Source organism: Grampus griseus (assembly GCF_964374135.1).
Source record: "Grampus griseus genome assembly, chromosome: 3".
Taxonomy (NCBI): domain Eukaryota; kingdom Metazoa; phylum Chordata; class Mammalia; order Artiodactyla; family Delphinidae; genus Grampus; species Grampus griseus.
Genome location: NC_139019.1, coordinates 1,929,063 through 2,000,930, shown reverse-complemented (window position 1 = coordinate 2,000,930; position 71,868 = coordinate 1,929,063). Strand labels below are relative to the sequence as shown.

Below are 71,868 nucleotides of genomic sequence, written 5' to 3'. Positions count from 1 at the left end.
TCAGACACTGCAGACTTTAGGACTAGGAGTGTTACTATGTATATAGAAAGATACTACATAATGATAAAACTGTCAATTAATCAAGAATATATAACAATCCTAGATTCATATGCACCGAATAATGTGTTAAAATACATGAGGCAAAAAATTGATAAAGTGAAGGAAAAATAGACAAATATCGTTGGTAATATTAACACTTCTTTCCCAGCACTTGATAGAACAAGCAGACAGAAAATCTTTAAGGACATAGAAGACAAGTAAACCAACTTTAATACTGACCTACTCTATCTTACAACAGCAGAATTTGTAACTTCTTGAGTGAACCTAAAATCTTCCCCCATAAAGACCAAATAATGAACCACGAGATAAGTTTCAATAACTTTAGGAGGGGTGAAATTATATATCATCTGACATGATATTAAATCAGCAACAAACAATAAGAATAAACTTATGAAATTCCCAAATATTTAGAAATTAAACAAAATATGTTCAAATAACCCAGTGGGGTGGACCTTCAAGATGGCAGAGGAATAAGATGTAGAGATCACCTTCCTCCCCACAAATACATCAAAAATACATCTACACGTGGAACAACTCCTACAGAACACCTACTGAACGCTGACAGAAGACCTCAGACTTCTCAAAAGACAAGAAACTCCCCACGTACCTGGGTCGGGTGAAAGAAAAAAGGAAAAACACAGACAAAAGAATAGGGACAGGGCCTGCACCTCTGGGAGGAAGCTGTGAAGGGGGAAAAGTTTCCACACACTAGGAAACCCTTTCACTGGTGGAGACAGGGGTGGCGGGGGGGAAGCTTCAGAGCCACGGAGGACAGCACAGCAACAGGGATGCAGAGGGCAAAGCGGAGAGATGCCCACACAGAGGATCGGTGCCGACCAGCACTCACCAGCCCGAGAGGCTTGTCTGCTCACCCACCAGCGTAGGTGGGGGCTGGGAGCTGAGGCTCGGACTTCGGAGGTCAGATCCCAGGGAGAGGACTGGGGTTGGCTGTGTGAACACAGCCTGAAGGGGGCTAGTGCACCACAGCTAGCCAGGAGGGAGTCCAGGAAAAAGTCTGGAACTGCCAAAGAGGCAAGAGACCATTGTTTTGAGGTGCCCGAGGACAGGAGATTCAGAGCACCGCCTAAATGAGATCCAGAGATGGGCGTGAGCTGCGGCTATCAGCATGGACACAAGAGATGGACATGAAATGCTAACGCTGCTGCTGCAGCCACCAAGAATCCTGGGTGCAAGCACAGGTCACTATCCACACCTTCCTTCCTGGGAGCCTGTGCAGCCCACGACTGCCAGGGTCCCGTGATCCAAGGGCAATTTCCCCGGGAGAGCACATGGTGCCTCAGGCTATTGCAACTTCATCCCGGCCTCTGCCGCCGCAGGCCCGCGCCGCATGCTGTACCCCTCCCTCCCCCAAGCCTGAGTGAGCCAGAGCCCCCGAATCAGCTGCTACTTTAATCCTGTCCTGTCTGGGTGGGAACAGATGCTCTCAGGCAACCTACATGCAGAGGCGGGGCCAAATCCAAAGCTGAACCCCAGGAGTTGTGCGAACAGAGAAGAGAAAGGGAAATCTCTCCCAGCAGCCTCAGGAGCAGCGGATTAAATCTCCACAGTCAACTTGATGTACCTGCATCTGTGGAATACCTGAAGAGATAACAAATCATCCCAAAATTGAGGTGTTGGAATTTGGGAGCCACTGTAGACCTGGGGTTTGTTTTCTGCACTGATTTGTTTCTGGTTTTATGTTTACCTTAGTTTAGTGTTTAGAGCTTATTATCATTGGTAGATTTGTTTATTGATCTGGTTGCTCTCTTCCTTTTTTAAAATATATATATATATATTTTCCTTTTTCTCTTTTTGTGTGTATGTGTATGTTTCTTTGTGTGATTTTGTCTGTATAATTTTGTTTTTACCATTTGTCCTAGGCTTCTGTCTGTCCTTTTTTTTTTCTTTTAGTATACTTTTTAGTGCTTGTTATCATTTGTGGATTTGTGTTTTGGTTTGGTTGCTCTCTTCTTTCTTTCTTTCTTTCTTTCTTTCTTTTTTTTATTACTTTTTAATTTTATTTATTTATTTATTCATTCATTCATTTTTTGCAGTATGTGGGCCTCTCACTGTTGTGGCCTCTCCCGCTGCGGAGCACAGGCTCCGGACCTGCAGGCTCATTGGCCATGACTCATGGGCCTAGTCACTCCGCGGCACGTGGGATCATCCCGGACCGGGGCACAAACCCGTGTCCCCTGCATCGGCAGGTGGACTCTCAACCACTGCGCCACCAGGGAAGCCCTACATTTTTATTTTTAATAACTTTTATTTTAATTATTTTATTTTATTTTTCTTCTTTTTTTTCTTTCTTTCCCCCCCCCCCTTTTCCTTTGAGCCGTGTGGCTGACAGGGTCTGGTTCTCTGGCCAGGTGTTAAGCCTGAGCCTTTGAGATGGGAGAGCCGAGTTCAGGACATTGGTCCACCAGAGACATCCCGGCTCCATGTAATACCAAACAGCAAAAGCTCTCCCAGAGATCTCCATCTCAATGATAAGAGCCAGCTCCACTCAAAGACCAGCAAGCTATAGTGCTGGACACCCTATGCAAAACAACTAGCAAGACAGGGACACAACCCCACCCATCAGCAGAGAGGCTTCCTAAAATCATAAGTTCCCAGACACCCCAAGACACACCACCAGACATGGTCCTGCCCATGAGAAAGACAAGATTCAGCCTCATCCACCAGAACACAGGCACCAGTCCCCTCCACCAGGAAGCCTACATAACCCACTGAACCAATCTTAGCCACTGGGGGCAGACAAGAAAAAAAAAGGGAACTATGAACCTGCAGCCTGTGAAAAGGAGACCCCAAACACAGTAAGTTAAGCAAAATGAGAAGACAGAGAAACACACAGCAGATGAAGGAGCAAGATAAAAACCCACCAGAGCAAACAAATGAAGAGGGAATAGGAAGTCTACCTGAAAAAGAATTTAGAGTAATGATAGTAAAGATGATTGATAATCTTGGAAATAGAATGGAGAAAATACAAGAAACGATTAACAAGCACCTAGAAGAACTAAGAGCAAACAAACAATGATGAATAACACAATAAATGAAATTAAAAATTCTCTAGAAGGAATCAATAGCAGAATAACTGAAGCAGGAAAACGGATAAATGACCTGAAAGATAAAAGAGTGGAAATAGCTACTGCAGAGCAGAATAAGGAAAAAAGAATGAAAGGGATTGAGGACAGTCTCAGAAACTTATGAGACAACATTAGACACACCAACATTTGAATTATAGGGGTCCGAGAAGAAGAAGAGAGAGAGAGAAAAAAAAAGGAACTGAGAAAATATTTGAAGAGATTATAGTTGAAAACTTCCCTAATATGGGAAAAGAAATAGTCAATCAAGTCCAAGAAGCGCAGAAGGTCCCATGCTGGAGAAATCCAAGGAGAAACACGCCAGGACACATACTAATCAAACTATAAAGAATTAAATACAAAGAAAAATATTAAAAGCAGCAAGGGAAAAGTAACACATGACATACAAGGGAATCCCCATAAGATTAACAGCTGATCTTTCAGCAGAAACTCTACAAGCCAGAAGGGAGTGGCAGGACATATTTAAAGTAATGAAAGGGAAAAAACTACAACCAAGATTACTCTGCCCAGCAAGGATCTCATTCAGATTCGATGGAGAAATTAAAAGTTTAACAGACAAGCAAAAGATAAGAGAATTCAGCACCACCAAACCAGCTTTACAACAATTGCTAAAGGAACTTCTCTAGGCAGGAAACACAAGAGAAAGAAAAGACCTACAATAACAAATCCAAAACAATTAAGAAAATGGTAAGAGAAACATACATATTGATAACTACCTTAAATGTAAATGGATTAAATGCTCCAACCAAAAGACATAGACTGGCTGAATGGATACAAAGACAAGACCCTTACATATGCTGTCTACAAGAGACCCACTTCAGAACTAGGGACACATAGAGACTGAAAGTGAGGGAATGGAAAAAGACATTCCATGCAAATGGAAATCAGAAGAAAGCTGGAGTAGCCATTCTCATATCAGACAAAAGAGACTTTAAAATAAAGACTATTATAAGAGACAAAGAAGGACACTACATAATGACCAAGGGATCAATCCAAGAAGACAATATAACAGTTGTAAATATTTATGCACCCAACATAGGAGCACCTCAATACATAAGGCAAATGCTAACAGCCATAAAAGGGGAAATTGACAGTAACACAGTAATAGTAGCAGATTTTAACACCCCACTTTCACCAATGGACAGATCATCCAAAATGAAAATAAATAAGGAAACACAAGCTTTAAATGACACATTAAACAAGATGGACTTAATTGATATTTTTTTTCAACATCTTTATTGGGGTATAATTACTTTACAATGGTGTGTTAGTTTCTGCTTTATAACAAAGTGAATCAGTTATACATATACATATGTTCCCATATCAACTTAATTGATATTTATAGGACATTCCATCCAAAAACAACAGAGTACACTTTCTTCTCAAGTGCTCATGGAACATTCTCCGGGGTATATCATGTCTTGGGTCACAAATCAAGCCTTGGTAAATTCAAGAAAATTGAAATTGTATCAGGTATCTTTTCCAACCACAGTGATATGAGACTAGATATCAATTACAGGGAAAAATCTGTAAAAACTACAAACACAGGGAGGCTAAACAATACACTACTAAATAACCAAGAGATCACTGAAGAAAGCAAAGAAGAAATCAAAGAATACCTAGGATCAAATGACAATGCAAACACAATGACACAAAACCTATGGGATGCAGCAAAAGCAGTTCTAAGAGGGAAGTTTATAGTAGTTATCACCACACCCATTTATGATTAAAAACTCTCAAAGAACTAAGGGAAGCAGAGAACATCCTCAACCTAATAAAGACCACCTATAGTTCATGCACAATTAACATCCCATTTAATGATGGAAGACTGCATGGTTTCCTCCTAAGACCAGAAACAGGACAAGGATATCTGTCTGTTCCCACCACTTCCAGTCAACACTGTACTAAAGGTTCTGTCTAGTGGAATAAGACCAAAAAAAGAAGGAAAAGTCATGCAAATTGCAAAAGAAGTAATAAAACGGTTTTTGTTTGTGGATAACAATGTTGTGTGTAGTAAATCCTAAAAATATCCTTATAAAAGTTTCTAGCATTAAGAAATGAACTTAGCAAGGCCATATAATAAAAAGGAAAAATACTATAATTAATTATAGTTTTCTATGCTATCAAAAGGCAGTTAGAAAATGAATTTTTTAAAATATCCATTATCAATAGCATCAAAAACATTCTTTAGGAACAAAAATATCAAAATACTTGCAATATCTATATTCTGAAAACTACAGAATATTACCGAGAAAAATTAAAGAAACCTAAATAAAGGGCAAGATATGTTATGTTCATTGATTGACATTTTCAGTATTTTTACACTATGAAATGTCCTTCAATTAATGGATTACAATCCAAATCAAGATCCCAACAGGCTTATCAGTAGATAATAAACAGGCTGGTTCTAAAACTTATATGAAAATGCAAAGGATGTGAAATAGCTAAGGCTAGAGATGGTGGACATAGTCTGATTCCAAAGTTTGCCACAGTAATAGTGCTAACTGCATTAAAATAGACATGTAGATCAGTGGAACAGAATAAATAACCTAGACATAAATGTGCACTTCAGTGGTCAATTGTTTTTCTACAAAGATGGTAAGGCAAGTTAATGGGAAAGGATAGTCTTTTTAACAAATCGTACTAGGACATCAGCATATCAATTAAAAAAAATACCAAACACAAAAATGAATCATAGGCCTAAATATAAAAGTAAAATCTCTTGAAATAATAGAAAATCTTTGTGACATTGAGGCTGGCAGAGATTTCTTAGAATGTAACAGCATAAATTACATAAAATAAAAACTGATAAATTGAACTTGAACAGAATTAAAATTTTCTTGTCTTGAAAGATTTCCAAGAAAAGAAAAGGCATGAAAGAGACTGGAGAAAATATTCACAATACATACGTCAGACCAAGGTTTTACATCCAAAATATATAAAGAACTCCTGTAACTCAATAATAAGGATGCAAATAGCCGATTTTTTTAATGTTGGCAAATATTTCAACATACCATATCTAAACAAAAGATATAAGAATGATCAATAGGCATATGAAAAGATGTTTACCATCTTAAGTTATCAAATACATGCAAATTAAAATCATAAGAAGATATCAGCACAAATCCATTGGAATACTTAAAATTAAAATCTTGTAGATAGAAGTGCTGGCATGGATTTAGAACAACTGCAACTCTCACCATTACTGGTGGAAACAATACACCCCTTGGGAAAGCAGTTGGAAGGGTCTTACAAAGTTGGACTTACTTACACTTACTATATGGCCCTTGCACTATATACCACTTGCACTCCTAAGTGTTTACCCAAGAGAAGAGAACACAGTCTACATAAAACTTGTGCATGAATGTTCATAGCAGTTTTATTCTTAACAGCCCACTAAATGAGTATATCTAAAATTATGCTCTGATAATGATGCTTCAATACACAATTAGAGAGAGGTTGGGGGGTAACTCAGAAAAGATGATCAATTCAACAAAATTAAGTTTACAAGGAAAGGATGAAAGGGAAAAATATGGTACCTAGGAAAACAAAAGCCAAGCAAAAAATATGCAGAAAAGAAAAGCTAAGCACATCAGTACTTATAATAAATGTAAGTGAGCTGCATTCACATCATAAACAAGAGAATATTACAAATTGGGTAAGAAAAATCCCATTATAAGTCAATTGAAGAGACACATCAAAACACGAAAGTTGAAAAGAATGGGAAGTATAAAGATATGCCAATCAAGTGGTAATAAGAAGCAAGCAACTGGAGCAATATTGATATGGAATAAATTAGAATTCAGAGTGAACACAACAAAATGGATGAAGTTGGATATTCATGTAATAAAGGAAATAATGCACTCAGAAAATGTCAGTCAGAAACCTTGTTTGTACCCCAGAATATGGCTTAAAAACACACAAAGTAAATAAAGACAAGTGGAAAATTCTCAGTCATAGTAAGAGGCATTAACTTAAATTTCAGAAACTAACAGATTAAACAGAAAAAAAATGCATAAAAGTTGGACCCCATACTTAACGAGCTTGGTCTAAATTGCCTTTCAATATTGAAATTGAACAATGAGAGGTTACTCTTTCTTTTAAAATATTCATGAAACTGTCACAAAAATTGGGCAGTTATTACTTCACATAGAAATTTCAACACATTTTAAATAAATAAATCTTAGAGTAGACAGTCTCTTGATAGATATAAAAATTGGTGCTTTGAAAAGAAATAAGGCAGATGATAGTATGGGAAGACACAGAGTTTACATCTCCCCACAACCAGGGCACCTGCAGTATGCTGGCGGGGGACATCGATGCCCAAAGAGATGGGAGGAACCCCCAAGTGAACCCGTAGGACTTGTGGTGACTGAGCGGGGAGGAGAAGTGGAGGCCGGACAGGACTGGCATCCCTGAGGCAGCGGACCCTTGGGGGCTTGGATCCGGGGTGGGGGGGGGGTGGTGACACGCCCAGCGTATACCCTACCCTATTGCCCAGGGAAGTCTGCCTGGCTCTCGGGCCAGGTCCTACACCTTCAGAGGCCTCCTCTGGGCTGCGTTGGTCCTGGGGGCATAGGAGGGAAGCCAGGGGACAACAGGCAGGCAGGAGGGGCTCTCCAGGACTGGAAGAGCAGGAGAAGGAGCAGAGGATGTTTGCCCACCCACTCGAGCCCAGGAAACCTACTGAGCTCCCAGGGAGGTCCCTTGCCCTCCAAACTGCCTCCAGGCTGTGTGGGTCCTGGGGGCATAGGACAGAGGCTGGGAGAGAGCAGAATAGGCAGGTGGAAGGGACCCTCCAGAACCATAGGAGAAGGAGAAGAAGCCGGCTGGGCTCCCAGGTGGGTCCCCCACACTCTGAGATCAGAGGTGGGGGCACGCCTGGGCCTCTTCTGTTCCATTGAGCCTAAGCCCCACTCTCCAAACCCCAGGGCCTTTTCCAGCCCTGTGGGTCCTAAGCATTGGCCCTGCCCACCACCAAAACCCATCCCTGCTTAGGCCCCACCCTCCACAGCCAAGGCCTTTTCCACCTTTTTTTTTTCCTCCTCCTCTGTTTTACTATTGTGGTTCTGTTTTACCTTCCAGTTGTTGTTTCATTTATATTTTTATTTTTATATTCTTTCTAACATATCTGTTAGTTTCCTATTGTATTTTTTATTTTGTTATTGTTCTCTTTTTTTTCTTTGCCAGCCCTCTCAGCTTGTGGGATCTTGGTTTACAAGCCAGGGGTTGGGCTGAAGCTCCTGTGATGGGAGCTCCAGGTCCGAACCACTGGACTAACAGAGAACCTCAGACCCCAGGGAATATTCATTTGCGTGAGCTCTCCCAGGGGTCCTCATATCAACACCAAGACTCAGCTCTACCCAACAGCCTACAAACTCCAGTGTTGGAAGCCTCAGGCCAAACAACCAGTAAGACAGGAACACAATCCCACTCATCAAAAAGAAAAAAAAAAGAGATGGCAAAAAAATATGTCACATGAAGGAACAAGGCGAAAAGCTACAAGACCAAATAAATGAAGAGGAAATAGGCAAACCACCTGAAAAAGAATTCAGAGTAATGATAGTAAAGATGATCCAGAATCTCAGAAATAGAATGGAGGCACAGATTGAGAAAATACAAGAAATGTTTAACAAAGATCTAGAAGAACTAAAGAACAAACAAACAGAGATGAACAACACAATAATTGAAATGAAAAATGCACTAGAAGGAATCAATAACAGAATAACTGAGGCAGAAGAACAAATAAGTGAGTTGGAAAACAAAATGGTGGAAATAACTGCTGAGGAGCAGAATAAAGAAAAAACAATGAAAAGAATTGAAGACAATCTCAGACACCTCTAGGACAACAATAAAAGCACCAACATTCAAATTATAAGGGTCCTAGAAGAAGAAAAGAAAAAGAAAGGGTCTAAGAAAATATTTGAAGAGATTATAGTGGAAAACTTCCCTAACATGGGAAACGAAATAGTCACCAAAGTCCAGGAAGCACAGAGAGTTCCATACAGGATAAACCCTAGGAGAAACACATCAAAACACATATTAATCAAACTAACAAAAAATAAATTCAAAGAAAATATATTAAAAGCAGCAAGCGAAAAACAAAAAATTACATACAAGGGAATCCCCATAAGGTTATCAGCTGATTTTTCAGCAGAAACTCTGCAGACCAGAAGGGAGTAGCAAGATATAATTAAAGTGATGAAAGAGAAAAACCTACAACAAAGTTTACTCTAACCAGCAAGGATCTCATTCAGGTTCAATGGAGAAATCAAAAGCTTTTCAGACAAGGAAAAGCTAAGAGAGTACAGCACCACCAAACCAACTTTCCAACAAATGCTAAGGAAACTTCTCTATGTGGGAAACACAAGAGGAGAAAAAGACCCACAAAAACAAACCCAAAACAATTAAGAAAATGGTAAGAGGAACATACATATCAATAATAGCCTTAAATGTAAATGGATTAAATGCCCCAACCAAAATACACAGACTGGCTGAATGGACACAAAAACAAACCCATATATATGCTGTCTACAAGAGACCCACTTCGGACCTAGGGACCATGCAGACTGAAAGTGAAGGGATGGAAAAAGATATTCCATGCAAATGGAAATCAAAAGTAAACTGGAGTAGCAATACTCATATCTGATAAAATAGACTTTAAAATAAAGACTGTTATAAGAGATAAGGAAGGACACTACATAATGACCAAGGGATCAATCCAAGAAGAAGATATAATGATTATAAATGTTTAGGCACCCAACATAGGAGCACCTCAATACATAAGACAAATGCCAACAAACATGAAAGGGGAAATCAACAGTAACACAATAATAGTAGAAGACTTTAACACCCCACTTACACCAATGGACAGATCATCCAAACAAAAAGTAAATAAGGAAACACAAGTTTTAAATGACACAAGAGACCAGATAGATTTAATTGATGTTTATGGAACATTCCACCCAAAAGTGGCAGAATATACTTTCTTCTCAAGTGCACATGGAATATTATCCAGGATAGATCACATCTTGGGTCACAAATCAAGACTTGGAAAATTTAAGAAAATTGAAATCATATCAAGCATCTTTTCTGACCACAACACTATGAGATTGGAAATCAATTACAGGAAAAAAAAAAAAAACTGTGGAAAAAAAAAACAGTAAAAAAAAAATACATGGAGGCTAAACAGTGTACTACTAAATAACCAAGAGATCACTGAAAAAATCAAAGAAGAAATTTAAAAATACATAGAAACAAATGACAATGAGAACACGACAACCCAAAACCTATGGGACACATCAAAAGCAGTTCTAAGAAGGAAGTTTATAGCAATTCAATTTCACCTCAAGAAACAAGAAAAATCTCAAATAAACATTCTAACCCCACACCTAAAGCAACTAGAGAAAGAAGAACAAAGAAAACTCAAAGTTAGTAGAAGGAAAGGAGTCATAAAATCAGAGCAGAAATAAATGAAATAGAAATGAAGAAAACAATAGCAAAGATCAATAAAACTAAAAGCTGGTTCTTTGAGAAAAATAAACAAAATTGATAAACTCTTAGCCAGACTCATCAAGAAAAAAAGGGAGAGGACACAAATCAATAAAATTAGAAATGAAAAAGGAGAGATCACAACTGATACTGCAGAAATACAAAGGATTATAAGAGACTCCTAAAAACAACTATATACCAATAAAATGGATAACCATGAAGAAATGGACAAATTCTCAGAAAGGCAAAATTTTCAAGACTGAATCAGGAAGAATTAGAAAATATAAACAGACCTATCACAAGGAATGAAATTGAACCTGTAATTAAAAATTTTCCAACAAACAAAAGTCCAGGAGCAGATGGCTTCACAGGTGAATTCTGTCAAACATTTAGAGAGGAGTTAACACCAATCCTTCTCAAACTCTTCAAAAACTTGCATAGGGAGGAACACTCTCAAATTCATTCTAGAAAGCCACCATCACCCTGATACCAAAACCAGAAAAATATATCACAAAAAAAGAAAATTATAGACAATATCATTGATGAGCATAGATGCAAAAATCCTGAACAAAATACTAGCAAACAGAATCCAACAATATATTAAAAGGATCATACACCATGATCAAGTGGAATTTATCCCAGGGATATAAGGATTCTTCAATATAGGCAAATCAATCACTGTGATACACCATATTAACAAATTAAGGAATAAAATATATATGATCATCTCAATAGATGCAGAAAAAGCTTTTGACAAAATTCAACTCTCATTTATGGTAAAAACTCTCTAGAAAATGGGCATAGAGCTAACCTACCTCAACATAATAAAGGCCATATCTGACAAACCCACAGCAAACATCATACTCAATGATGAAAAACTGAAAGCATTTCCACTAAGATCAGGAACAAGACAAGGATGTCTACTCTTGCCACTCTTATTCAACATAGTTTTGGAAGTCCTAGCCACAGCAATCAGAGAAGAAAAAGAAATAAAGGGAATCCAAATTGGAAAAGAAGTAAAAGAGTCACTGTTTGTAGATGACACGACACTATACATAGAGAATCCTACAGATGCCACCAGAAAACTACTACAGTTAATCAATGAATTTGGTAAAGTTGCAGTATACAAAATTAATGCACAGAAATCTCTGGCATTCCTATACCTGAACAAACAAAAATCAGAAAGAGAAATTAAGGAAACAATCCCATTTACCATCTCAACAAAAAGAATAAAATACCTAGGAATAAACCTACCTAAGGAGGGGAAAGACTTGTACTCAGAAAACTATAAAACACTGATGAAAGAAATCAAAGATGACATAAACAGATGGAAAAATATACCATGTCCTTGGATTGGAAGAATCAATATTGTGAAACTGACTATACTACCCAAAGCAATCTACAGATTCAACGCAATCCCTATCAAACTACCAATGGCATTTTTCACAGAACTAGAACAAAAAATTTTACAATTCGTATGGAGACACAAAAGACTCCAAATAGCCACAGCAATCTTGAGAAAGAAAAACGGAGCTGGAGGAATCAGGCTTCCTGACTTCAGACTCTACCACAAAGCTACAGTAATTGAGAGAGTATGGTACTGGCACAAAAACAGAAATATAGATCAATGGAACAGGATAGAAAGCCCAGAGGTAAACACACGCACATATGGTCACCTTATCTTTGATAAAGGAGGCAAGAATATACAATGGAGAAAAGACAGCCTCTTCAATAAGTGGTGCTGGGAAAACTGGACAGCTACATGTAAAAGAATGAAATTAGAACACTCCCTAACAACATACACAAAAATAGACTCAAAATGGATTATAAAGATATAAAGATCTATATTTAGATCTATATAAAGATCTAAATGTAAGGCCAGACACTATCAAACTCTTAGAGGAACACATGGGAAAAAAACTCTTTGACATAAACCACAGCAAGATCTTTTTTGACCCACCTCCTAGAGTAATGGAAATAAAAACAAAAATAAACAAATGAAAGCAAAATGAAAGCAAATGAAACCATAAACAAGACAGAAAGACAATCCTCAGAATGGGAGAAAATATTTGCAAATGAAACAGTAGACAAAGGATTAATCTCCAAAATATACAAACAGCTCATGGAGCTCAATATCAAAAAAAACAAAAATCCAATTAAAAAATGGGCAGAAGACCTAAGTAGACTTCACCAAAGAAGACAAACAGATGGCAAAGAGACACATGAAAAAATGCTCAACATCACTAATTATTAGAGAAATGCAAATCAAAACTTCAATGAGGTATCACCTAACACCAGTCAGAATGGCCATTATCAAAAGAAAATCTAGAAACAATAAATGCTGGAGAGGGTGTGGAGAAAAGGGAACCTTCTTGCACTGTTGGTGGGAATGTGAATTGGTACAGCCACTATCGAGAACAGTACGGAGGTTCCTTAAAAAACTACAAATAGAGTTACCATATGACCCAGAAATCCCATGACTGGGCATATACCCTGAGAAAACCATAATTCAAAAAGAGTCATGTACCAAAATGTTCATTGCAGCTCTATTTACAATAGCCAGGACATGGAAGCAACCTAAGTGTCCATCGACAGATGAATGGATAAAGAAGTTGTGGCGCATAAATACAATGGAATATTACTCAGCCATAAAAAGAATCAAAATTGAGTTATTTGTAGTGAGGTAGATGGACCTAGAGTCTGTCATACAGAGTGAAGTAAGTCAAAAAGGGAAAAACAAATATGATATGCTAATGCATATGTATGGAATCTTAAAAAAAAAAAACTGGTATTAATGAACCTAGTGGCAGGGCAGGAATAAAGACGTAGACATAGAGAATGGACTTGAGGACACAGTGCAGGGGGGAAAGTTTGGGTGAAGTGAGAGTAGCTTCGACATATATACACTACCTAATGTAAAATAACTAGTGGGAAGCAGTTGCATAACATAGGGAGATCAGCTCAGTGCTCTGCAAGGGCCTAGAGGGGTGAGATAGGGAGGGTGGGAGGGAGACGCAAGAGGGAGGGGATATGGGGACATATGTATGCATATGGCTGATTCACTTTGTTATACAACAGAAACTAACACAGTATTGTAAAGCAATTATACTCCAATAAAGATCTATTTAAAAAAAAAAAAAAGAGAAGAAGAAAGAAGATCCAAACTACATACATTTGAATAGGAAAAGTGGGAAGGCACAACGATCAAAAGTCAAGGTGGAAGAGGGTAAATAAAACTTTACAGAAACACATTTTAACATCTAGACAAATTATTGTGGAAACATAAATAGCCAACATTGTCTCAAGAATAAGTAAAAAATCTAAAACAATGGAATATTTTGCAGTCAATAAATAGCAAGGAATTTGATGATATGAAAAGTTCTTAAGGATACTGTTATTAAAAGAAGAAATTACAGATTACACACAGCATGTTCTATAGAACCTATAATATTATCTATTGCGTATACCCCTATTGTTTCACGCTTTTGTGGTTCAGAAATCTGAGAGTGACTCTAAGTCTCTGGTGTGGTTGTGATGCTTCTGATGGCTGAGGCTGTCGCCATCTCAGTGTTCTACTGGGATGGAGGACCCCCTTCCAACTCAAAAACATGTCTACTGGCTGGCCTTGGCCCCTCACGATGCAAGCCTACTCACAGGCTGCTTCACTTGGAGCTGGTTTTCCCCTAGAATGTATGACCTGAGTAGCACAAGAGAAAGGGCACCCAAAATGGAAGCAGCAATCTTGTAACCCTAATCTCAGAATTAAGAGTCTATCATTTATGCCATATTCTGCTCATTAATCACAAGTTAGTGAAGTCCTCACTCATATCCTATATATATATATATATATACACACACACACATATATACCTGGTACGTCCGTAGATTCATGTACATGTATAGAAGTGCTAAGAGAAAGCTCTGGACTGTACACACTGACCCTGGGGAGGGGAAATGAGATTGAGGTAGTGGTCTGAGGTGGGTCTAGTGGGGGACCCCCGAAGATCTGCCCATGTTCTAACCCTAGAACACAGAAATGAGACCTCATTTGGGAAAAGGGTCTTTGAAGATGTAATCCTGAGATGAGGTTATCCTGGACCACCCAATAGGGGCCTAAATACAGAGACAATGCCCCTTATTTCACGGTAGCAGAGACGATGGGGGAAAGGCCCTGTGAAGGTAGAGGCAGATATTAGAGCCTGTTGGCCACAAGCCCAGGACTGCCCAGGGTTGCCAGCACCACCAGTTGCTGGGCAGAGAAGGATGAAGTGGATCCTCCCCTGGAGCCTCCAGAGGTGCCAACCTTGCCCACAGCTGGATCTGGGACGTGTAGCCTCCAGACTGTGAGAGACTACGCTGCTCTTGCGCTAAAAGCCGCCCAGATGGTGGTATTTACAGCAGACACAGGCTGCTTAACTTTATCAATTATCTTAAAATTGGTAATAGAAAGAACGTATTCATTAGAATGTGTGTAATAAAATACCAAGCTCTACTCGCTTTTGTTCGGGCTTGGTTCATCTGTGAGAGACAGGAAACCAAAGCATCGGTGGCTGAAGGGAGGCCGGGATATGGCTCAGTCCAGGCCCAGCGGGTGTGGGAGCCTAAGGGGGCCTTTCCATGCACTTTCACCCTTGGACACGGTGTCCCCCCAGCTCCAGTGCTGAGTGTCTGGGTCGTGCTCCTGCCGGAAGAAGGGAAACAAGGCGGGGCTGTGCTCTCCATCTGCAGGGGTTGCTGAGGTGGCCACATCCCTTCTGTTCACACTCCAGAGCCAACCCCAAGCCACATGACCATACCTAGCTGCAGGAATTCTGGGAAATGTAGTCTTTACTCCAGGTGACCATGTGCTCCGTTAGAAACCAAGGTCCTGTTATTATAAAACAGCATTTCTAGGGTGGGGGTGATTTGTGTGCTGTAGAGTACTAAGCTATATAGTTTCCCAGTCATTATGACGAATCAAAATTGCCTCCTGTGGACACCAGTGCTCTATAAGAAGCAGGGAGTTGCTAGTAAGAGGTGCACAGAAGTTTTTGCTACATCAGCCCAAAACAGTCCATCACTGATATCATTCAAATAATGCATAAGTGTTCATGACCACTCACTAAGCCAATATCACTCAGCTTTCCATGGCTTTATTAGCTCACGCATGTGTAGATCACACTTGCTTTATCATACACAAAATCTAACAACTTACAGTGGTTATCTCCCTATTTTACTCCACGTATTTCTGCTTTGTCCTTTTTGAGAATCTACTTAATATTCCATTATGAGACTGTATCATAATATATTTGACTGAAGACCTATTTTCTATCTTCTCTGTTTTTTAATTATAAAATGCTACATACTTGTGGTAAAAAAATAAAATAAAATACCTAAAAGCTTAATCAATGTAAATTTGTGCCCCAAATCTATATTCCTGTTTCCCCTCTACCTTGATGAATACATTCTCACATTCACTCAGCAGATAGCTCGAGCTTTTTCTTGCTAATGTTGTTTAATCCCAAGTAGACTATTTGGGGGTCATTTTGTTGTTAATTTATATTATTGTCACCTGGATATTTTTTATTTGGGGAATTATGAAATAATTGTGCAGCCTAAACCTGCATTTTTAATAGATTTTCTATGAATTTTATCAACATATTTATTTTTCTTCGTTGAAAATGTATATCTATACAACATGTACACAGATAATATACAAATATACATATACATTATATATGCAAAATTTCAATTAAAATATGTATATATTTGGTCACATAAAAGGCACTAGTTGACAGCTGGTTCAAGAATTCCTCTTAGAGAGAAAACTATTTTTGTCGGCACAAAAACTTAAACTTAAGATTGACAGTAGGCTGTTGGCAGAAGCCGACTTATAAAAACAGTGGTCCCATTGCCCTTCCTAAGAACGAGGGGGCATCCCTCAGCGTTTCCTCCTGATGGGGAAGCAGGCCCGGGAGGGAGGGATAGCAGGCGTGAGGAAGCCGCCCTCTGGGGACGAAAGTGGGGGGCAATGGAAGGTCCAGCTCTAAGTCTCAAGTTGCCTTTATCTTGAAGCAGACTCTCCCCCTCGTCTTCCCACCCCTCCCCGCTTCAATAAAGACCGGAGGGTCCTGCTGGAGGCAGGAGCCGGTCCCCTGCGTGGGTCTGGGCAGGCGGGGGAGCTCTGGGCTGGATGAACCTCGAGGCCAGCATCCCGGGAGCGCAGATGCAGAGCTGGACTGGCCTCTGCGGGGGATGCACTTCGGGGCGCGAGGTGGCGCCGGCCTTGAAACCAGTTTGTCCCCTGGAGTGGCCAAGGATTCCTGCGAAGTGGTGGAAAGTCTGATGTGGAAACTGGTCGAACCACTTGTGTTCCAGAGGGCCTCTCACTTGCACGGGGGTGTGTGGGACTGCAAGGCACGTTCCCGTAGCGGAAGAGGCAGCGGGCTCCGCGGGGGGCGAAGGGGGGCCTGGGCCGGGGCATCACGGGCAGAAGGCCCCCCGAAACACAAACTAGAGCGTGCCCCGAATTTAGACGGTGCCATGGGCGGGCGCTCCAGAAAGGAGGGATGCACCCCTGCCAGCTGGGCCTCCGCCTGGGGACGGGGGCGGGAAGAGGGAAAGGAAGGAAATCGTCCTCAGCCCGAGGGGAGCGCTGGCGAGGTGAGATTTTAGCTGGGGCGGCCATCGGGTGGTACAGGGACCCTGGAAACCGAAGGTGGAGGACAGGCTCAGCAGAGATATGGGGAAAGAGTAGGGTGGGAAAGCGCCGACCTTGCGCCCCTGATCTAACAAGCCCGCCCGTGGGGCTCCCCTGCCCCTCCCCCAGCGAATCAGGGCTGTTTTGCTCTCAGTGGGAATGTCTTGTCCCCCAGACGCCACCTGAGTCTACCTGCCTGGGGGCAGCAGCGCTCCGTCCCTTCAGAGCGCAGTCCTAGGTGTTCTCTGCTATTGATTCTGAATCCCTCCTGGAGTCTGCAGCTCTTACACAGGTAGGTGGCTGGATAGTGCTACCCCGACCCCCGCAGAAAAGATTCAAATGTGACCTTCTTTAGAAATAGGGTCTTTGCAGATGTGATTGAGGCAAGCATCGGCCCAGATTGGGAGGGTCTAAGTTCAAGACGGATGTCCTCCTAAGAAGGGGAGACAGAGTGGAAGGCCACCGAACACTGAGGCAGAGCTTGGAGTGAGGCCACCGGGAGCCCCGAGACAGAGGCTGGGTCACCAGATGCTGAAAGAGGCCTCAGGAGGGAGCCCGGCCCTGGGACAGCTTGATTTCAGAGGTCTGGCCTCCAGAGCTATGAGGGAATACATTCCTGCTGTTTTAAGTCACCCCTTTGGGGGTCATTTTTTACATCAGCCACAGGAAACAAATACAACTGGAATTCCGTTCTGTTCCCTATGAGACTGGAAGTCTGTGCCCACATTCCCTGGATATGCCCACCTCCCCACACTTTCGGGAAGCTCTCTTTTGCTTCCCTCATGTTTCTGCTTAAAGGTTCCCTTGTCAACGTGACCTCTCATGGCTTCTGACAAAATAGCCCCCTGCTCGTTTGCCCTGTTGTCCTGTTCTTCCCAGCACTTCCCACTATCTAAGAAAACAGATGGATTCGGTGGATTCTCCTGGCAAAGTTGTCTCAGGTACGTGTCTCCTCAACAGCAGACACCTCCTGGGGCCTGGGCCCAGCCTGGCCCTGCAGACCCTGTACCTGGTCCCTCTCTAACCTGTTGTTTACCAGGTCTGCACCTGTCCTGCCATGAGAACTGATGGGACTTGACCACAGAGACAAGCCCCAGCTTGGTGCCCATGGGATTCAGGGATGCCTTACACATGGATGTCTGTACATCTGCCAGCAAAGACCTACAGGAGATCCATCAGGTAGAGACCCCAGTCCTCATTCTACCCTTAGAGCACAAGCCTGGCAATCCAAGTTGGTGCAGAAGACCAGCCACCTGACACACATGGCCCCGGAAATGTTATTCTGTCCAACAGCAAAGGCAATGGAGACACAGGTGAGAAACTATGATTACATCACAGCTGATTAAAACCACATTGGATTTTCTTAATTTCTTTTTTTTAATTAATTAATTGATTTATTTATTTTGGGCTGTGTTGGGTCTTCATTTCTGTGCGAGGGCTTTCTCTAATTGTGGCAAGCGGGGGCCACTCTTCATCGCGGTGCGCGGGCCTCTCACTATTGGGACCTCTCTTGTTGCGGAGCACAGGCTCCAGACGCGCAGGCTCAGTAGTTGTGGCTCACGGGCCCAGTTGCTCCGCAGCATGTGGGATCTTCCCAGACCAGGGCTCGAACCTGTGTCCCCTGCATTAGCAGGCAGATTCTCAACCACTGCGCCACCAGGGAAGCCTGGATTTTCTTAATTTCCTCATGAGTAAATCAAGTTTCCTTTGGTTTGCTGTCACTTGCTTAAGCTGCAGTTTAGAACTGAAGATTCAGTATTTGTTTCAGGTTTTTGGATGTTTTTGCATTACCAATAATCACACTAATTCCTAAAACTCAAGTACCTTTTTTGTCTTTTTCTTTACAACTTCGTATGCCTTTTGAAAAGGGCTTTTATCAAACCAACAAAATACATGGAAGCCTCAGTCAATGGAATGTACCATATTAATGTGAAATTTGCATTGCTAAAACAGCACTAATTTTGTCTGAATATGAACTAAAAGCACAAGATAAAAATGTTTATTAATGTTTATTTTTAGATTATCATGATATATTAAGAAATAAAGATTGGAATGAAGACGGAAAAACAAAAGCAAAACAAGCAAACAAAAAACATGTTGGAAATGGATACAGGTGAAGGGGAAGCTCATTGGAAACAAAACTGTAATACTTTTTTTTTGGCCACGCTGTGGCACGCAGGATCTTAGTTCCCTGACCAGAGATCGAACCCAGGTCCGCTGCAGTGGAAGATCGGAGTCTTAACCACTGGACCGACAGGGAATTCCCGAAACTGTAACACTTTTAAAAATGAAAATGGAAGCACACCCTAAGCCCCGGAAAGATGAATATATACTTCAGCAAACTTGAGAGAGAAACCAGAGGAACATCAGTGATGAGGGGGCATCAGAGTCTGAACGCCGGCCTGTGCCCTGGAGCACGTGGGGTGCATTGGGGAAAGTTGGTCACCACCCGGGATTCTGCGTGAGGTGGCTGCAGTCTCTTCAGACGTTGGCAGGAGACTCCTGTTCTGAAATTCCAGCACTCTCTGTTCTGTATCATTTCATATATTACATAACCTGGTTAAGGTCGGCATGCGTGTCTCTCCCTGTCTTCTGATGGGTACAAGAAGAAACTCTGCTATAATCTCTCTCTGCCCCACAGTGCGGGGTTCTTCTGTACAAAGTCAGCACACAATAAAGGTGTACGTAAGTGAATAGAACACTCCAGTGCCACCGCTCATTCCAGCTTTGGTTCCCTCTTCTGTGAACACAGGAACGAATTCCCAAAGGGAACAGCGTTAGATCTCACTGACGGCCCCTTCTCACCCAATCTGCACAAAGTTCGGGGGGTGGGGGCCGCTGTGGCCTTCGGTGTCTGCGTCAGCCCCCGGCACGTGGTGGTACCTGGGGAGTGTAGGGGCTGCTCGCCTCACCCCCCAGTCTGCAAGTAGCCTGCCAGTTGGACACCGTGACTTCTATTCTATTGAGCCCCATCTCCAGGGACAAGTCATCTGGGAAGTGTAAGTGGCAAAGCACCTGCTCCCTTAACCTGATGGTAGGGTCGAGGGTAGCAAGAGGGAGATTACTGTAAACCAGGCGGAAGAGAGGGGTCACCGTCAGGAAAGGCAGTAGGAGGCTCACGTGGGCATGGCCGCTGGGGAATTAGTGAATTTCCATCCTCACCCCCAGCTGAGAATAAACCCCATTCGACCACACCTCTTTTTTTTTCCATACTCATAATGGCATTCACAGAGGTGGGCCTATAGTGGCTCTTACTTCACAGGTGTTTGTATCATCTGCTCTGGCTGCCCTAACAAAATACCAAAACTGAGCGGCTTAAACAACGGGAATTTATTTTCGCACCTTTCTGGAGGTCAGAAGTCCAAGATCAGGGTGTCCACAGGGCTGCTTCCCTCTGAGGCCTCTCTCCTGGGCGTGTAGAAGACCATCTCCTCTCTGTGTCCTCACATGGTCGTCTCTGTGTGTGTGTCTGTGTCCTGATCTCTTCTTCCGAGGACACCACTCATTCGGCAGCCGGGCTTGCTCCAATGACCTCATTTCACCTTAATCACCTCTTTAAAGACTGAATCTCCACACACGGTCACATTTGGAGACGCACTGGGGGTTAGGACTTCCACATATGAATTTGGTGGGTCCTCACTTCCTCCCATAACCCTTTTCAAAAGGTATTTGTTGGCATATTTAACTAACTAGCTAATTAAGAGAAAAAGGAAGGTAAGTCAAAGGTGACTTCAGATTCTCTTACACCCTCAGGCATGAGGACAGAAGGTCCCTGGGTAGGTACAGTGTCTGGTCAGGTGTGGAGGGCCAAGCAGAAGTTGGGGAGCCTGAACACCTCAAGGATACGTGGTGCAGAGTCGCCCAGGGCTGATGGTGATGAGACAGGTCACCTGGGCACTGTGGACCACAGTCTAACTCTCCTGATGATGACTATTTGGGTTCTTCCCAGTTTGGGGCTATGATAAATGATGCTACAATAAACATGGGGGTCAGATGGTTGGTGGGACACTCGTTCTCTTTTCTCTTGAGCAGACCTAAGAGTAGCATGTCTTGGGCACGTGGTAAGAGTAGCATGTCTTGGGCATGTGGTAAGAGTATGTTGAGGCTCATGTCCAATGGCCCAGATGGTTTTCTGAAGTGCTAGCCCAGTTTTCCATTCCCACCAGGACTGATTTAGAATCTCATTTGCTCTCGCTCATCAACAACGCCTGACATGGTCAGTCTCCTTAATTTTAGCCTCATTCTAGAAGGTGAGTAGTGGAAACTCACTGGGATTTGTTTGTGTTTCTCCTATGACTGCTGGTGTTGACCATTTTTGAAATTATATCTTTTTGACAAGTGTCTTTCCAAGACTTTACCCACTTTTTATTAGACTCCTCATCTTATTGAAATGTAAGATGTGTTTACCTATGCAAGTGTTTTGTCAAAAAATATGCTATATATAATATGTCACAGGCAACACATTATACACTGTGGCTTGCCTTTTTATTTTATCGTCTTGGTCACTTCTAGAGAATTTTATGAAGTCCAATTTATCCCTTTTCTCTCTCTTTTTTTAAAATGTCTTTCTTTATTTTATTTTAGGCTGTGTTGGGTCTTCGTTGCTGTGCACAGGCTTTCTCTAGTTGTGGTGAGCGGGGGTTATTCTTCATTGTGGTGCACAGGCTTCTCATTGAGGTGGCTTCTCCTGCTGTGGAGCATGGGCTCTAGGCACTCATGCTTCAGTAGTTGTGGCACATGGGCTTCAGTAGTTGTGGCTCGTGGGCTCTAGAGCACAGGCTAAGCAGTTGTGGTTCACGGACTCAGTTGCTTTGCGGCATGTGGAATCTTCCCGGACCAGGGCTCGAACCTGTGTCTCCTGCATTGGCAGGCAGATTCTCAACCACTGCGCCACCAGGGAAGCCCCTCTCCCCTTCTCTTTTAAGGGTATCCTTATGTGTGTCCTCTCTAAGGAATACCTCCAAATCGTAAAAGTTTACTCCTATGTTTTAGCCTTTGCATTTAGGTCTCTGATCCATTTCAAAATAATTTTGTATATGGTGTTAGATAGCAACTATTTTTTTCCTCATATGGATGTCAAGTTGTTCTAACACCAGGGCATTTTTGTCAATATTAAGTAGTCACAAATGGGTAGATCTATTTCTCAGCTCTCTATTCTGTTCTGTTGATCTGTGTGTCCATCTTTGCACTAATAGCAAGCTGTCTTAATTACTGTAACTTTATAAGGCTTGAAATCAAGTAGCACAAGCTCTCCAGTCTGGTTCTTCTTCTTCAAAATTGCTTGACTATTGTCCTTTGAAATTCTAAACAAGCTTTAGAATCAATCATCAGTTTTTACAAAAATTCCTATTGAGGTTTTGATTGGCGTGTATTCACTTTACATATCAATTTGGGCAGAATGAATATCTTCACGATACGGAGTTTTTCAATCCATGACTATGTTATAGCTCTCATTTTATTTATATTTCCTTTAATTGCTCTCAGTACTATGTTGTAGTTTTCCATGTAGAATTTGTACGTTTTACATTTGATTTAGTTTATTGCTATTTGTTTAATATTTCAACAATATTATAAATGGAATTTTAAAAATTAAATTTCTTATTATTTGTCACCACTTTGTGGAAACACAACTGATTGACATTTATGTGGACTTTGTGTTTTGTAACCTTGTTAAACTCACATAGTAATTCTAATAGGTATTTTGTTTTGCATAGGCAATTGTGTTGTCTAGGAAACCTTTCCAAATTTTGTCTTATTTCTTGTTTGTTATTTACTTATTGTCTTATTACCATGGTTAAGACTACGAATATGATGTTGAATAGAAGTGGACGCCTTCATCTTGCTCCCAGTCGTGGAGAGCATGCAATCTTTCATGATTAACAGTGGTGTCAGCTTTAGGTGTATGCTGATGTCCTTTGTCAGTTTGAAAACTTTCATTCTACCCATAGTTTTCTGAGTGTTGTTAATAAAGGAATTGTAAGTTTTGTCAAAAGTTGTTTCTGCATTTATTGAAATAATCATATCATCTTTCTCATTTATTGTGTTAATATGATGAATTACATTGGTTGATTTTGCCAAGTTGACTTGGTCTTAAATTCCCGAGATAAACCCCATTCGTGCATGATCCGTCATCCTCTAATAAGCTGCTGGACTCAATTCATTAACATATTTGAAGATTCTTGTTTCTGTATCATGAGACGCACAGTCCTGTAAAATGGTAATGTACCTATGACCAAGTGGAGTTCATCTCACTAATGCAAGGTTGGTTTGACATTTGAAAGTCAATTACTGTAACATACCATATTAATAGAATTAAATTAAAAAATATGTTTATTCAATAGATACAGAAAAATAAGTTTCAAGGAAGTACAGCCCCCATCCATGATTAAAAGCTCATAGCAACCTAGGAAAAAAAGCCAATCTTCCGAACTTAAGGACATCTTCAAAACTTACAGCAGCACAATGCTTAGTGAAGACAGACTGACCTTCCCACCTCGGGTGATGGCAAGGATGCCTCCCTCACACTTCTGTTGCATCACACCAGAGACTCTGGCTAGTGCAAGAAAGGTAGACAATGAAGGAGACAGCAAGCATGCTGGAAAGGTTGGAATAAAACTTTATTCACAAAAGACATAATCATTTATACAGAAAATTTTAAAAATCTACAGAAAGCTAATATAACCAATAGCCAAAGTTAGCAAGATTGCAGAACACCTGGTCAATATACAAAAATTACTTGTACTTCTATATAAACAATGTCAAAATATGTCACACAAAGGCATTCCCAATGGCTTAAATAAATAAATAAAATGCTTAGTAATAACTTTAATAAATGTTGTTCAAAATTTCTACCCTAAAAATTATAAAACATTCCTGAGAAAATTTTTAAAGGCCTAAATAAAAGGAAAGGTTGAGTATATTTACGGATTGAATGAGTTAATATTTTTTAAGTGAGCGGTTTTCCACAACTTGATCTATATTATCAATTAAATCCCAATCAAACCCCACGGGCCTTTTTGTAGAAATTGAGGAACTAATTCAAAATTTACATGGTCATATAAAGGACTTAGAAGTTCCAAAACAATTTTATGAAAGAAAATTAAAGTTAAAGGACTTACGCTTAACTTTAAGCGTAACTTAAAGCGTAACTTAACTTTAAGACTTTCTGTAAAGAGATAAAAACAAAACAATATGGTATTGAGCTAAGGATAGACAGATCTCAATGGGACATTGTTGAGAAGCCAGAAATGCACCCACACTCAAATGGGCAACTGTATTTTTTGGCAAAAGTGACAAGATAATTTGCTGGGCTAAGTATAGCCTTCAATAAGTGGCACTGAAACAACTATGTACTGGATGGGGAAAAAAATAATGTTGACTCTTCCTACATACCCCACACAAAATTACTCCAAAATGAATCATAATAGGTAAATGTAAGAGCTAAAATCATAACAATTGCAAAAATTACATAGGAGAAAATCTTCATGACCTTGGATCAGGCATATATTTCTTTAAAAGGACACACAACACACATACACATCCCACAAGGCAAAAAGAATAATTTTTGAAAATTGAATTTTATCAAAACGGGAAGTTTTGCTTGTTGAAAAACTCCATTAAGAATAAAGAAAAAAAAAGAAAATGCAAGCCACAGATTGGGAGAAAATATCTGCAAAACCTATATCTGCAAAAGGACTTGTGACCAGAATATATAAAGAACTCTTATAATGCAAAAATGAGAAGAAAAACAATGCATTTTAAAAATGACCACAAGAATTGTACAGCCACTTCAGAAAAAAAGGTACATGGATGGCCAACAAGCACATGCAAAGATGATCAACGTCATTAGTTATTTGGAAAATTCACATTCAACCATAATGAAATGCCACTTTGTTCTGAAACATACGTGTGGGATTTTACCTCAGGGAGGTGACTGAGTTTCAATATTGAGAGCTTAATGCCATCGAAAGAGAATTTATTACTCACTTTTCACCTATCAGATCAGACAACATTCCGAGTTTCTTTAAACAGTCTATGCTGGCTGGGATGTGGAGAAACGTGCAGTCTCTTATACTGATATTTGGAGTACAAAACAGAACAGAAATTTGGCAATTCCAGCTACAACCACACATTCAGTCACCCTACGGCCCAGACATCCCATTTCTTAGGTTCCAGGCTGAAGCTGCACCTTCCCCAGCAAGAGCCTGTAAGAAAGCTACCGACCGCAGCACCATTGATAAAGAACACGCTTATAACCAGCACAAAGGCCCTTCACTAGGGGTCTGGTTGAATAACCATGATGCACCCTTGAAGGCAATACTATTCAGGTACTTTTGGGAAAAAAGGGAAAATTCTCTAGAAAGTAATTCGTAGTGATCTCCTTGAGTTATTGTTAAGAAAACATAGCAAGTTTGGGAAGGAGGTATGTAACCTGAGAAAGAAAGGGAGAGGGTTTATTGACTTATGGTCATGAACGTGTGCATGTATTCGCTTACATTTGCAAAAAGAAATGCTGGGAAGACTTGTAGAAGTTAATGAGGGCAGAGACGGACAGCAGGAGGGCAGGAGAGATGGAAAACGGGGGAGACAAAGGGGCCAAGACTGCTGAGCACACTTCCCGTGACAACCGTGGAAGTCACTGAATTACAAAAATTCAGTCGAAAAGAGGAAAAGTCCTAAAATTAATTTAGGTAGGAAAAAAATAAATCTTTGTATAAAATTGATAACAGATAAAATACTATCTTCAAGCAATTTTGAATACTGTTTTGGGGATCCCAAGTGTGATATTTTCTATATGCAAAATAATTTACAAAGAAAAAAAAACTGTACTGAGTTATTTATTGTTAGTAGTAATGTTGATATTTATGGTTTTGAAACTTTATGTATATTTCAAAATAAATCAATAAATATACAGTGGTGAAAGAAACAAGACTTTCAATATATGAGGAGAGATATAAAGAAATATTAACATTAAATGAGTTAAAATATATATGTGCTTATCTCAGATATAGTTTAGTATCTACCATAATTCACGATCTATATATATAATATATATTTTTCTCAGACTAACGTAAAAATCTAGAAAAGTCAGAGATTTCAAAAGATAAATATAAAAACATGCTCTTCTTCTCATCCCATTATAGTATACACCCAATTCATCATATTTGTTTATAATTTTTTTAAATTCAAGTATAGTTGATTTACACTGTTGTGTTGGTTTCAGGTGTACAGCACAGTGATTCTATTGTATATACATATATATGTATTCTTTTTCAGATTCTTTTCCATTATAGTTATTATAAGGTATTGTATATAGTTCCCTGTGGTATGCAGTATGTCCTTGTTGTTTGTCTATTATACATATATAATAGATTTGTTAATCCTAAACTTCCAATTTATCCCTCCCCCGACTGTATATAACTTTTAAAAATCACCAAATATTTATAAAAGTCAAAAAATATAGAAGGCAGTTCCCGGCTTTGCATCTCCAGGAGGATGCTGCCTCTACTGTCCCCTTGTCACATGCCCTGCCTTCCTGTGCTCAGAGGAGTCATCATATATTGTGGGTCCCACATCTTCTCCAGCCCTCATGCCCTGAATGTCTCTGAAGACACACACAGTCAACGTACTGACCCTTATCACCACAAGGTTCCTTCCTGTTCCCCTTTGTAAACACGCCCCCTCCCTCTTACTTCCTAACTCCCCCACTTTGTCTCTCCTACCTGGCAACCACCAAACTGTGCTCCATTTCTAAACTTTTGTAATTTCAAAATGTTCTCCTGGTGGAATCACATAGTGTATAACCGTTGGCATTGGCTTTTGTCCTTCAGCCTAATTCTCTGGAGATGCATGCGAGTTCTTGTGTGGACCAACAACTCACTCCTGCATACGGTTGAGCATTAGTTTGTTCCACCTACTGAAGGACATCTGGGCTGATTCCAGTTTCTGTCTATTATACATAAGGCTAATATGAACATCCGTGTACAGGGTTTGTGTGAACGTAAGTTTCTGTTTCTCTGGGAATGATGCCCAAGAATGCAATCTCTAGACTTCATGGTAGCTGCAAGTTTAGTTTTATAAGAAACTGTCAAACTAGTTTCCAGAGTGGATTTACCATGTTATATTCCCACCAGCACTGGATGAATGATCTCGTTTCTCTGCCTTCTTACCAGACTTTGATGTTATCTCTAGTTTATTACTTTTTTTTACTTTAGCCATTCTGATAGGTGCATATGTTTCACTGTGGTTTTAGTTTGCATTTCCTTGATGGCTAATGACGTTGAACATCCTTCATATGCTTATTTGCCATCTATATACCCTTTTTGGTGAAATTTCTTCTGACTAAATTTTAATTGGACTGTTTTTTATTGTTTTAGTTTACTCTTTTGCTTTGAGTATTCTTTATATATTCTAGATACTAGTCCTTTGTCGGATATATGGTTTGGCCAAAAAGTTTTTTCAGTTAGTGAATACATTATTGAATAAAATTCTTGGTGAAAATGAAAAATGTGTCTTTTATTTTTACTTAAAACCGAACAAACTTTTTGGCCAACCCAATATTTTCTGTCTGCAACTTACCTTTTCATTCTTTCAGAGAACAAAAGTTTTCAGTTGGATGAAGCCCAATGTATCAAATTTTCCTTTTATGGACTGTGCTTTTGGTGTTCAGTCTACAAATTCTTTGCCTTGCTTTAAATCTTGAAGACTTTCTCCTCTATTTTTCTAAAAGTTTCATAATTTGACAGTTAAGTCTGTGCTCCATGTTTAGTTAATTTTTGTATAAGATATGAGACTTGGGTTGGAGTGTGTGTGTGTGTGTGTGTGTGTGACTTATGGATGTCCGATTGCTCCGACACCATTTGTTGAAAAGACTAACTTTCCTTCATTTAATTGCTTTGCACCTTCGCCAAAATAAGTCAGGAATATTCGTCTGGGTTTGTTTTTGGATTGCCTTTTCTGTTCCAATGATGTAATGTCTTGATATCCGGTAAATGGATTCATCTCACTTTATTCTTCTTTGTCAAAATTGTTTTAGCTATCGTAAGGTTTGTGCCATTAAAAATAAGTTTTACAGTAAGCTTGTCTGTATCTACAAAACCCTTGCTCGGAATCTAAGTAGTGCTTTAAACACTTGTTCTCACTGAATTTTTCACTAAAAATATCATAAAAGTCCAGTTTGCTTCTGGTCAAGTTTCCTTTTTCCCAAATGTCTGTGTGCTGGGAACAGGTCATTTGAGATGCAAAAATAAAAATTCACGCTCACTTTCCTCAAGGAATGCAAGGTTTGGGGCTGACTGCTAACTCAGGAATTCATTTTAAAAACTAAATGTTATTTTAAGTGTGTATTTCCATTGGGCCCTAAAATTTAACATCCCAAATCAACTGTGCTTCACACTGGAGAGCAGGGCTCCTGAGGCGTGATCGGATCTGCCTGGATTACGAGTGTCCATGACACTCAGGTGCAGAGGAACCTCCAAGGAGGGAAGCGGGGGTTAAAACGTGAGCAAGTCTCCCTGTGATCTTTTGGTTTCTTTCCCTCAACACCCTGCTGTACCTTTTAGAAGTAAAGGTGAATAACCAAGAGCTAGTCATCCGCTCATTCTTTCATTCATTCAGTCAATACTTGTCTAGCTCCCACGATTTGCCGGGCCGGAAGTCAGGTCAGAGAACCGTCACACCAGGACACCAGCAGCAGCTCTGGCTGTGGCTGCCACAGAGCCCCAAGGCAGAGGGATGAAGGAGCACCGTGGGGAGGATGCTCTCAGGGGAAGCAACGTGTAGAGACTGATGTGGGAGGGGGTGTGGCTGCAGGAAGAAGGGTCAGCAGGCCAGGGGGCCCGAGCAGAGAGCAAGGGGGCAGCCAGCCCGACGGCTGCCTGCCAGTGGAAGTGAGCAGCAAGGGCCTTCCACCTGGTGGATGCAGGGGACCCTTTGGAACTGTGGGGATTCCCAGGAAGCAGCACCCTTTCCTAGCCTGGCTCTGAGCAGGCTGAGGAATAGAATGGAACGTGGAGGCCTCTGTAATCACTGCCGGGGCCAAGCTGCCGGCCTCTCTGCCTGAGCAAGGCCTCTCCGCAGATCTGTGTGGAAGATCCAATCCGTCTAGTTGAAATGGAGAGAATGAGAGCAGAGAGGATTGTTTCTAGAAGCAGCTTAAGTGCCAGAAAGGCACAGAGTTCTATTCTGGGAGTGAGGGGTGTGTGCGGGGTGAGGGCCTGCCGGGGCCTGGAGTCTCCCTACCCCGCCCCAGCCTCTCTTCTGCTTTCCTTTCTAGGCTACACTCTGCCCGCCCCCTTGGCCATCCCCCCATCTTTCTGTCTTCCAGAGCCCTTCTCTCTACTCTTAACTTTAATTTTCTAAAATACCTTTACTGTGTGTAGAGAAAAGATGCAGAATTCCATCCAGGGCAAAGGCATCCCTCTCCCCATAGAGGCATGCAGGTGGCCGGTGGCAGCAATGCTGTCCTTCCCCTCCAGAGGCCTCTGTGACGGTGCCTCAGCCCTGAGCAGAGCAAGTGGCCATGGGGTGAGCCGCTAACCTGCAGGTCCCAGACGAGGGGCCCAGGGCCCTGTAGGGAGCACCCTGCCCAGGAAGCCTCTCTCTACCTGCCACGCTCTGGACGATGGCCCAAAGACACATAAGTGACAGTCTAAACTGCAAATCCAAGACTTTGTTTATCTTTATATTTTGAAGGGTGGGGGGATGAAGAGAGGAAGAAAGAGACAAAAATGCAAATTTTTGACAACCTGTTTTTTTTTTAAGAAAGCGCTCCTAAATTAGTTCACTATACTTCTGTGACTTCTTTTTAAATGATAACACATACTTTTCTTTTAATTTTCAAAGTGTAAAATATTTCACATGGTAGGAACGTACAGAGTAATAGAATCCCACGTAACCATCATTCCAAGTTAATAATCTTTTGTGACGTTTGCAGCAGATGTATTTTTCAGAAATAAAACATGACTAACACAGTGGACTCCCCTCACCGCTCTTCCCAGGCACTCAGTGGGCCTGCAGCAGAGGGGAGACCTTCCTCCCCACAGCATTACTGCAGTCCCCACCCTCATGTGTAAATAGCACACATATTGCTGGTTTTTGTCAAATTCTGTCATCGGCATCAAGCTGTCTGTATCCTTTTTTAAAAAAATTATTATTACTTTCCCCGCTCAACTCTGTATTCTCAGGCCTTATTCATGTTGACACCAGCAGAGCTCTCTTACTTTCATCCCTGGGAACATTCTGTTCCATGGAATATGCCGCAGACTCTGTATCCAGGCCGCTCCTGCCGTTTAGGACATTTCCAGCCCTGTACTTTGCAAACAATGCTGCAAGCGCTGTGCTGGGGCCTCCGTGCCCCTGCCTGGCATTTTTCTTGTGGTGGGACAATAGGCAAGGAATCCAGGGTGAGAGGGAGAGGGCATCTCCTGCTCTTTCAGATGTGGCCAAATACCCCCCTAATTCCTTTGGAGCCATTTCAACTAGCACGGCAGGGAGAGCGAGTGCCCTGTCTCTGCACACCCTGGGCCTTGTTTGGTGTCATCCAGCGGGCGTAAAGTGGCATTTTATACACCGTATGATTTCCCTGTCAAGAGTGAATGTGCGCCTCTGTTAGGTCTCCTCTGTGTGGAGGGTCTGCCTGCATCCCTGACCCATTTCTCCATTGGGTGGCTTGCCTTCACCCGCTGATGTTGGGAACCCTTCCTGATTCTGCAGAGCAGTCTGCCATTTAGGTGGGCCGCAAATATCTTCTATCTTCAGCAATTTATTGTCTATCCAACTGAAGTTTTTACTTTTAATGCAATCAAATGTATCAAACTTTTCTTTCTGCCTTCCTTCCAGTATTAAAAAAAAAAAAAAAAAATCCTCCCTTATCCCTGGCTCTGCAACCCAGCTGTGTCAGAGTGTGTGGGAGAGCTTGGGGAGGGCTGGTGCGTGCGCCTGACTACGTGCCGCCGAATCGTGGGCTGGGCGAGCCGTTTGGGCGCACAGACCGAGAATTAGCAAAAGGATGTGAAGCGTGGCCCCAGACAAACGCCCTATACAGCCTCGCTTCTCTGATGAAACCAACTGTCAAAACACACTTCCTTCTCCTCCCATATTTTCTTGCGAGCGAGGATCCTACCTGCTCCGGCCGGTCGGAGCGACTCGCGCGGTCTCTGCAGCCCCCTGGGCGCGCTCACACCCGCACTCACGCCCCACGGTGCGCTCCGGAGTGTAGAACGGAGAATGCGAAGCGAGTGACGGAGTAGCTGCCGGAGGGACTGAGGGTGGGGTGGGGAGAGGTGGGGGATGGAGGTGAGCTAAGTTCTTCCAACGACTGTCTTGCAGAAACACTTAACAGAAAAGGGAAAAGAAAAAACTGACAACTCTTATCTCTTTCCACTTGCCCAGAGCAGCTCCCGCGGCGCGCGGACCTCCCCGGGCAGCGCGCGTGTGCGCGCACACGTGTGTGCGAGTCCACGCCGTGAACGTGGAGGGCTGAGGACTCTCGAACACTTCTCCTTCCAAGACAGCCGCCGATTGCAGGACGAGGGCGCTCGGGTCTTCGCTGCTCCGGAAACGGGTCTGCAGTAACTCGGATCCCTCATCCCGTACCCGGCCCGCGACCCTCCCCCCACCCCTGCACCCGCCATCCAGTTCCCGCTCGGCGCTCCAGGCCCGGGACTCGGACGCCGGCGGGGACCTGGGCGCGGGGCCGCGCGCACGCCTCGCCACTAGGGTCTGCGGTTCCGGGCGGGCGGGGAGGAGGGATGAGCCGAGAGCCAGGGGAGCACGCAGGCCAAGCCTGCAGGATGCTGAGAAATGGCGAGGGAAGGATTCTCGGGGCGCAGCGCAGGAGAAACTTCAGGAAGCGCGTCGGAGGCGGGGCATCTGTAGAGAGGATGGGCACTGTGCTGTCACTAAAGGAGACCGGGAGGGACACGTTAGCGGCCAGGAGACCTCGCAGTCGTTCGAGCTCCGGGGTCGAGCTCCTGGTGGGAGAGCCGGGTCGCCGGCTGAGCCCAGAAAGTGCAGAAGAGAGCTCCCTGCGTCCGGGGCCCCAACCCGGGTCCCCACCCGCGGCGCTGCCCGCAGGGCCCAGGCTTTCGGGCCAGTTTGAAAACCCCGGGCCGCGTCCCAGCTCGGGGTTCCTGGACAGGAGCGGCGGGGACCCCTGGGCCTGGCGCGGGTTCGCCTACGACTTTGTTTTCCAGACACACGTGGCCACATCAGAAGAGAGTTTGAGAACCTCGGAAATCCGAAGTGTCCATAGAACCGTGGGCGGGCTCGACCCCGCTTGGAAGGCATTTACGTTTCATTTTGACTTAAATTTTGTACAATTTATAGCGACGTGTTTCGGTTTTCCAAAAAACAAAAGAAAAACAAAGGAAAACGCAGAACTCTCGTGCTCTTTCTCCTTGTTTTTGCTGTCACTCGCTCCGCAGTCCCGCCAGGAAGTGCGGGCACAGGAGAACTCGGTTAGGAACACACTGGAAATGTGCCTTATGCATTGAAACGACTTACATTTCACACATGACTTTACACTGGAAATGTGCCTTATACACTGAAACGACTTACATTTCACACGTGGCTTTATTCGGGGGAACAACGTAAAATGTGTCTCTTTAATCTTAACTGACCCCCCTCCAAATTTTAACGTTCCACAATGCCACCTATTTTCCCACCAAACTCTTACAAACTCCCTGGAAGACAGGGCAAAAGGCGGAAAGAGAGAAAGGTCGAGCGAGACTCAGGTTTTATTGAAATGCTCCAGGGTTATTGTCCTTCTTCCCCGAATCAAACCGACGTGGGAGGAGGCAGGTCGGGAAGCCCGCCGCCCGTCGGTGGCCGGGGACAGCGCCGGGGCCACCGCGATGGGGACGAGGCGGCAGCCGCGGGCCACAGCGCCCCCTCGCCGCCCGCGCGCACGACTTCGGGCCGCGTCGCCGCTCAGCCTGCCCGGCTCCCGGGAGCCGCAGGACGGAGGTGGAGGGCGCCTTGGCCTGCGCCGCCGCCGCTTTCCGGGGAGGACCCGGAGCCCAAGCCCGCGCGCGTTTCTGCCGTTTCCCAGAGCTTGGCCTCCAGGAAACCACAGCTCCTTGAAACGGGCATGTCCACGCCGACTTGTTCCAAAGGCATCGGCCACTGTTGGGACAAGAAACAGTAATGTGACAGTGTTAACAACCACCACACCCGCTTGTTTTCTGAATGCACATCTGGGGCAAAGGGGCGGGGGGATCCACTGTAAACCTGAAAGCTCACTGCCCAGGTTAATGGTTCCGTGTGAGCGCGCTTTCCGGGCACTTACCCGGTTGGCCCTGCGTGCCGGCCCTTCTCTTTAAATCCAGCTTGGAGGGCAACTGAAAGCAACAGAAGCCAAGTGTACGTCCGGACCGAGACGCTCCACAGGCCTGAACGCCCTCCACGACCGTGAGCGAAGCATCTAGGTCCCTGCTCTCGGAGAGAGGAGGCCTGGCGGCCCGGGGCGCAGCCGAGCGCTCCCCGCTGTGACCCGAGACTCAGTTCCCGCGAATCCAGGCCACAGTCGCAGGCGGCCGCGCTCCCAGGCACCGCGTCGAGCCTCGACACATGCAGCCTGTTCTTTCGATTGAGTTTGTTAAAAGAAGACCCAGCCAACTTTAATCTACGAAAAGGGAAAGTGATTTTAAAAAATCGGAGAGCTTTAAAGCGAAACGGAGTTTATATATCCCCATAACAATGCTGAGCGTAAGTTTTAATGTCTCTGCGTAGGCATTTTAATTTGCTACAGTCACTACTAATAAAAACGGCATGTAGGGCGATTCGACTGTTTAATAGTGCAAGGTAGACGGTTTTTATTAGTAGCAGGCAGCAGTACGGAAAATTCAGATTTCAGTGGAGGAGTATAATTGCTGGGGGATAAAATACACTCAGAGAAGACACTGTCTTCAGAATCAGCAGCGCCGAGCTAAAGGCAGAGGGAAGTACCAGGCAGCCCTTTCTGGAGATGCACCCTGGGCGAGTCGAGACCCTCCAAAGCCACGTGCACATGTCTGGTTATACACTTAATTGATGTCAAAATCGAGTGAATCGGAGCTTATGCTCCTGTTCCAAACTGGGGATGTTTTTGTAATAATTCGCTGTTTTCTTTTCTGCCCCTGGCAGAGATCAGGCCCAGGAGAGAGATCGAGGGAGGGCGAGGGAGGGCGGGGGGGGCAGGCCCAAATGCTAATGAGACAACAGTAGGCGCTGGTCTTTGGAAATGGAAATACTCAGGCCAGTCTTCCTTGGAGATAAACATTAGACCTGATTTTTTCACTTAAACTATGTAATTGGAAGCGAACCGAAGGCCTGTAACCTGATCTGCTGCTGTTTACGTTGGTCATCCAACGTGTGTCTGTCTCATTTATGGCCTCTTCCCGGCCGAATACCCTCCCAGGAAGACCACAAATGCCGTGGGTCCTGTCAAAGGCATGCGCCACAGGGCTGCTGGGGCCTCTGGCTCTCTCTCTTTCTCTTTCCTTTTTAACGCTAGGATAATTGATTTTAAATATCTGCCCTGAACTGAATTAGGACGTCCTGCTTGGGGTCACAGCATTGTTGAAACTCCCCTGCTGGGTGCTCACAGCGGCCCAGAGTGTGTGGGAAGTAGTGGGGGAGGGGCGGGGCGGAGGAGGGTGTGTTTGGGGGGGAGGTGGCGAGTGAGGTGTAGCGGGAGCGGGCTGGGGTTTGTAGGCAGCGTGGGGGGACAGTAGGGAGCGAGTGGCTTGGGGGCTCGGGGGAGAGGCGGCTGGTTAAAGGGCCTGGACCGCACCTGCCGGGAGCCACGCACCCGCAGGCCAAGTAGGGTGGGTTCTGCTCAAGCCCGGCACTGCCGTTTACATCTGGTTCCCTTGGACCTAGGGAAAGACAGACGCACCCTGACTGCCTCGAAGGTTCCGCAGGCGATCAGGCCGCAGACTGGGGCCTCATGGTCCCCGCGCTGCAGCCGCAGCCAGCAGAGCGGCCGCAGGACGCCCGCGCGGCGCCCGCGCGACCGCGACCCGAACGCGATAACTCCGGCCACTCTGAGAGCTGCCCAACCAACAGGGGCTGCGGGAAGGGGGGGTCTGCGGGCCGGAGCTCCCACCTACCGCGTTCTCCCCCTACAGGTCACCCACCCGAGACGGCCGCCGAGGAAGTGGCACCTGTTGTGTGGGCCACCCCGCCGTATCCGCACACACCCGACCCCCCGTGGACCTCCTGAGAGCCACCGGTGACCTCCCCCCACCTCCCCCCGTCCCCCAGCCCAGTCGCCAGACGCCCGCTTCCGCTGGCCCGGCCCCCAGAGAAGGTATGGGGAGAAGGGTGTTTTCGAGGGACTGGGGGTCCCAGGGCCCTTTTCCTAGCATCTCGCCGCTGGGCCCTGCGAAGCTCCTCCCGAGTCGCCTGTTACCTGAGCTACCTGTGCCGCCGACTGCGCCGCCCGTGCCACCAGCCTGTCGTTTTCTCGTCCCTTCCCGAGTGACAGCGAGGCTTCCCGTCGTGCCAGAGGCGGTCTGTCCAGTGACAATCATTCCCCACATCCGAAAGAAGAGTCAACTTATTAAAACAAAATAAAATAAAACTCTTTGGAGGTGGTGGCGTCTTCCCGGACGAAGCACTGGAGGCGTGGGCTAAAACGCTTCCTAGAGCATAAAGTCCTAACACCCCGGGACCGGCTTGCCACTACGGACTTCGGGGCAGAAAGCTCACCTCAGGGCCCTCCTGGCAGTTCGCAACGAAAGTGCCCCGGATCCGGGTCCCGCGGGGACACGCTGGGCGGCGCGGGGCCGGAGACCACACGCGAGGCCACGCGGGGAGATTCGCACCGCGCGGCAGGCAGGGTGGACGCAGGAAGGTGGAAGTCAGCGCCACGCACGGCACCCCCAGGAGGACCCGGGCCTCGGGTGCCACACTCCCGCCCCATCACCCGCGGCTCTCGGCCCTGGCACTAGGGTCCTGCGCTCAGCCACCCGGGCGGAGAGGGGGCACGGGCCGTTCGTCCCCCCAAGCGGCAGCCCGGCGGCCTCTGCCGGGTTCTCGCGGGCCGAGCTGGGGGCGGGGCAAGGGAAGGGGGCCAGCGCGGCTGGGTCTGGGGGGCTGGCCAAAGAAGGTGGGAGGGCGGGTGCCGGGAGTCCGCGCGAGTGGGAGGGGGTGCGCACTGCTCGGCCCCGCCAGGCTGCGAGGCCGCGAGCCGCGGGCTGGGTCTGCGCAAGAGGCGACTGCGCCACAAAAGCCTGCGCGTCGCTATCGCCTCCTCCTCCCTCCTTCCTCCCTCCCGCCGTCCGCTCCTCCGCCCCCCTCCCCGGCCCGTCTCCGCCCCTCCCCCGGCCGCGGCCTGGCGGCTTGAGCCGGCAAAGCGGGCGGGGCAGGGGAGGGGGCGGGCGCCCGAATATGCAGATGAGCTCGTGATGGACAGCTCTGCGTTCCAATGTCCCTCGGAAACTCGAGCGCTCCTTCCTCAACTCCTCACTCCCGAGTCCAGACTCCCCCAAACCCCGACCGCCGGCCTGGCGCGCGGCTGCGCCCGCCGGCTCCGCGCTGCCGCTGCCGAGGCCGCCGCCGCCGCCGCCCAGCCGCTCCCCCGGCCCGCGGGCCGCCCGGGCTAGTGAGCAGGCCGGCCTGCCTCGGCCGGCGGTCCCCGCGCCCGCCGCCGCCGCGCCGCGCCCCGGCCGGGCGTGGATGGAGGGCGCCGCGCGCCCTGCCCGCTGTTCGGCGTGACGCGGGCCCGGCGCCCCGCGCCCACCATGTCCTACCCGCAGGGCTACCTGTACCAGGCGCCCGGCTCGCTGGCGCTATACTCGTGCCCGGCGTACGGCGCGTCGGCACTGGCGGCGCCGCGCAGCGAGGAGCTGGCTCGCTCGGCGTCGGGCTCGGCGTTCAGCCCTTACCCGGGCTCCGCGGCCTTCACCGCGCAGGCGGCCACGGGCTTCGGCAGCCCGCTGCAGTACTCGGCCGACGCTGCCGCCGCCGCCGCCGGCTTCCCATCCTACATGGTAACCGCGCGCGGGCGGGCGGGCTGGACGCGGGACGCCGGGCGCGGAGACACTGATCGCGGCGCTGGCGGAGCGGGGCCGGGTATCCGCGAGCTGGGCCGCGGGGAACGTGCCGTGGGAGGTGGCTCCGCAGTCGCCGACTGGGGTTGCCGCGCTGCTGGCGGGACGAGAGGCCAGGACAAGAGGCAGGGCGGTCGGCCGGAGACGTCCTGAGCGCGGGCCGAGACTCGCGCTCCACGCCCTTCCACTCGGCTGCAGGGGTCATTTTCCCCAAGAGCCTGTGAAGTGCGACTCTGCTGGGGTCGGGATGGGATCTGTCCTGGGTGGCCCTTCCTTCAGGCGCCGAAGATCGGCCAGCAGTCCGGAGCGGGCCGGGGCTCGCTTCTTTCGGCGCGAGGCGCGAGGGTCGGCGCCACTGGGGCCTCCGGGGCGATTACCGAGTGTTTAGCATCTACTTGTAGGGGCTTGGGGTCACTGAGTTGGGGAAGGGAGGGAGCATCAGTAGAGGCTCTGGGGCCCGGCCCGGCCGCCAAGATCTCAGCCTTAATCTGTCCCACAGGCCATGCTTCGGAAAGACGTGTCGGCCGGTGTTTGGCCAGCTAAGTGCCGCCTCGGTCCCCTGCGCACCGAGAGCAGCTCCTGCTTCCCCGACCCGGGGTCGGCCCGCGCTCCTCGGGGTCTGCAGCTGGGCCCGGCCGGGTGTGGCAAAACGCATTTTAGATGATGGAGGCCATAACGGGGGCTTGTGGCCACCTCCCGCGCTCGGCGGAATTCCAGGGCAGCATTGGAGTTGCTGGGGCCTCGGCGAAGGCTGTAAAAGTCTCGAATTTAAACGTTAAAGGCTGAATTAACATGCTAATTACCACATATTTGAAGAATTCGAAACGGTGACTGGCTTCTGAGTTGCAAATTGGATTTGCCGAGCTTTAGGGCGGTGAATAGCGGAGCGGGGGTCTGGGGTAGTTTTTTAACCATATAAGGGCGGGGGAGCGGGAGTAGGGGAGGCAGCCGCACTTAACATCCAGAGAAATTTAGGTATCAGGAAACTACCTGTGGGCCTGTGTGTGCGTTCGTATTTGTGTACGTCTGTACTGGCGGCCCAGGGGCATTTGGGGGAAGATGCGTCGTTTTAGGAAAGTGAAATAGTTGGAAATTTTGATAATAAAACCGTATCGCTTTTCTTGATCAACAGCTGGCCTTAAATTACCCGCTGAGTCCTTTTGCTCTGTTGCCGCGGGAAGCGCAGCTCTAGCGCCGGAGGCATCGTGGGAAAGGCGGCCACGGGCGGGCGGAGGGGTCGCCTTGGCGCTGACGCCTGGCAGGTCCCCAAGCGACCCGCTCACCAGGCTCTTGTCGGTTGCAGGGTGCGCCCTACGACGCACACACGACCGGGATGACGGGCGCCATCAGCTACCACCCTTATGGAAGCGCGGCCTACCCGTACCAGCTCAATGACCCGGCCTACCGCAAGAACGCCACGCGGGATGCCACGGCCACGCTCAAGGCCTGGCTCAACGAGCACCGCAAGAACCCCTACCCCACCAAGGGCGAGAAGATCATGCTGGCCATCATCACCAAGATGACCCTCACGCAGGTATCCACCTGGTTCGCCAACGCGCGCCGGCGCCTCAAGAAGGAAAACAAGATGACGTGGGCCCCCAGGAACAAAAGCGAGGACGAGGACGAGGACGAGGGCGACTCGGCAAGGAGCAAGGAGGAGAGTCCGGACAAGGTGCAGGAGGGCACCGAGACTTCGGCGGAGGACGAAGGTGAGAGGGGCCGAGGCGGGCGCAGGGTCGCGGGGGCTTTCTTCCCAGGCGGGGCGCCAAGGTGAGGTCAGGGAGGATGAGGTCGGGCGGGGGGGCGGGTGCTGCCCGCCCGACGCTCCACGTTCGGGCCTGGAGTCTCGGCCACCTGGCAGCTCCGGAGCCGAGCAACTCCTCCTCGGTGAGCGCGTCCTGGGAGGTCGCGCTCCCGGGAGGACGCGGCTCGGGTTGGGTCGAAGTGAGGGAGCAGGTGGGGCAGAGAGCCCCCGGGTGCCACAGACCGTGCCCGCGCCCCTGCAGGGATCAGCCTGCACGTCGACTCGCTCACGGATCATTCGTGCTCCGCCGAGTCGGACGGAGAGAAACTGCCGTGCCGGGCCGAGGACCCCCTGTGCGAGTCGGGCTCGGAGTGCAAGGAGAAGTACGACGACCTGGAGGACGACGAGGACGACGACGAGGAGGGCGAGCGGGACCTGGCGCCGCCCAAGCCCGTGACCTCGTCGCCGCTCACCGGCGTGGAGGCGCCGCTGCTGGGCCCCCCATCCGAGGCCGCGCCCCGCGGGGGCGGCGGCGGTGGCGGCGGCAAGACGCCCCTGGGCAGCCGGACGTCGCCGGGCGCGCCGCCGCCCGCCAGCAAGCCCAAGCTGTGGTCTCTGGCCGAGATCGCCACGTCGGACCTCAAGCAGCCGAGCCTGGGCCCGGCCTGCGCGCCGCCGGGGCTGCCAGCGGCCGCCGCGCCCGCCTCGTCAGGGGCGCCGCCGGGCGGCTCGCCCTACCCCGCGTCGCCGCTGCTCGGCCGCCACCTCTACTACACGTCGCCCTTCTACGGCAACTACACAAACTACGGGAACTTGAACGCGGCTCTGCAGGGCCAGGGTCTCCTGCGGTACAACTCGGCGGCCGCGGCCCCCGGAGAGGCGCTGCACGCGGCGCCCAAGGCTGCCAGCGACGCGGGCAAGGCGGGCGCGCACCCGCTGGAGCCCCACTACCGGCCCCCCGGCGGCGGCTACGAGCCCAAGAAAGGTAGGCGGCCTGCGGCCCGCGGGGCCCTGGGGGAGGGGGCGCCGGCGGGTCCCCGGTTGGTGAGCACCCTTGAGGAGCCGGGGAAGGGGCCGGGGGACCTGTAGGTCTGGCCGGGGAAGCTTTGTCGCTTACAGGAGAACAGGAAGAAGACAGGACGTCTTTGGACGGTGGTTCTTGGACTGCAATTTAGAAGTGAAGGGGTGGGGAGGGCAGAAAGGGGGCGGAGGGCCAGGCGATCCTGCCACGCAACGGGACTTGCCCCCTTATAGCTGACTTTTCATTAGATTTATCATTATTACCGTTACTAGTAGTCTCGTGACTGTTTTCGTTTGGGCAAACACAGATCGCCCAACATGCAGCTGACAGCTTTCCCCCTGCTGACTGAGCCTAAGCTTTCTGTCTTTTCTGTCCCTTTATAGAGTCTCAGCTGAATCTCCTCTTCTGCCTTTAGCTGGAAGGAAACAAAACGTTCTAGTTCTTCCCAGAGGCCTTAGTTTTTAAATCTTCAAAATAGAAAACGAGAGCCTATTTTCTTTCTCTCCTTTTCTTTATGTTGTCTCTGTTGCTCATAATGCAGGCTTGAGCTGATAAGACCTGTAAAAGGAGTCAAGGGGGAGAGAAAATGAGGACGCGGAAACATGACCGAAGTCTGTCTCAGGCAGTGGTGGTGGAGACAGCGGGCTCCCCCAGACTGCTCGCTGGGCGCAGGGGGCAAGGGCATGGCGAGCGTGGGTGTGCAGGCTGGTGGCTGTGCTGCTGTCTGGGAGACTGATGGCTCTGGGGGTGGGTTCTGACTAACTGCCCCCTCCCCTGACAGATGCCAGTGAGGGCTGCACCGTGGTTGGTGGAGGCCTCCAGCCCTACCTATAGAAGGGCCGCACACAGCAATGCAAGTAAGTGGGCTCCCTGGGGTTCCCCCTTACCCCTTGGGGAGCCTCCCCGAACCAGTTGCCCTGTAAACTTGCTTAATGTGTATTTCTTGCTTTTTGGCACGGGGTATGAGGACAGAGCACTGCAGTCTTCCCCCTTTTTTTTGTTTTGTTTTGTTCTGTTTTCCCCTTTAAGTGGGAGGGGATCCATGCTCTTTTAGAGAGTCCTTCTTTTTCTGCTCAAGTTCTGCTTTACAGAATCACTCCTTTAACTGGAATGTATTTATTGCTGTTGTTTTCTCTTTGGAAAAAATAGATTCTTAAAATCTGGGTATTTGTATGCAATTTGGAACTTTGTTTTTTAACTATGCTAGACCCTTAATAGACACTCGCTTTGATGAGCGAGTGCCCCTGAAACTTGGGGTATCAAACGCCTTTATAGATGATCTTCGCAGAGTCAGACTGGAGAGACATAGAAGGACTAGTCTAGCTTTTATCAGGCTTGTCCCTATGTCCAGATGGACTAGGTAGGGCCGTGCAGTTCACCTGGCTGACAGCAGCAACTGAAAAAATACCCACTTTACAAGTAGGCACAATTACTAATCACAGATCTTGGAGATGGGACAGAGGCAAGACCATTTCAGATGGACTCGTTTTTAGAATATGATGATGTTGGCATGGGACTGAAGGATTTGGGATGATTCGGTCTTTTCCTTGGTCCACAGGTAGGTGTCACAATTGCTTTGGAAAAAAAGTCAGCAGGCCATTCTCTCTTCCCAAGTTCATAAATATACAGATGTATTAAAAAAAATGATCTCTAAATCCGGACCACATCTTGTGCCCCTGTAAACGAGGAGGATCCACAGGGCACTGCCAACCCACAGACTCTATCGGAACAGACTTTTGTTGGACATATGTGAATTTGTTGGCATAGTATAGCTTCCCCAATGTATGTGTGACTTTTGAAAACAATCTTTTTTCTCAGGATATCTTGACTTGATCACTTCATTGCCACGGTATATATTCTATAGGTGTGATAGGATTTACTGTAAAGTTTATTTGTAAAAGATGTACACAGTAGAAATAAAACGTGATTATAGAACTTGAGTACTTAAGAAGTGGAAACAAATTTGATATTTATTTTTATAATGATATAAAGCTTCTAGTAATTTATGCAAGTTGTATTGCAATGGAATCTAAACCTTTTGTAAATAAATTCTGCCTGGTTTTTATTTGAACATTGCTGGTTATATAATCTTTGTTGGTTGTTTAACAAGAATTCTTTACTAATTTATATCTTAAATTGTAAATAAAAGCAAACTAGTCTACAACAATGTGGTGTCTGGGGCTCATTTGTCCTGGAAGAGTGATTTGCGTAGGGAGTCCTGGTGATAGTAGCCCCTCTGCCCAGGTGATCTGACCTCAGTCTTTTTAATGAAAATGTGTAAAATAATCTCTCCCTTCTGCTCCTACAAAAAGGCAGATGGAAGAGACGTACACAGTAGGGAGATATGTATGGTTTTAGGTTACTTATGTACACGTGCATTGCAAGAAAATTCAGAGTTTGCGTTCTGAATATGAAAATGGTTTGTTAGTATACATTTTAAAAGCCTGGCAAGATAAAATGATCTGATATGCCGATGCGTTCGGATCCATTTTATATTTATTTCTGGTATAGGCTTATTGAACCTTCTCAGTAACTAGAGAATTGCGATAACATGGATAATAGTTACACCCTCACCATAAATTATTGAGGGAAATAATTGTTTGTCGTAACCTTGAATTATCCAAATTGGCGTAGATTATTCAGATTTATCGGATGGCTTCTTAACTCTCCTTTTCATATAACTCACATTAAACACACGGCGAAAATCTGGGAGGAGCGATTTATTTTCCTTGCAGTGACTCTTACCCTTACCCTGGGGGGAAAGAAAAGTTGAAAGAACCTTAGCCTATTGCCTCGTTATTGTGTTACTATCTAATGATAGGACACGTCTAGAATTTGTAGTCAGGGAACATATTCCCTTTGATTAGTATCATAAAAGCAGCAAAGCTGTCACTTTAATTTTCAGCAAAATTATATGGATATCCATATAATATAATTTCAGAAAAGGAATGAACAATCATTTATTTCCTCTCCAAAGATAAATTGAGTGAATATAACTTACGGTTATAAAACAAGAATAATAGCTTCTTAGATTGCCCTTTAATCAATCATACACTTATTTTTCAAGAGGTTCATCTATTTTATTCCATGATTAATAATGTTGCAGCCTGAGAGCATTATTGGATCCCAGCGGGGGTCATCCCGGATGCTTTTAGCTGCTTTGGAATGGTCAGTTGGGGTTCATTATGGGCTGATATTGAACAATTTATAAAATCTTGTCTACACGTCTGCCAGCTCCGATAGGCCGACGTGTCTGAGGATGGGAAATTGCTGGACCAGTTGATATTGACAAACGGAGCTCTCTCCAGTGGCTTTTTGTGCCTTAGAAATTAGTGGCCTCTTGCTGGGGTCTTGTTAGAAAGGGTATTTGAAAGTAATCTTAGACACTTGAGGCAAATCCAGGGGGCTGTGAACTGGTCACAGCGCCACGCCTGTGGGGAGGAACGGTGGGGTCTGACTGCCAACGGAGACGCAGGCCAAGGTTTCGGTTTTCTATTACTTCTCAGGCATTTTGTTGGCTTTGAGTAGATAAGCATTTGGAGGTTAGCAGAAAGCGAATCTCTGGGGGTACACAACTGTTTTTTTTCTCCTTCCTGCCTCTCCTAGTAAGAGACCTTGACATGTTTGGATCTGAGCTATCTCTTGGCAACAGGGAAGATTTTTCACGTGGGCAGCCTGGTTACTCTGTGGCAGCATGTCTGGAAGAAAACAAATTCGAGTCTGTGGACATAAAAGTGAGGCGGGAGCTCCTTTGCCTGTTTTTGTCTTAGATGAAAGCTTTGTAGAATTACTGTGAAGATAATGATTTCCCCTCCAGATAGCATTTGACATTGCCATACGAAGGCGTTAAGTAGTTTTGCTTTTATTAATATTAGCTATATTTTCTAAATCAGCAGGGAATACAGTGCACATGGCAGCAATATCTGCTATATGCAGTATTATAATTTGAATATTTGAAGACTTCAGTGAAAAGTATGAAAGTTAACAATATTCAACAAATTAAGCACTGAAAGACCATGTCCCCAGTGAATATACACACTGAGGGCACTCCATCTCTTAAAGAAGTGTGGAGTGGAGAAGCAGGAAACCCAGGCAAAAATTGGTCTCCTTGCACATGTTCAGAAATTGAAGCCTGGATAAAAGCTGTCTCCCTTTGGAACTGAAGATTGTTTTACCTGGACATGTGATCCCTTCCCTACACACACACACACACACACACACACACACACACACACACACACAGACACACACACACACACACACACACACACACACACACACACACACACACACACACACACACACACACACACACACACACACACACACACACACACACACCAGCCCTCCGCTCAGGGACAACGCATACCTTTCAATGGGTGAAAACTCAAAGCAGCGCAGGAGATTAGCCCAGGCTAACGAATCTTCTTTGATGTTTATAAGTCCAACAAATTATCAAAGATTTCCATAACTTACCCACCCTGCCTCCTGACCTGAATTTCTTTCTGGAAAACTTGATTTTGAAATGTGCTCTAAGCACATAAAAGCTGCAGGTGTTTAGCGGGATCTTTTTAAGGAAATGCAGAGTGGGGTATGGTTTCTCCACGCAGATCCTTAAGGAAGATGAGGGAGAAAGAGAGACCTATAGAGACACAGACACAGAGACAGGGAAGGAAGTTGCTGCGTCTGATTTTTATCTTTTGCTTTAAAATCGAGCTAATCAAACATTACGACCTGGCCTACGAAGACTTTCGCAGATGTTAGCGGAGGCGGAGGAGAGGGGGGCGCGCAGTGGCGAGCACGCGGGGCCTTGGGGACGCGGGCCTGGCCCGGCCTCCCGCTCCTCGGCTGGGATGCAGCCCCGCGGTCCGGCTTGCCGGCCTCTGCCCCGCGCGGCCCCGGGTGCTTTAAAGCAGATTTATCGGAATTCGCGCTTTAATCTCAGGTGGGCCCCGGGGCCGGGCGCTGCTGAGAGCAAGGGGAGCGCTTGCCCGGCGGCCGCAGGCTCCGCGCCCGTCAAATGTCAACATTTGTTCCCAATAAAAGAGTTATTGTTTCTGCAAAGCTGCCGGGCAACTGCCTTTGAAACTTAAAAAGAACTTCATCCACCTTTGTCTGCGGCGAGGCCGCGGGGGCGGCGGAGAGGAAGGGGCCGGGCGCCCGGACCGGGGCTCCGCGCATCCCGCATCCCTCGCTGCCGCCGCCGCCGCCGCAGCCGAGCAGGTCCAGGAAGCGCGGAAGCGGCCGGGTGCCCGCGAGGCTGTCCTCCCGCGCGTGATTATCCGGCATCTTTGGATCTGGCCCTTGCGCACCGCTGCGGAAAGCGCGGACGGAGCAGCCGCCCTCCACTGGCCGCGTGCGTTTTAGGGTCATTTAAAATCGCACTGAAATATTATCAGAGGCTAAGAGTCAAGTCGACCCTTTTGTTTCTTAACGTGACGGAATAAATGTGCCCTAAATTCTCTGCTCGAGTCGCAGTAAAGAGACATAAGTTTGCAAAAATCATTACAAAGCCATTTATCTTTTCAGCCGGAGGCATCCCTTTTCAAATGTAAACAATACGCTGGATTATTAGAAAGTTCCTCAAAGTAACAGTCTACACTGATTATCCACCACATACTTTTTCTTTAGCTTCCCAGTGCATTGAAAATCCCAAGGAAAACATTCATTTTAACCCCAAACTAAGGATATAAATAGACCCATTAAATATGTGTTTTTACACTACCTTTTACAAAAATAACATTTTAAACATTAAAAAAAAATGTGTTAACCCAAGAGACAATCTTGGGAACAATACACAACAGTCTGTGATATGTGGATATTATGATTAACATCATTTGAATTTCTACAAATCGCAAAGGGGACATATCCCTTTGATGTGTTTGCAAACCTTTATGTAAGTGACAAATCCCTGCAGATATTTTAAAGGCTTATTATAAGGAGAAGTAATCTATGACAATATAATTTTCCAGTTGCTGGAAATTACTTTCTATTGGCCATGATGAAACCACACGCCAGCCCTTCCCTTTGCTTGGGCTAGAATGCTAGGAAACCGGTGTTTGATGCTATGCACTTGGACGTCAGGCATTGGTAGGCGAGGGAGGCACCATTTCTAGCCCCAGTTTGGGGAGCAAATACCCCCACTTTCATGCTCTCCTCTGCTTTTTCACCTGCCTCTCCTGCAAACAGAGGGATATAGTCTCAGCTGGCACCTCCACCCTCCACCCTCTAGGCAGAGAAAATAGGCTTGTATTCCCTCTGCTGAGGGCAGAGTGTTCTCGCTCTTTCTAAGAAAGATAAAAATGGAAGCTGTTTGCAAGGAGGACTCTACTGGTAATATAATGCAAATGGAATGAGTCAGGAAATCTGCCTTCTGTTCTTTTGCAACCCCAGGTAAAAGGAAAGAGGAAGAATGATTTTTGTTTGTTTGTTTAAGTGTGGCTCCAAGATAATAAGGAAGCATCTTTTAAAAAGGTGTCCCAGTGTTACTTGGTTCTAGATGAAACTGAAAACAAATTAAATCTAAGATTCTTAAAGAAGCAGCTGTGAGGTTTGGGGCTGCCTCCAAGTGGAAACTAAGTGGATCTTCATGGGCAATGCCCAGAGGGAAGGAACAAAATAACACTACACAAGCACTCACGTTTTTTTAGGGGAGGCGGGGGGAATTAACAATTGATTGTGTGTAAGTTCTGATCAATTATTAACCATTAGTGTCAACAAGCGGGTTATAATTACCTTTGGTTATTTTAAAGAATATTTTTTTTTCATTTCTCTGATTGGGTAATTAGTTAATGCACTTGAGTAACGATGCTAAGAGGTGATCAGACCAGGCCCCTCTGTTGGTGACCTTTAGGGAAAACACACTCATGCTCTCCTTGTCAGAAATTCCCTCCCAGCCTCCACTCTACTAGCGGGCACCTTTATGTCCCCCCTCTGCCATAAATAAGGATTCGCGAGGAAAAGGGGAAAATGACAAACAAATAGAGTGCAGCTGGAATTAATAAGGCGGACCAAAGTTAGTGGGGCTGGGACTGCTCGCAGCGCAGGTCTAAGCAAGGCCCGTAAAGGTGTCAGCATTTTAGCCTTTCTCCTCCAAGATCAAAAGAAAGCGCAAAGCGAACATTTTAACCCCTGACATTTTCGAACAGGGGAAGGCGGGCTGGGGGAGGACCCCTGTTTTCAGGCCCTGCTCCTACCAGCACAGTGAGACCACCCTGGCCTGGGGATGGGAAGGGTGCCGAGCGTTCGTCCTGAGCAGGTGCGGGTCCCGCGTGACCCGGGGGTGTCACGAGCCCTGAAAAGTTGGGAGGTGAGTTAGCAGGTCAGGTGGGGACATGTAGGTGGCCCAGGGAGACGGGGAAGGCCAATCGGCGCCCCGACGTGCTGGGTGCGGAGAGGCAGTGTCAGCCGGGGAGGCCGCTCTGCAGCGCGCGGAGGGGGGGACCGTGGGCGCCGGCGGCCCCGGGTGAGGTGCGTGACCTGGAGGCGCCCCGCTCCCGGCCGCGCTCTCCACGGGGACGCCCGGGGGCCCGAAGTTCATTAATGGCATTTAACCCAGGGTCGGTTCTGAGCCCACGTTTGGCCCCTGCACAACTACTACAATCATTTCTTCAAGGAACTATCTTTCGCCCACGGTCCCCAGCCCCCGGGCCGTCCGGGCTGAGGACGTCCTTCAGCTGGCAGGTCCAGGGACCGCGAAGAGCGCGGGAGGGACCGCAGGGCCCGGCTGGGAGCCCTTGCCCGGGGCACTGGGAAGTGCAGAGGGCGCGGGGGGGCGCTGAGGAGAGGGCAGAGCCCCGCCCAGATCTCGCTCCGGGAGGCCCGGGTCCAGCGGCCTGCTGATGTCCTCCCGCCACTTCCAGGCCCCGTCCCCTCGAGGGGAGACGGTCTGGCCCTTCGCAGCCTCCTTAGGGGAGGCCGCAGCCGGGCGCCTGGGGCCCGTCCACCAGCCTGCAGGGACGCGCGACGCCTGCCAGCTCCCAGAGGAGGCCCCATCCCGGGCTCCTCCGACGACTGCGCCCCCAGCTCCACTCCGCTAGCCCCCACCCTGGCCCTACTGCTGCTCCCTCCCCTCGACAAGTCTCCCCTCCTCCTCCCGGCCCCTCTCGCGGGCCCCCTGTCCTCCAGCCCTGCTCCGGACACCCTCGCGGGCGGCTCTGGGTGCCGCACCCCTGCCCCTCCGGAGCGCGGGCGTGCGCGGGGAAGGGGCGCAGAGTCCACGACCTAGCTGCCGCAAATCGAAAGCACTGCCTCCAAGTTTAGGATGAGGGAGGGTCGGCTGGGCGCCTTCCCCACGCCCAGGAGGGAGGAGCCGCCGCCAGCCTTGCTGTTTGCCCCCTTCCCTCGGTTCTTTTGCAGGTCTTTACGGCACGCACCAGGCAACTACGCGGTGCCCGGAGCAGAGCTCGAGGTGATATTCGCTCGGCAGCTGAGAGCACTTGCCCCGCACCGGTGGCCGCCTTCGTGGCGCGCGCCCGGAAGGTCCCGCCGGGCAGTGACCGGGGCGGGGACCCCGTGCACCCCCAGCCACCTTCCCAGGACCCGCGCGGAGGAGCCTGACTGCACAGCTCGCCTGGCGGGGCTGCACCTCTGGGACGACCTGGATAAACCTAGCCAGGGGCGGGAGGGCGCTCGATTGAGCCGCTGGCGTCTGGGTGCGACTCCCCGCACGCAGTCCAGTGGCCTGAGACATCTCTTCTCCTTTTCAGGGAATTTACCGGGAGAAGTCAGGGTTTTACAGGCCCGATCAAGCAAGTTTAGTTACCTCGACACACTCTCCCTCCCCCCCACTCCCGTCCCACACTTCTCTTTAAGAACCAGCTGGAGGGCTGCCTGGAGGTGGTGACAAGCCCACGTGGACGCAGCGGAGTTCACGGCCTGGATGGGGGCGCCCGCGAGCGCTCCAGGTCGCCTGGGTTTTGTCCAGCTACAGCCCCTCAGGACAAGCTCCAGAGTCAAAGGCGGGGGGGGGGGGCGTCCTGGAACCCAGCCTCACTGCCAGCACTTCATTTCCGGGACTCCTGGCTGCCAGACCATACTGTGGCCCTTGTTCTCGGGTGGCCACTGGCGACTTTGACTTGGACGCTCAGAGCTGGTAGTGCAGGGGCGGGACCATGGGAGCAGCGTCCCCATCCTCCCACCGGTGGGGAGAGGGTCCCCGAGGGCAGGACCTGCAGGAGGCCCCAGCGGCCGCGGGGGAGGCTCTGGGGTGGGGCTGGGGGCAGTGAAGTTTGGGTCCGGGGAGGCGGTGTGCTTTGTAACCTTTGGGAGTCGGGGCCCTGTTGTTGATCCGGGTAAGTTGTGCCCCCGACGCGACCTCGGCCCCATCCCTCCCGCCATCCGACTCCCGGGGGTAACTCGACCCTGGAGGTCCGTACAGCCGAGATGGGGAGATGGTGGACTGGAGCAGAGACGGTGGACTGGAGCCTGGACCAGCCCGCCAAGGCCTGGAGGCGGGAAGGGGGTGGGGCGGGAGGCAGGAAGCGGGGCCTTGGGGACCCCTGGGCCCAAGTGTGGGGCAGATCGGGCGCTAGGACGCTAGTTTATTTAAATAGGAGGCCCAGGCCAGTTTCAGGTTTATTCTTTCTGGCTCTCAAGCAGTGGAAAAATAATCCGTTTAAAATGATTAGTGATACTCAGCCCCTCAAATAATAGTGAGTTAGGTGGTAACGGGCCCACATGTAAACAGGAGTCACCGAAAGGGCCCACTTCCTCCGGGAGGGCCTGTCTGCGGTGGGTGGGATGAGCCCGAGCCCTGATGGGAAACACAGTTGGTTTAACCTCTCCGCGGGGCTGGACCTCTTACGAAGCAGGCGCTGAGTCAAGGCTGTGCTTTGAAAGAAGATGAAGCCGTCTCGCCAGGACTCAGCACACAAACGAGTTACAATGTAAACTTTCGACTGACGTGAGATCTTTAAGCAGAAGCAAATGATGTGCTCAGGTGCTCGAAGCCCCTCCTCTGCCTGCCTTCCCCGTGCAAACTCGGCAGAGTGCGCGGCGAGAGGCTCAGCTGCAGGTGGGCTGTGGGCTGCAGGAGTTGGGCGGGTTGTCCCAGGCTGGGTGCACTCCTGGCCTCTTACCCTGAGGTGAGGAAAAGCCGCTGAGAGCAAATCTGTGGGAAGGGACCAGGCGCGTTCCTGAATCACCGTGGTGTGAGGAGGCCCAGGAGGCACTTTTATTCCGGTAGGGGCTTATGCACAAGGGCACCGGCAGCCTCAGGCCGGATGCTTAGAGGAAGGGGCTGACTACTGTGACGGGGTCGTCGCCTGGAGGGTGTCGCACAGGAGATGATGGGGTGGAAGCTCTGAACAGGGTGGGCAGGCGCCTCCTTAGCAGGGGCCCAGTGCCGGCTCTGGACGGTGGTCCTGCAGGAGGGGTAGTGCCTGCACTCTGGTAGGCAGAGAACCCCAGACAAGGCAATGGAAGCCGGTGACCTCCACAACCTTGGCAGGGGAGGGAACAGCTCTTAACGATTCTGCCGTGGCCCTTTGAGCGCCCCAAGTGGCTCTCCTCCCAAAGCCCGGAGCCTCCTGCCCTGGAGGCTCTTCCAAGGTACTCCTGGTCGGGCTAGGCTGGCCCTAGCTTCACTGTCTACCTGCCCCGGTCGGTCCACTCACAGACCTCATCCCAGCCCGAGGCCCAGTGACGGCCATGCCGGGGTCAGGCCAAGAGGATAAATGAGGCCCACTCAGTGTCTGAATCCTGAACATTTGTAAATCAGGCTTATAAACTGTTCCATGCCATATGTTTTAGCTTTCTACCTGGGAAAATACACCTTCAACTGACACAGTCACAAAACATGTGAGAAACATAACTTGCACGGGAGTCATCACCACATCAAAGAGGACTGAATTGAACGATTACTGTGCATGTCTGGGTGTTTCGTTCTGAGGGGTGGCAAGGCTTGGATTAGTAATAAAGACTGTGTAATTCATAAATTATATATTGATTCATTTCTTTCCTTGTCTTCTTTGCAGCAGGATCACTCCTTACCTTGTAGTAATCAAGATTTTCACATAATTTGTGTTCCACTGGCAATAATCACTCAAAAATTAAAAAGTGATTGTATTCAAAGTGTACATTTAAGTATATTTTCAATAGAAACTGTGTAGTAAACCACATGCAAAAAATAAGAATAAACGTAATTTTTTCTTTTCTTTATTTTTATTTGCTAAGTCTGGCAAACCTAATACTGATGAGATACATTAAAAGTATTTGTCAAGTGAGATTTTTTCATACATGGCTTGGAGCAGAGGTGTATGGAAGGGAGAAATTGAGGCAGAATGGACAGAACTGAATTTAGTGACGGTGAGTGGATGGAATTAGGGGTGTAAGGTGGCTCGTGTTCAAACCAGAATCCCATCACACTGTGGTAGGAAGCAGGTCTCTCTTTACACACAGAGGCCTGAACAATCCTTCCCACCAAAGGATGGCCCTCCAAACCCTCCACCTCACCTTTCCCTCACGAAAACCCATTCCCAAATCACATGCTCCTCTCACAAGTAAACGCTGCTGTTTTAAAACGGTCACTTGACCTTGGCATGGATTTGTTGACAGTCACCCACACTCAGGGCTTTTATGTTCCACATTAAGTGGCTTCATGCATTAATCCGATGGCCCTTAAGCCACGATGGCACTGGACTCACCTGGAGAGAGATTTGGGGTCCATTGGTCTGGCAGGGCCATGGGTGCAGGACTGAGGTGAGAAAACAAGAAAATAGAAAATGCCTGCCGTGGAAATTCAGGCAGCATTCGAGTGGCGGAACCCTGTGAGACAGAGCTGGGGCCTCTGCAGCGTGGGTGTATTTCCTTCAGGGCAGATCGGGGATGTGATGACCCCACAAGCTCTTGAATGTGTCAGACATTTCCAGAGGCCACTGACATCCTGCAAACAGAGCTGTGTGGAGACAGTGGCTTAGCGTGGCCACCACAGGGTGGTCCGAAAGCCCTTTGGTTTTCATCAGAGGCAGGGGAGTGTCTGCATTATAGGTAGTGATACCCAGGGAAGGAAGAGGCTTTAGCCGTGCGCGTGCACAGATCCCCCTTCACCACACTCAGCAGGAAGGAGGCATGCTGGTGGTCAAACCTGGGCCCTGACCCCTTTTGTGCAGACAGTTAGATACAAGCCTGCGTGTTCCAGCTCCAGCCAGCTCCGAGATCCAGGAACGCAATAGGTAGGGAACCTTCCTAGGTTTGCCTTGATGTGAACTCAACATCAAACTGAATATTTGTCGACTCAAGTGTTTGCAGATAGAAAAGGTAAGGAACAATATGATAGAATCAAAGTGATAGGTTTGGTCGTAAGGCTTTTCCTGAGCTCTGGAATCTTGGGACGTGTAGTCACCTGCGCAAGCTGCTTTCAGATTGGTTCATGTTGGAATCCCGGGCTCTTGGGGGTGGACTTGGGTTTCTTTAAAGTACTTACTTTTCAGTTCAACAAGAATTAAAAGCAGGAGAAGCAGGATGAGTTTTGAAGAATTTCTTGTTGGATTTCATTGTGTGATTGACTCACAGTCCCGCTAGTGAATCCAAGTGTGTTATCAATGAGCCCCTTAGGATCCTCCGTAAACCTCTAGGGGATGTGGGTCTCTTAGGAGCTTCCTATTGGCATCTCAGCACTTCAGTCACTGGGCATCCATCAAAGTATGTATTTGGAACACAGTGATCTGCGGTCTTCGGTCCATGGTCTTTGTCTACCAGCACAGAGCAGAGTAATCCTACGCCCAGAGCCCGGCCCTGTGCGTTTCTCGTTCATGGTGGCTGCCTTGCATGTCTGTGGAAAGACATCGGGGTTTGTTCAAAGAGACCGTGACTTTCAAGTAGTAGTTTATGCTCTAAGCAGAGAGAACTTATTGAGAAGGAAGAACCAGAGATGCATTAAGCCACAGACTCAAGTGAAATTGAACATTGTCCTTTCGACAGGTTTTTTAAGTCTTTACTGAATTTGTTACAATATTGCTTCTGTTTAATGTGTTTTTTTTGTTGTTGTTTTTGGCTGCGAGGCATATGGGATCTTAGCTACCGGACTAGGGATTGAACCAGCACCTCCTGCATTAGAAGACGAAGTCTTAACCACTGGACCACCAGGGAAGTCCCCAAACTGTTCTGATGGGAAGACACGTGATAGCGGAAAAGTGACGCCTGAGATCCGCCTCCCCTGTCCCCTTCTGCTGCCTCTCCATCCTTCTCTTGGCCTTCCCTGTGGCCCTCACCCCTCTGTCTGCCCCCTGCAGTATCCAAGCCCTGGGATCCTGCTTCGAAGGCCTCCTTGCACCAAGCTGTTCTACACTGACCTCCAAAATATCGCAGACCTAACAGTCTCTTGGTGGAGGGGCTGAGGGGGGACCCAGCTGCCTGCTGAATCAGACCCGAGACTCTCACCCCCAGCAGGACCCGGAGCGCCATCTTCCTACATAATCATCCTCATTTCCTTGCCTGCTCTTGTTTGAAAACACATCTTTGTGCTGGGAAATTGCACATACTGCTAGCTGCAGGGGTCTTGTGTGGACAGTTAACTGCAGAAGGCTGTGTAGACAGTCAGGTGAGGGAGGCAGTGCAGAAAGTTGGGTGCAGGTAGCAGTGTGAACAGTCCAGTGCAGAAAGCAGTGTAGACAGTTGGGTGCAAGAGGCGGTGAGGACAGGTCCTGGAGGCCAGGGCCACAAAGCCGTGGTCTCCGCCAGCACCCTTTGTTCTCTCTCCTTTGTGATCTCTGACCTTGTCTGGACCCACTCCACACGGCGCTGCCTCAACTGCTTGTTAGTGCAATTTGTTAGATGCAGACGATTAGCATCTATTTTAAATATGTGTCCTATGAAACACTTGTGAAGTGATCCTGGAGTCTTGAAATGCCACGTGCAGGTGAAGTGTCTGCAAGGTGAGAAGTCGAAGAGGGAGCAGCTGGGGTTCCATTCCCGTCCAGCCACCTGCTGGCGGCTCCTTGCGGGCGATGACTGACCATCTCCCGCACGCCTCCAGCTTTCTTTATGCAGGAAGTGAGAAGAAACATGTTTTCTCACCTGAGACATCTTCTAGTAAAATCCTCTGGGATAGGTGCTGGATCCCTGTTAGGTAAAAATTCAAAGGGGTCTTACGTGGATAAAACAAGTTCGTTTACTACATTGCTGAAGTTATGGGCTTTTAACTGCCGTGGAAGAAGCAGTGGCTTTTTAGAAATTACATCAATTAATTTGACAACTCTGCTTAGAAATACATTTTGTATATGTTATAGCCAAAAACTTAAAATTGCAGGAACACAGTGTGTGTGTGCGTGTGAGAGAGTGTGTGTACACACACGTGTGCACACTTGTTTGGGGATGTGCGTGTGCACGTGTGCGTATGGGTGTGTGGGTGTGTGCGCACGTGCACGTGTGGGTGTGTATGGGTTGCGTGTGTGCACGTGTGTGCGTGCGTGCATGTGTATGCACACGTGTGTGTATGCTCGTGCGTGTGTGTGGTGTGTGTGCGTGTGTGTGCGTGGTGTGTGTGGTGTGTGCGCGTGTGTGTGCTTGCGTCTGTCCACACAGGCACCGGGTTGAGGGGCGGGGAAGCTTCCCCTGAAGCATGGATTTACTTCCGGGCCCTTTTTCCACCTCAGAAGCCTCAGCAGACACATGTTGATCGGGTGGGCAGCTCAATGATGAAAAAGAGACTTTTATTAACGTTAACTGCCATTAGTTTTAATGAGTGGCCTTGAAAGAAAGGTTAAATAGGTAAGTGCATTTGAAAACTTTCCTCTCAACCAGTAGTTTAGTTGTTTAATCAGTGGCTACTAATTTGCTTCATAACTCAGACAACGTTGGTCTGGGAAGGGAATAGATCAGAGGTGTGTTTACTCTTTGGCTTCTGAGGAAATTTTGTTTTGGGGTGATGGTGGCGGCGGCATGGTCAGCCCACATGGAACGTGTGGAGGGAGGCATCACTGTGTCATTGTGCTTCTGCTAACTTAGCCCTGGGCTTCTGGAATGTAGCAGGTGTAGCGGGGGGAGTCTCAGAGGACAGAGGTTGGACAGACTGAGAGCTGCCAATGACCAGGAAAGTTTTCATTCAGCCACTGTTAGGCACAGCCATTCTATCCTTATGTGTCAGTTTCTGGGACCCAAAAGAGACCCACTCATCTAAAACACACGTACCTTTCATGGCTAATGTCTAAACCTCAGTTCATTCCAGTGATCTGGGTGAAGTTAAGAGGTGGGAAGGTTCGGTAGTTTGGAAGAGAAACCGGGGAATCTCATGGAACTTGCATGGGGCGGGGGGCCTTTTGGCTGGAGATGCTTAACGAGCAGAGCTGGAGTTGACACACATCCCTGTGGACAAGCTGTATCTCCTTCACCTGGCAGACCACGTCCAGTATCTCATTCAAACGACATCCCTCAGCCCTCTCTGGGTTGATGCTACTCTCTTTACGTGGTACACAGGGGGCCACTAGGAGTTCTGAATGTTTTGTTCGAGGACACGCAGTTAATAAGTAAAGGAAGCAGCTGCCGGTGTTCAGTTAGCGCTTACTCTGTGCCCCTGCTCTGGGTTGTCTCACCTAATCTTCCCTACAACTACAAAAGAGTCGTGATTGTCCTCTTGGCTTCACAGGTGAGACACCTGAGATTTGTGAGTTGTCCAGATTAACCCAGGGCGAGGGCTGTGCTGCGGATTCCACCTTGGGCCAGGCGCCAACCCCACGCTCCTCGAGTGGTCCAGCCCAGACCTGCTTTTCCAGGCTATTTCCCCTCCCTGCAATGCAGGCCCTCAGCGCTGTCCCCGGCCTCCCCTGCTGCCCGAAGGTCATGGATGAAGTGACGTCAATGGGCTGGGGCCGACCAAGGGTGGCGGGGGTGAGGCGTCCTCGTGTCTCAGCTTTGCCAGAGGGGGCGGCCCAGTAAATGCCCACTGAACTTGTAGACAGGCGCAAACACAGCAACGTGAAATCCTGCGTGCAGCCGGCAATTTCCTATGCAGGTGGGGAACGGTGGAAAGTCCTTCTTGGTTTCAGTAGAGCAGCTGTCAGCATCATTTTCTCCTTAAATTTTTCTACAGCAAGTTCACAAAAGAGGGCTTCAGGATTTGCAGAAACAGACAGACACGCTGTAGCATCCAAACCCCTGCCCCGCAGAAAGGCAGGGATGATGGTGGTCTCAGCCCTCAAACCTCGGGGGCCCACTTCAGGGGGGCGCCCACCCTCTGCCATCCTCCAGGGGTGCTCACCTGCTCTCTGCCCGGGCTCAGCGGATGAGGACTAACAGGGCCTCTGGCCTTTTATCTTCTGCAACTGGAAACTAAAATGTTAGCCCTTGATTTCTTTCCTGAGACCTTCCAGTTTTTTGATATGATATACCTGTGTCTGTGTCTCTGTCTGTGTCTGTCTCTCTCTGTTTCTATCTGTCTGTCTCTCTTTCTACACACACACCACACACACACACTCACCCATGGAGTTTAAATTTCCAAGAATAAATCAAAATGTGAAAGGGAGATAAAGTCTAGAGCCGTGGCTTATGCAAACATTGCTTGAATTTACTCTCTTCTAAAGAGTAAACCGTTAGCTTCCAGTTGACCCGAGTTCCACAGGACGCCCCCCAGGCTCCCTCAACTTACATAGGCAGGCCCCATCTCTTGCCCTTTCCAGTAAATTCCTTTCCTTTTTTTTTTTTTTTAACGGAGTGTTCTTGGCACAAACAGTAGTTGAAATTGCTCAGACCTCAGGAATCAGGCACATCTTTGCCTTTCGGTTTGACACACACACAAACACACACCCTGTTAAGCTCCCAGGGCAGACCGCGATGCTCCCCTAACTGCACACTGAAGTTGGGCCCCTCAGATTCCTGCCTCACCTGCACAATCTAATTTGGAGCAGGAGGTATGTCTACCTTACATCATGTGGAGTAACAGCCCCTAAGCAAGATGTATCCAGTTGACCGAGTATTTCAGGAATATTTGGGGACTGTCACTCATCACCCGTCAGCAACTCGGCACCGCTTGTCTTGCACCAGCTGCCTGGGGAAAGACAGGCCCGAGTGGAGTTCACTCTTTCCTTGTGTTACTCTGTCTCTTTCAGATACATCGGGAGCTGAATGAGAGGGGTCCACGTGCCTAGTTTCAGTGGACACGCATCTCCAGATTCTGAGCACAAGTAAATATTTCAAGTTCAGGATGACGGGTTAGAGACACCACTGGGGGCTCAACAAGCGGTGTGCTTCTGGGGAATGATGGGCGAAGGTTGGGACTGGGGCCTGAGGTCGTCTTCCCCCAGCACAGCTTCCTGGTGACCTGGGTCCCCCTCCGGCTGTGTGACCTGGGCATCCTGCTCCCAGGCCTCTCCATGGGGACTGTCTTCGTCCCTGCCCCTCGGGGCACCGCCTGGTCCCCCTGACAGTGCCCCTGGGGGCGGCAGGGATGCAGTGTCTCTTCCCTGTTGGGGGCAGGGGGTGCCCCGGGAGAAACTCTCCCTTACCTGCTGTTGGCTCCAATCTTGGCCCCGTGTCTGACTCCTGTGTCCCAAGGAATCATTGTAAGAGGGAGCAGTTTGAAAGCCACATTTTAAATGTGCCTTTATCGAGTATCTTGTGATCTGAGAAGGCGTGGGAAGGGGTCGTCGAGGGAGGGGTCAGACGTGGCCTCCCTCAACTCCCTGGCCTTCTCCATCTCACCCGTGCCAGGAGCAGGTCGTAGGAAACCATCCCTAAAGCCATATCCACACAGAGGCACTGGGACTCGGGGCCTTCCCGGATCAGGCAGCCCTGCAATTCTACAAAATTGAAAGAATGTCAGATGACATCGTCATTAATGTGTTATCTGGAAGGAATGTCTGTTTTCATTCTAGAATTCCTTAGCTGCAAAGTGTACATTGTGGTAACAAATTCAAGATTATTTTCTCATGAAAAGGCTGTGTTTAAAATGGAGCCCATGTGAATAAAAAAAGAATGTGTGTGTGTGTGTATATACACACATATATATATACATACCTGAATCACTTTGCTATACAGCAGAAATTAACACAACATTGTAAATCAACTACACTCCAACAACAAAAATAAGTAAAATGGAGCCCACGTGAAACACCAATCAGAAGATTTTCTGACACTGTTAAGGATTATGTAATGTATTATTCAATTCATTGACTATTATTAACTCTGCTGTGCTAATTATAGAATTCTTTGTTGGAGGGATAACTCAGAAAGGTTCCTAAACCTTATAGACGGCAAATAGGCGTTGTGTCTACTGTCCGTGAATGTGATTCCAAACCTAAAAGGAAATAGAGAAGAAAAAGAAAGTGATGTAACCTTCCAATGGAAGGGGGGAAACTGACAGAGACTTTATAACATTGAAAAGAAAGCCAGGGGGAGCTCCACTGATTTAGGACCTTTGTTGGTATATCAGAAGAATGTCCTGGCTAATTGTTTAGATCAAAAGTGGGCCCCGGAGCTTCTGTGTTGCTATTTTAGGGAGGACATCTGAATTCACGGAGCCGCGGGCTCACGGGAAACTAAGCATTAGGGCAGACTTGTAACTTACAACGGGCACTTAGCCTGATTCGTATTTGCACGTCTCTTCCTCATGCGTTTTCACTCTGAGAGGAGGTGTGTGATTCCTGACCCCTGACACCCTCTGCAAATAGCTCTCAGTTCTTTACAAATATTAATTCATCAGTGCACCAACAGCTGGCAGGGGGGGACAGGAAGGCAGATCAACATCACCTGGGGCAGCGTCCCAGAGACCATGTGCCTTTTCTGAGGTCACCTGGTTGTCCCAGGACTGGGGAGAAGCCCATCACCCTTAACGGTGCAGGTGTCACCCTGACCACGGCCCAGGGTGGCACACGGAGCGGCAGGAGACTCTGTGCACTCTGAACGGAAACCCCGGCTTTTTTTTTTTTCCTTGCGAACAATCCCCTTTTTTCATAGTGCAGCATTTTCATGATGTGGTTTTGAAGAAAAAAGTCAAAAGTGATTAGGATGATGGCTTGCCATCTCTAAGCTGCTGGCTTGCTTTGGGTCGTGCTGGGAAAGGAGGGCATCACACATCGACAAACTATTTCTGCTGCCCTTGCAGGTAATAAAATATATTGGAAGACATTTAAAAATACCTTTGCCCGATGGCAGGGCGCTGGCAGCCGGATGAGGGGAGTTTAGTATGCTTCGCATGAAAGTTCTTCATTGGAAAAGCTGACAGGTGCCCCGTTTTTATGAGAAGAACCAGCTGTTGTTATCCAAAGCTCTCAGAACCCCTAACACTCTGCTTGTCACAGGCAGATAGATCAGGATTCTGTCTGAGTGGTATTGTTCACAATTTCTATTAATAATTCCTCACAAGCACTTCACTAGTGACTAGAATGACCTTGGATTTTACAAATGAAAAACCTTCCCAGCCACATCCAGGGGTGAGGAGGCAGAAGGGCCCTGTGGGTTCCTGTCCTATCATTTGCGTGGCCCTTCTTAAGCAATTTCCATTTCAAAGTCTTATTTTAACTTCCCTTGGGAATGCCATCTCAGGGGTGTGAATATAGATTAAACAAAACTTCCTGTTCCATGTTTCCCCCCTCCCCCCGCCATGTTTTCCAACCTCATCAAAATATGGAGCTCCTGAGGCTAGGGTTGTGGGTTTGCCTTCTAGACGAGCTTAGGAGAGATGAAGCCTTTTGGGGAGCCAGGACCCCATCTTATCTCTCAGCTCAGAGGTGTGGGAGGCCACACGGGAATGTGCAGATGGTACAGAGTAGCCGTAAGTCTGCTCACTCTGCTGGGAGTGCCTTTGGCTGTGGGCAAGAGGCTCCTCTCCCGGCGTGAAGCCGAGCTCGGACCACGGACACTGTGGTGCAAACCCAGAACTTCCCACACACACCACCGTGGATACAAAGTCTGCATCCCCAGCCTGGTGCCTGTTGTTCAGCCTTAGCCTTGCCACATTAGCAAGTTCATTAATTCAATTCGTATAACTGCCCTGCCGTCGTGTACCAGATGCTGGGTGGGACAATTTAGTCCACAGACGCTTTTCTTTTAATTAATAAAACAAGAATTGGGAAGCAGGACCAATTGGATTTCTTCTAGACCTAAGAGTTTATAATCCCAAGATTCTCTGGATTGACATGTGATCTTCTTGGAGTTAGTAAGAGCTCCTTAAACAAAGGACATCCCCTATGAAGCTGATAACACCCATCTGTTTCATGAAGTTGTTCAAACTACCTTGGATAAAAGCTCAAGTCATAGATTCAACTACACAAGGGCTCAGACAGCAGTGGTGGTTAGAAACCACACTGAGAATCTAGCTCAGTGTCTCTTGAATACACGTTTCTTGTGGCTACAGAAACGGAAGTGTCTCACCCTACGTGGAAACAGCCTAGTGGATAGATGCTTGGGCCGTGGATCTGTAGGGATGCAGCCGTGAATATGCAAGACGGCCTAAGCAATTCAGGCTTATTTTCAAACTGTGGGTTTCTATGCACTGTGTGTCCAGTTTTCCTTAAATGAAATAGGATAGAAGAGAAAGTATCACACCGGGAATATAAGGAGTGTTTTGTGAACTTGTATTTCAGGTGTGTGTGTGTGTGTGTGTGTGTGCGTGTGTGTGTGTAGATAACACAACATATTTCTTTCTGAGGATTTTGGTCAACAGTCTGAAGTCCGCTGCTTGGGCAAGTAAGTGATGACTCATGCTTTTCTGATAGGTGACCAGGATTTCAATTGTGTTCTACCTGGGACCCTTCATTTCCATGGGGCTTTGCGCAGCAAAGCCAGGGTGCCTGGCTTCAGGGTCAGTGAACCAGCACGGAGCTGGGCCTGTGTAATTCCTAGTGTGGGGTGAGGCAGCCCAGCCGGACACTCCACCACCCACCACCCCAGGCCTCCATTTCTGTCTGTCAAGAAAGACAATAAATAACCCTAAAAGGTGAGTGAGACAGAAGCTAATTAAGTGGGAACGCGGGGACCATGGGGACTGTTGCTAGTTTCAGTAAACACTTCGTAGGTACAGACTTCAGCCTTGAGCTACTAGTGATGATCACAGCTTCTTCCGTCATGGAGAGAAACTTCCCAAGGCCTGGGAACGTGTCCGCAACGCCCCTGGAGGCGTCCTGGCTTCTGGAGGCTCCTCAGTCTCCCCGCTTCTGCCCTGAATGCAGAGTAGTTTCACGCCATAATCCCGCCAGCCACGATGCATGGACCCACACAGAGACTGTTTTACAAATCCTTGGTGCTGTATTCTGAAGAAGGAAATCCCAACACATGAAGTAGCCCAGACTTCTTAGTTGAGTCTAAGAAAGATTCTTGAAATGTGTGGAAAGACAAAAAGCACACTGACAAGAACCATGTGACCAGAAGCTTGATTTCCAAGTGTGGTCCCCCCACCCCGGCCCTTGCCCTGTCGGGCCCCAGGATGGATTCATAGACCCAGTTGTCTTCCAGGACAACCTTCTTTCAGGAAACCCACTAAGGAATATGTCTTATTCCATTTAATCACCAAATCCGAACAATGAGGAATCCTCTTCATTAAAGGCGCTCAGAAATTCTGGCCAGCTGTTCCCTGCCACGTGGCGGAGGGCGAGCCTGGGAACTCTCCGAGGTGCTCAGCGCAGTTGGCTGCGTATTTATACTTTCATCATCTCATTCCTGAGCTGGCATCCAAATCCAGCAGAGGTTCTGTGACTTACGGGCTTAACTTTTGACACGCTTTAATACATATTACACACCCTGAAATTTCTGGAGATTGTGGAAACCGTTTCCAGCTAAGTCTTTGTTTTGTCAAGTACATTTACCCCTTCAAATGCATTGAGCTTGAAGTCCCAAAATGGTTGGGGAAAGAAACCATAGTCGGCATGCCAGGTACAAGTATAACTGACCGGCGGTCTGTTCGTGCGCCCGGTGTCTGTGAGACGCTACGTCTTCTCTGCGACTCTAATTTAGACTACGAAGGAGGCTTTTCCTCCAACATGTTGCTCCAGTGCGCTATGCTCTCTTTGCAGTTATCCTAAAATCTCACATTCTCTGGCTACAACGCCAGCATGGTGAATTGGAAGCTCTGGTTTGTTTAAACCAATAAATGGACCACTGCTGAGTGCTGGAGCCTGGTGTCCTGGTGCACTGTGGACCCTGAGGTGACCAGGACGTAGGAGGGTCCCCCTATCCCAGAGCGACGGGACTCTGGGGTTTCCTGTCTGCAGATGCCCACCTTCATTTCCATCGGTAAATTCCCTTCTCTCCTGTGCAGACAGGTCAGTGGTCACTATGCACTATGTCAAGATGGAATGATCTTGGCACACGTGACCTTGGCTCTGTTTCTGTTCTGATGGGGAATAAACCCTCTCCTATGTGATGTCCCAGCAACACGTTAGTGCAGCCAGGACATGCCACTGGGGTGAGGGCCACTCCCCTTCAACCTGGCCATTCTTCTGGACTTGGGGGCTCAACCTTCAGTGAACGAGGAGCTCCCAGGCCTCACAGTGCTCTAGTGAAGACCAGGTGGGCAGTGAGGATTCTTCCGGCTGAGAGTGAAAGAGGAGGGGGCTGTGATTCTCTGGCTTGTCTTTTTTTTTTTTATTTTTATTTTTGCAGTACGTGGGCCTCTCACTGCTGTGGCCCCTCCCGTTGCGGAGCACAGGCTCCGGACGCGCAGGCTCAGCGGCCATGGCCCACGGGCCCAGCTGCTCCGCGGCATGCGGGATCCCCCCAGACCGGGGCACGAACCCGCATCCCCTGCATCGCAGGCGGACTCTCAACCACTGCGCCACCAGGGAAGCCCCGGCTTGTCTTTTATATGTTTTGTATTTTCCAAATTAATTATAATGATATCCACACTAACTGAAACAATGTGTCCTAACGTATTCCTAAAGGAGTATGCATTTGTTCTGCTTATCAGAATCCCAAGAGGCACATTTGTGAAGTTACTTACAATGCTGGGATCTGCCGGCTTTCCTCCAAGATGCTCCAGGGTGCACAAATGGACCTGACTTCGGTGCCTGCCTACCTGAGATGGGCTCCGGGCCAGAGCTGAGGGTGCGGGACCCAGGGTAAGGCTGTGTAATCACACTTTGACACTTGTTGGGTTTGAGAATATTCAGCTCTGACTCATCACATCACTCTTCACTCCGCTCACTTATTTGCAATTTGGCAAAAGCTCGAGAGTATTCTAGCTTCTATTTTAAGTGGGAGACGGGGATACTCTGCTCAGAATTACTAAGTTTTAGTGACTCCCTGGAGCCTCCAGAGCCTGGGATAATTCAAAAGTATAAAATGAAGTTTGTAAGTCATTTCATGCATGTGTATATTGGGATTCTGATAAGTAAAACAAATCCATATTCCTTTAAACTAAAATATTTCTAATTGACAAGTAACATGTAAATCTATATAATCACATAGCGACTTTATTATAAATTACTCATGTGAAAGGTTAGTAAGATGCGATACTTTCGGCATGTCGTTATGTGATGAAGTTATTTTTTATTTCTGAATCTGTGTTTCGGTACTGCAAAGCCAAGAAACAGACAAAACCCTTTCTGAGATTATTTTCCCGATACTCTATATGCAGTCACAGATCTTTGCTTTTCAGCCAGAGTGACTGATTTTATGCCGAAATGAATCACCTTTCCACACTGATTCTTCCCTCCTACTGCAGATTATTTAAAATGATTCATTTTGGATTAATTAAAAATACATTTGGAAAACAATTTCTACACATGTATAAAAATAATAGGACAATCAGAATTAAGCACTTGAAGTGGTCACCACCTAAAACTAGGCTGGACTGACGACTGTTGTTCTGACTGGGTGGCCGCTCAGGGAGCCCTGAGACGGTGACTATGGCATGTGGGACCTGAAGACCCAAACCCACTTTTTGGCCACCAGGATGCAGCCCTTGCATCCCAGAGATGAAATAATGGATGATGCTAATTGTAATAAGATTGTGACAATGTCTCCCCGAAGGCCTTGCTCAGTCGTCTGGAGAGGGATGGTTAAAATATAAACCTCTGTGCACAGCGTCTCTGTGAGCTGCCCGCCCTCATCACCAGAGTAGCCGTACCTGAGACACAGGGAGGAACGCAGCACAGCGGCCTGGAGAGCCTGGGACGGACTCTGAGGCAGACGCCTCTGCCCACATCCCGGTCCCGGTCCCACACTGCCAGCTGTCCCTCATGTTCAGCCCCTTCCCCCTCCCCCTTCCCCCAGTGGAGCCTGGAAAAGCTGTGTGTTTACTCCTCAGAGCTCCCTGCAGCCCAGCCTTGGCTACAGGACCCACTCTATTCAACGAGGCAAAATGGAAAATGTCTGTGGGCCTTTTTTATTTATCAAGGACTTGGCTTTTACAGTTGAAGTTCTGGCTCCCAAATCTCGTGGACGCCCCTGCCCTTTTGTGAAGGCTATTTTGAAAGTCACAGCCAAGCCATGGCTTCCTGACCTTCAGTTGCATCTGTCCTTCCCCAGAAGCTGTGGCTGCCTTGGTTTAGGGGAGAAATGAGCCATTAGCTAGATAAGAATCGATAGGAATTAAAAATACACTGTGCTAAAGAAAATAATCATACACGAGGAAGGGTTGACAGAATGTGATCCCACCACAGGAGCTCCTGTACATCTCTGGGAAAGACAGCACACTGGGAACGAGATACGGAGAGAAAAACCTTCTCTGAATTCTAGGAGCTTAGATGGAAGCACATAGAGCCAGAGGCTGAAGGACTCAGCCCAGAGGCGACTATTTAATTCCCTGCATCAGTAATAATCAATATTTACATCACTAATAATCTCTTCAGAGGGACTGCCCGTATCATTTTGTGACGAGACCTGCAAACTCTGAAGCCAAGGGCTATTCTAGCAGACGGACAATGGCTGCCTATTCTTTCTTAGAACCAGTTACAGAGACTAGTTAATTATAATTAATCAATTATTGAATCATTTCATTCATTCACCTAACGCACATGCATTCAACACCAACTCCAAGTGTGTTTCTGTATAAGGCGCTTTTCCCCTATGACCAAGAGCTGTAAGTGGAAAAATCAAGTTGAAATATTACTGAATAGCAACATCAAACATAAAACCTTTAAGACGACTAATTGTTAATTCTGAACCTGAAGATATTTTGAAGAGAAGCATAAGAAAGCTTTTGGATTTCAGAGTATAAATTAGTGAGTGAAGCAGAAAGAGCCCTGAAGAAATGTTTTCAGAGTTCAAGGCTTAAACCCTTGAAAATCATTTTTTAAAGATAGAATTTTATTTTATGGAAATCAGAAGCCATGTTACTACAAACCCAGTTCAACCTACTGCATATAAAAACTCCATCACCTTGCCTCAAGGTAAGAAAATAAAGTTTACTGCTATTGAATCAGACTAAAATATTCATCCGTCAGTACTTTGTCAACCATGGTTCTGATGGCATTTAAATTGAATTTAATATAAATTTAAAGGCATCTCCATTTGAAGTAATGAATAATGTGGGATCAGCATCAACTTCAATTTTGATACCTTAAATGTAATCCTTTCCACCGCCTTGATGCATTTATCGTTGGGAGTTACCTGTTCTGATATATTTTTAACACTTTGTTATTTTAAATTCGTGAGTAATACTGAAGCCACAGGTAGGATCCCCACCTTGACATCGTGCTCCTGAGTGGGCTCCACAGGGGACTCCCTGCCCTTCCTCCAGTGGTCCTTCCTCAGCGCCCAAAGGAGAGCAAGCCCCGCCCGGCCCAGCTCCCGGCTCTGAAAATGATTATTTTAAATACGCTGGGGGCAGGGCCTCCGTACACAGCCCGTCTATAAATGTTCTATCAATGCACTGTGCAAGAGAACTATACTTCTCGCTCTCTTTTTTTTTTTTTTGCATAGTATTTTCTTTGCTGGTTTTGCTGTTTAAAAACAGCTACTGTGAAACATTGAACATTTTCAGAAGTAGGAGTCCGAACAATGGTCTAAAGTGTAAGTTGTAGAGATTATTTTGTGTCTGTGCACCTGTGAGATGACCCAGTCTGGGCGTTCAGGTGGGCTGGAAGCTTCCAGCAACAAGACCAGGAACTGTATGTTGAAATGCTTGGGCATGGTTACCATGGAGGGTCCACCTCCATGCAATGGTTTTTTAACCATGAGATAGTTTACTGACTGATCGCTCCTCTGTGAATTGTATCTAAACATACAGCTGGGGCTGTAATTGTAGGTATTTTGCTTAAACTGTGCATGAACTAACCTCACCTTTGAGGACAAGGATATGTTAAATTCTGTAAATCCATGGTTTATTTTTTGTCTTAGATTTGGTTTTAGACTGTTTTTTAGACCTACATTTGCCCATCAGATGGAAAAAGAAAAGTGTTGACATTTGAAATTGAATGTATATGGTACAGAACTTCATAAAAATGCGACTGAAACTCTAGAATCTGTCTTCTGGTAATTCTATAGTGGTTTTGCTTCTCCCGGGAGGGCATCTGATCCAAGAGTTTGCAGAGATACCCCAAACCCTGGAATCAGCTGGAGTGCTCCCTGCAAAGTGCTCTGAGGAGGGGCTTGGGTCCTGTCTGATGCTATAGTCCCCGTTTCCATCCTGGGTCTGAAATCCAGGCCCTCGCTGTAACTCTCAGACTCCTTCCTGAACCTTGAAGCTTCCTTTTGGTGTCACTGGATTAAGGGTTACGGGCAAGGGGCTGCAGCTCAAACAGACCTTCCACTGCCCGAAGGGGTGATGGGAGGCTGGATGCCTGGACAGGGAGGATGGAGGCCTGTCCGGAGTGCAGGGTGCCTCCTGCACCTTCCCTGGTCTCCTGAGGGGCAGGTCCGTCCTGGACAAAGGGTCACCTCGAGCTAATTGGCCCGTCGGAGTGAACAGGGGTCTCCATCAGTTACAACATCCAAGGCCTCACCTGCCTCCAGCTGGGAGCTCCCTTCAGAGGCCCCTGCCCACCCCATCAAAGGGGTCTGGGCCCAGGGCCTGGGGGAGCTCTCTCTGCTCTGAGAAGATTTCCCTTAGGGGACCCCAGAGTAAGTCTAACTTTCCTCCGAAAGGCAACGGCAGCCCGGGGTCTCGGTGCTGGTCAGCTCCAGGCAGGGCGCCTGCAGCGGGGTGGATGTCCTTGCCGAGGACGCAGGCCCAGTGGCCGGCACGGGCTGCAGGGTGGGCAGATGCTCTAGCAGGCTGTTTCCAGGAACTGGCCTAAACGCAGGAATGAGCCAGACTGTGGGGAGGGGTGGTGGTGGTGGTGGTGGTGGTGGTGCATGAAGCCTGATTAAACCCGAAGACCCAACTGGGGCGGCAGCTCCATCCAAAGGGGAAGACTTTCTGGGGCCAGAGGCGCCAGTGTGACCCCTGGGACCCTGCTGTCCCCCCACTGCAGGCAGGAATCTCTGGACCAGACCACCCTGCTGGCTGCTGGGCTGACCTCAGTGCAGGAGCGACTGCACAGCCGGGGGCCCCACTGGCTCCAACCCCACCACCCACCCTTTCCAACAGGCTCCACAATGCCTGCTACACAGCCCAGCCCTCCTCCTGGGATTTGTGTGTAAGAATTTGGGTAAGTTTAATCCCTGCTATTTCTTGTCTCCAGTGTTTCCATTTTTCTAATCTGCCTATGTGTGCTTTATAACCTTCTGTTTTATTTTGCCACAGATAAGATTTTGACTTTATTTACTTGAGAATGTAGTACACACTTGCTTAGCTTAGTGTTTCTTGAAAATTGCTTTGCTATTTTCTCTCTTTTTTGGCCACACCACGTGGCTCGAGGGATTTTAGTTTCCTGACCAGGCCCTCAGCAGTGAAAGCGCGGAGTCCTAACCACTGGATCTCCAGGGAATTCCCGCTCTGCTACTTCTATATCCTCCTTATTGTCAGATGAAAATAATCAATAAACAATGTATAATAGGAAGGGAAAAGAGTTTTATGTGAGTCAAACTGAGGACTATAGCCTGGGAGATAGCCTCTCAGATTTCACTCTGCGGAACTGCTCCTGAGAAGCACGGTTTTCAGCACAGTTTTATGTCTCGTCAGAACAAAGAACATCAAACTAGTCAGGGAGGCATTCCTGGTTTAAAAAAAAAAAAGATCTGCACATACACAGTGAGTCAGTATGGCCTTGGTGCCTGGGAAGGTGTTCTTATCGTCAAAGGAGGACCGGCATTGGCGTCCAAGCAAGAGGGGCATTTAATCTTTATTTTTAACACGGACATTCTTTCCTTCTAGTCTATGTGCCCTTTTCTTTAATCATTAAAGCAGATGCACAATGTGTGTTTGATGGGCCGCAAACAGGCTGTTCTAGTTAGAAGAAAATTCAAGTTATCTCATGTATAAGCCAGAATGACTTCCCCACACCTCAACATGTGAACATTTCTTTGATCATTATTGACGTCACCCATTTACGGGACTGTTGACTGTTTTTCAAATCCTTGTGTTTTAAGAGCTCATCCTGAGCAGGGCCTCTCCTGCAGGGCCCTTTGCCAGCTGTTCCCACCTGCTTGGAACGCAGTCCCCGGGGCAGGCACCTGGTCTGGCCTCAGCCTGCCCCGACAGCCCAGGTCAGGGGCTGCACACGGAGGCACTGGGGGCCTGGCTTGATATGAATACGTGGTTGGGCTCATTCTGGGCAGGAAACTCATTCCCAATCTCAACCCTGAGTGTGTGGGAGGGAGTGAGGGGTGGTTAACTTCAACCCTTTCCTGGGTGGGCAGCTTCCTGCCGAGACCCAAAGTCCTCACCCACCAAGTCCGGCCCTGCACAAGGACCTGTTTTGCTCTGGGTCCACTGTGACCGTGGGACCCAGCCTCTGGCATCACCGTGCACTCACCCATTTCCGGCCACAGGGATTCTCCTTGCTTGCTTTCATGGGTGGCTGTGCATTTTGTAAAATATTGAATCATCTTTATCTACCATATCCATGTGTTTAGAGAGAAGATTCAACTCTTATCCCTTCATCAACATGACTTTGAGAACTAAGGAAGTTATTTAAATAATTAAAAGCTGCCTTTCGGAACATTTAGGAGGATATAAGCCTAACCAACAAAAATCAATCTCTTTCCTATGGACCCACAACGGCCCCTTAGAAAACAGAAAGAAAGAGAAAATCTTGTTTAAAACAACTAAGAACATGAAATTCTTATGCCCTTGATAAGCAATTGTAAAATCTATATGGGGAAACTCTCAAATACTTTTCAAAGTTTCCTAGGTAGACTTGTACCTTGCTCTTGGATAAGAAGAGTTAATTCTACTGAGTTAATATACGAATTTAGCATAAATCCAACACTCGTACCAGCAGATATTTTTTATAGACATGCAGTTGACCTTAAAGTTTGTATGGACAAATAATCATGTAAGAATACGAAAATCCCGAAAAGATGCGCGAGGAAGGACACGCAAACATGGTATAAAGCCTGTAACTAATAGCTCTCATGCCTGGCTGGACAAATGGGCCCTAGGGGCAGAGTAGAGAGACCAACCCAGGGGACTTTTTTTGTTTATGGCAAAGGTGGCATCTCATACCATCAAGGTAAAAGTAAATGACATCAGGGGCTTCCCTGGTGGCACAGTGGTTGAGAGTCCGCCTGCCAATGCAGGGGAGGCGGGTTCGTGCCCCGGTCCGGAAAGATCCCACATGCTGCGTCCAGAGCCTGTGCTCCGCAATGGGAGAGGCCACAACAGTGAGATGCCCATATACTGCAAAAAAAAAAAAAAAAGAGACGCAAGTAAATAAGAAAAAAATGAATAAAATCAACACTATATAAATGTTTGCGTGGCCCAAAAATCTCCCCGCCCCCACCAAACTGCCTTGATCCAAAGCAATGGCAAACTGGGGGACATATCAACAGTTCCTATCTTAGCTTGCGGGCTAAAAACCTTAAATTTTAAGATGTTTTAAACAATCAAGGAGAAATAAAGACCCAAACACTCAAAAGAAAAGTGGACAAACAACATGAAAAGATATTTCACTGCAAATGCAAACACATACAAATTGCCTTTACGCCCATGGATAGATGTTCAAGGTCACTTGTGTTAAGAGAGATGCCATCCATGGAAGGGAATTGGACAAAATCTAACAAAACCGTGCAGGCGGTCACCCTTCAAGTCTCAACACCTCCTCTAGAAGTTGTGCCGAAGATTTATCTGCACAGCACAAAGCGGTGTGCATGAGGTGGTGTTTGCTGCAGTAAGACATGGCAAGCCACCAACATCAGTGGACTGAACGGCGGTCTCCAGAACACTGTCCACGTCCTGACCTCAGACCTGAGAATGGCACCTTATTCAGAAAAAGGGTCTCGGAAGATGCAACTAAGGATTTCGAGTTGAGGAGCTTATCCTGGTTACCTGGGTGGACCCTAACTCCAATGACAGGTGTCCTTCTAAGAGGGAGATTAGACAGACGACGGGGAAAAGAGAGACACAGAGGAGGAGGCCACGTGAAGACGGAGGCAGAGGTTGGAGTGTTGGGGCCGCAGAAGCCGGAGAGGCAGGAAGGAGCCCCCCTTAGAGCCTTTGGAGGCTCTGAGCCCCTGCTGACACTTTGATCTCAGACTCTGGCCTCCCGAGCTGGGAGAGAAAAAGTTTTGGGTGTTGTAAGCCACTCATTTTGCGGTGTTTTATCACAGCAATCACAGGAAACAAACACAGAGAGCCCGTCGGGGAGAAGGTGACCACAGAGTCGTGTGGCCACATGCGGAAAAGGTGTGGAGGACTGTCCGCCCCCCATCCCCGCCCAGAGCAGGATATGGTGACGCTGTGGAGTCAGATGCTCAGGGGCGAGGATGTTACATGTGTAACCAGAGAGAAGATGAAATAAGAAGGCCCGCAGCTTCCTTACGTTGGTAAGGGCCCACGGGGACCGATGGTGAAAGTGCTCGCTCAGGAGGGGAGCGGGGAGGGTGTAAGCGGGAGAGCTCTGTGCGGAGTGCCAGATGATGTTTGCAACAAGACATGCTGCACATGGCAAAACTACGATCCAATTTTAAAAGAGGTCAAAGGCAACATCAAAATAGGAATAAATGTAGACCACACTGATATAAGTACAGGGGAAAAATAACCAATTGGATTAATTTTTAAGCGCTGCATTCTCTATACCTTCAGAGGGATATATTCTAAGGCCAACGTAATAGGTCACCAAGAAGAATTTGATGACTGTTTAACACGTGGCTTGACGTACATCACATAGAAAAAAGATCAAAGGATACATGGTGAACTATTAACACTGCTTTTCCCCCTGGTGATGGGCGTTTGTGTTCTTATGTCTAACTTCTGGTATTGGCTCACTGCAATAAGAAACATTTTTTTTAATATGCAGAATAAATGAAACTAATTGTTTTGTTCTTTGTAAATGAAGATAGAGAGGACAGAGAAAGAATCTAGACTAAGAATTATAAATTCCTTGTAGGAAAATCTAGGGCAACTAAAAGAGAAGCATAATCAGAACTAAAATTGAAGAAAATTTTCTTTCATTAAGGAAGGAAATTTTAGATGCCTGGAATATTCCAGGCAGAAATACTGCTTGCAGTTCTATCATTTTGTTAATTTTAGAGTTGCAACCAAAGTTACTGTTCTATAAAGGGAACAGAGGTTAGGCCTTCCCAACTGCACAGAGGCCAAAGGAATACACTTATTCTAACATTGTCGTGGGCCCAGACAATGGGCTGTTTATGTAGGAAGTCAACAGAACTCTGTCCTGGAGGGTGTGTGTGTTCCCCACTCCCTCTTCCCATATTGTGTTGGGGGCTCCCCATGCTCCCCCTATGTGGTCACAGACCTTGGCTAGCAGGAGGCCTGACTGCTCTAGGACTAACCCTATCCCTGCCAAGCCTGACCCCTG

General features: G+C 47.5%; 1 protein-coding gene and 1 long non-coding RNA gene across 2 annotated transcripts; one reads left to right on the top strand and one right to left on the bottom strand.

Annotated features, from left to right (window-relative positions):
- Positions 1-35,158: 35,158 nt before the first annotated feature.
- On the bottom strand, positions 35,159-36,364 carry LOC309821354. The gene is made up of 3 exons (XR_014296599.1): positions 36,028-36,364; positions 35,738-35,874; positions 35,159-35,192 (listed from the first exon to the last, which is right to left on the bottom strand). It is a non-coding gene; the product is annotated as an uncharacterized lncRNA (long non-coding RNA).
- Positions 36,365-36,997: 633 nt separating this feature from the next.
- On the top strand, positions 36,998-42,296 carry IRX2 (iroquois homeobox 2). Its single transcript, XM_082650275.1, has 5 exons — positions 36,998-37,310; positions 38,674-39,079; positions 39,377-40,099; positions 40,917-40,992; positions 41,694-42,296. The coding sequence occupies exons 1-4, from the start codon at positions 37,062-37,064 to the stop codon at positions 40,967-40,969; spliced, it is 1,431 nt and encodes a 476-aa protein (XP_082506401.1). The 5' UTR covers positions 36,998-37,061; the 3' UTR covers positions 40,970-40,992; positions 41,694-42,296.
- The last annotated feature ends 29,572 nt before the right edge of the window (positions 42,297-71,868 follow it).

What these genes read in the sequence shown, in the direction of transcription:
- IRX2 (XM_082650275.1), top strand. Translation starts at nt 37,062, where the DNA reads ATGTCCTACCCGCAGGGCTACCTGTACCAGGCGCCCGGCTCGCTGGCG. An exon ending in CCGGCTTCCCATCCTACATG is followed by an intron (nt 37,311 to 38,673) that starts GTAACCGCGCGC and finishes TGTCGGTTGCAG; the next exon opens with GGTGCGCCCTACGACGCACA. An exon ending in CGGCTACGAGCCCAAGAAAG is followed by an intron (nt 40,100 to 40,916) that starts GTAGGCGGCCTG and finishes CTCCCCTGACAG; the next exon opens with ATGCCAGTGAGGGCTGCACC.